At 40.4% G+C, this 72,089-nt stretch overlaps 1 protein-coding gene across 12 annotated transcripts; it reads left to right on the top strand.

Moving 5' to 3' along the window:
- Positions 1 to 33,844: 33,844 nt before the first annotated feature.
- LOC147462403 (uncharacterized) lies at positions 33,845 to 46,367 on the top strand. Of its 12 annotated transcripts, none has more exons than XM_086483838.1 (5): positions 33,851 to 34,111; positions 34,212 to 34,357; positions 34,629 to 34,734; positions 36,081 to 36,178; positions 36,949 to 37,221. In XM_086483838.1, the coding sequence occupies exons 1-2, from the start codon at positions 33,931 to 33,933 to the stop codon at positions 34,301 to 34,303; spliced, it is 273 nt and encodes a 90-aa protein (XP_086339964.1). In that variant the 5' UTR covers positions 33,851 to 33,930; the 3' UTR covers positions 34,304 to 34,357; positions 34,629 to 34,734; positions 36,081 to 36,178; positions 36,949 to 37,221. The 12 variants fall into 12 exon arrangements, 11 of the variants coding, with proteins under 11 accessions (XP_086340013.1, XP_086340004.1, XP_086340021.1 ...); XM_086483837.1 differs by lacking the exon at positions 36,949 to 37,221 and adding an exon at positions 36,280 to 36,648; XM_086483861.1 differs by lacking the exons at positions 36,081 to 36,178; positions 36,949 to 37,221 and adding an exon at positions 45,411 to 46,340.
- The last annotated feature ends 25,722 nt before the right edge of the window (positions 46,368 to 72,089 follow it).

Here is a 72,089-nt window from a genome sequence, read left to right as displayed (position 1 = left end):
TAGCTTGTCAGGCTGAGACCAATCTACATATACGCACTTTTATGATGCATCAATCACTAACCCTGGTAGATTGCAACCCACTCTATCCCTTAACGCTCACAACACAGTTCACACGTCCAATGAACTCCGAATCGCATCAAACTTACTAGGCACCATCCTCTCACTAGGACATATTTACCTATAAGTCTAATCTCACTAGATTTGAACCCTAGCTATCTCGAATGCTGTCGTGATAGACCAACAGGTCATAATCCAAAAGTGGGCGAAACTTAAGTTTATCAGTATCTATGTGTAGCTAATCTCTTTCTCATTCCATGAAGCACTTGATTATTGAAAACAGACACCGTTTGTGCTACTTACAAGCAAAACAAGCTCGAGGCAGAATTGACCGCGATCAACTCGAAACGACGAATGTGTGGCGTGGGCGCGTAGCTCTCGGGGAGACTACCGTGATGGTGTGGTCGCGTCGTGAATCCGGTGAGGGAGAAGCGCGTAGCGAAGAGGATAAGACACACTCACTCTCTCTCTCTCTCTCTCTCTCTCTCTCTCTCTCTCTCTCTCTCTCTCTCAAACTCCTACGACACAGGATTAATTCAAATGTTGTTCAAAAAATGGTTCTAAGGTGACTTTTATACTTTAGTCACCTTAGCTCAAAAATGTACATGGGGTTCTCTTACTCATGATTACAAAGTGGGAATAAATCTGAGTCTTGACTAACTGACTAATATTTACATAATCCAGACGAATGGATCAAAATGATAAGACGTCTTTGACATAAAAAATGGAATTTGATATGCTTTACAAGATGGGCTCATTACAACAGTTGGACCAATGGGCTCCAATACTCCCCCCCTCCTAATTCATGTCTACCACGACATGATCGTCTTTGTCTTCATTGTCGTTGTCGTCATTCTTTGTTGATTTGATGTAGAAACGCATCATAGCGCATAGACTCACTTGCCATTAATGGGCCAAAAATTTTTGACTTGTACATGAAGAAGCCCGTGTAAAATGCTTCTTCAAAGGTTTGGAGATGGTAGCTCAACAGAAACATCAGCCGTTTGAAATAGGCATACAATACTGGCTCTGTCGGTGGCCCACTTAGATCGTATGACAACTCTGAAATGCTTCTTTCAGTATTCATATACTCTGATGTCCAGCTTTCTGAGAAGACTATGAGACAGGACAAAAATGTTCGAGCTATCTTACATAGCATCTTGCAGGAGAGGTCAGGAGAGCCTCCAAATTCTGCTATGCCGCCCTGCAGGGTTTTCACCATGCAAGAACCGGATATTCTCTCTCCCTCTGCAGGCCCTGGCATTACTGGATAATTCAACCATGTCGGATTTTTGCTCTGTAGTGCTTTATGTTGGCTGTAGGTGTATGTTCGGGGAGTTGGGCAAAACGTTCTGTCATTCCTCAGCTCAGGCGGTGCGTTGACTAAGTGGATCAGGTTATTAGGATGATCCAATAGCCATTGACGCCTCCACTTTGGCTAGTTGTCCACTATTTTGTTTTGTTGTTCCCTATCCTGTACTTCTCCTTCAAATACTGGCACTTGTTCTTCTTTTTCGAGCTGTCGTTGATGTGTTAGAGTCTCATACTTCAGCAGAGCATAGGGTAACATAGGTGCATTCCATTCCTGCTGTAGCTCTGCTACTGTTTTGCCCGCTCTGGAAAGCCCTTGTAGCAACTCCTTTTCGAGTTGCATAGCCTTGTACCATATCATTTCTGTTTGTTTTTCCATCTGCTCGGCCAGCCTCTGCTCTTCCAATTTTGTGACTGAATCTTCTTCTGTCTCTTGGTCTTTGGAGCCGTTTTGATCAGTCTGCGTATGTGCCTCCTGTTCATCTGAATCTTCTTCGTACTCATCTTGACCCCCATAAACTTCGGCGAGTCGAGCCAAATTCGTTGTTACTGGCTCCATGTGCACTCGTACCTGTCCCTGGTGCTTCCCTGCACTTTGTAGACTTGCGATTTGTGCGGCCATTGTTCTGCTATTGATTTGTAGAGCTTGAAATTCCATGTCTTTTATAGCGGCAGACTCCTCTAACTGTTTTATCCTTATGTGCAGGTTTTCATTTTCTTCCCTGAGTGATTTGGAAACAATGCTTTCCATTTCAGTGTTAGGAGCTGGTCCTTATTGTTGTTCACTTTGCAAGTCTGAGATTTGTCTTTTTAGTTCACCTTCTGCTCTAAGCGCACTTTCAGCAATCATTAAACGTTGTTTTCTTTCCAACTCCAGCTCCCTCTTCAATGCAGCCACTTCTTCTTCTGGGTGGACTACCGGTGTTGTTGGTAGCGACGTTTTTTGCTTCTTAGCGCGTTCGATTTCTCTTGCTTGGATATCTGTTACTGCTCTCAAATCTTTGACTTCAATTTGTAAGTCATCGATGACGACTTGCAAACTCTTGATTGTCTCCAGCGTATCTTGCTTTTCCTTTTTCAACTTTTGGATGTGTTCATCTCTGTCACTGACATCTTCAACGAACACGTTTATTGTATCTTCACATATGGCATTGAAGTCTTCCGACTCTTGTAAATTGTCCTTGAGAAGATTTATTGTGCCTTGGAGTCCCAATATTTCAGCATCTCTGATGCTGATCAGTTTTAAAGTGTCCTCCCTTTGCTCTTGCAGTCTCCGAACTTCCTCATCAGTTTTTTGTAGCTTCATTTTGTTGGACCGGTTCTGATCAGCTAACCATTGACTGTGCAGTCTTGTTCGGTTTAGTATTGTCGCCATTGACTGCAAATCTTCATCTATAGTAGCTTCCAGCTCAATTTCTTGAGAGGAGGAAGCTTTATCTTTAGACTGATCCACCACCTTTTGCTTGCCTTTATCACTTTGTGATATTGCTCCAGTGTTTGGGTGTCTATCTGTTTCTTCTTCTTCCTCTTCCTCTTCTTCTTGTTCACTGGGCGGTGTGTGAACGCTGTCATCACGATGTGAGCTTTCTGAATGCGAAGTAGATTCAGCAGATGGGCTAGATTGCCTTTCACTTGTATCTGGCCCTGGAGACGGCGGCGGTGTTTCTTGATCACGTGAAGTTGGGCTCAGCTGATCTCTCAAAGTTTGGAGATCCAAGACCTCTTCTAGTAGCAAATCTAGTTCATCCCTTGCATTTCTTTCTTGGATGTATTTCTCGAACCAGTCCATCTCAAAAGCTGGGTTGTTTCTATTCTTCGTTCTCAGTTTGAAAGTGCTACTAGAAGGTTTCCAAGTGGCGCCTACATCGCCTCGTAGAGATCTTTCTAGAGCAAACCCTTCTAGCATCCTTTCCATCTTTGCTATCTTCTGCAACCTGGTGTTGTTTTCCATTTCCGCTTTCCGCTTCTTTAGTCGGGCATCTTCCTCTTCAGTTCTTTTTTCTTCTTCCATCTTTTCTTGTGTACTTCTAGTCACTCTTTCCAGCTTGCGTACTCCAATGGTATTAATAGATGCCAGTACTTTGTTTTGTGATCTGTCTTCGATATTTTCCCTTAATACCAGCCAGTCGTTCTGATGAGGGGCAGGTGGCAACTGATCTGTCGCGCCTATGGCATGGTATATTACTCTGGTTAGGACTTCTCCTCCTGCAATGTAATTGGGTCTGTCCTGCCTTAGCTTTGTCATTTCTTCAAACAGATATGACGTGTGATCTATGTAGAACTCACGGGTCATTCCCATGGCCCATGTCAATGTGGTTGAGATGCTCCCGTGCGGTGTAGTGTATCTTGGCGGCCTTTTGATGTAGCTCAACAAACACTGACTGTAGATCTGTGTCAGTTCTCTTACTTCCGGGTTTGCTATGAGTTCGAAAGAAGGTAGTTTGGACTTTTGCAAGTAAACTGTGAGGTTTTTCCTTCTTTCTCTCATGTTTGCTCCTTGATTTGACAATTTCAATGCCTCTTTGATGATCTCTTTGGTGATCTGGATCTCCATCACTTCGTTATCCATGCCTGCCACTCTGCAAGTTCCATCTTCTTGGATAGTCTCTATTAGATGTTGTACCCTCTTGAAATCTATCCCTACTGGTGGTAGTGATACGAAGTTCCACAAGCTGACTTTTTTGAGCCATGGCCTTTGCGGTGATATTTTCAAGTAATTCTCTGCCTCCTTGGGAATCATCACTGTATCCACTAAGTTTCTTTTGTCATCCACGTATGAACCTTGATATATCTGAAAGGCAGTTGCCTGTTGCACATCTGCAGGTATCCAAGTGGCTACTGGCTTTAAAGAATTTGGTAGAAGTGCATAGGGTACTGCACCTTCCGTTGCCAGGTTCTTGCCTTTTCTTTTTCCCAGAGAAGCCTCCATAGATCCTGTCATCATAATTATCAGTTAATGCACAAACAAAGTATTACTCTGCTAAATTGATTACCACTTAATCATGCATCTAGATGAGCCTTCTTAATCCCAAGATTAGTTAAGGTAAAATGTTAGCAGATAGACAAGCTCTTCGATTGTGCGACTTTGGCGGCTTCAAATTGATGTTGTTGGTGAAGGAGAACAAGTCCAAATGCCTTGAAATTTTGTGTGGTGTATGCTCTCATGGCATGTAAGGTCATTCCATAAGCCAAAGCTCAAAATCTGTCCATTTGCTCCTTTTTCTCAGTCTATCGCGATAGATTGGCATTTTTTTTATCTAGGTCCTTTTTTGCAGTTGTGACTCCACCAATTGGTTTCCCATACCTTGCACATGATCTGAGCCCATTTCTAGCTCAAATGAATGTCAAGTGACCCCCTTTTGGATCAACTCCCAATTTTCCAGATTCCCTTCAGAGAGATGTTGGTCTATCTCCTTCATTTTGTGTTGTTTTGGGCTCAAACTTAATGGGTGGTTATCTTGCATCATGTTGAAGACAACTGCTAATTCAAATTTTTTATAAGATGGTCCAGTATCCCTCTCCTTGGTCTATCACGATAGACTGGGACTTAGTGCCAGTTTGTCATTTTTTGGCTTTGTGACCATCTGTCTGCCTTCTCCCAGTTGATGCAAGGCTTCTTGATCCCTCACATGTAAATTTTACCTGTCTGCCCTTGAGATGTCCTGTTCTGACTCTGAGTTGTCTGCATGTCTTTCTCAGCTTTCCATGTGAGTCCCTCTTGGCACCAAATTTGGTGTACTGCCTTCACTTGCTTCCCCAAGTCTAGCTTGTAAAAATTTGAAAAGTCTTTCCCCCCAAAAATTGTTGTAGCAAGTCTATCGCGATAGACTGAGCTTTTTGGCCAAAATAGGTTTTTCTGGCACTTTGACTTGATATTGTGGTTAACATTCCTTGTTAGCACCCCTCATGAAGCCAAAGTCAAATTTTCCCTTGTCTAAGTGCAAGTTCAAGTCTATCGCGATAGACTGGGCACTTTGTCATTTTTTCCGGTTTTTTGATGTTAGTTGACATTCATGGTGTTAATAGGCCCTCCTAGACACACATATCAAGTTTTAATCAATTTAGCAGAATGTACTCCCTGTTTGCAGCACTTAGCCGGTCCTGAAGTCGAAGTAGATCACTTAGGTGATGGTCGCGGTTCCTTTTGGTCTTTGTATGATTCCGGCTGTCTTTTACTTCCTTTTGACCTTCCATCCAAGCAGTCAGTTGTTGTTTTGGTGTTTGAAACACCAAGAACAACCATTTGGACGTCTTTCTGGCCTGTTGCCGGCATTTGCCCTAGTGAAAGAACTTTTTTATTTCTGAGTGGACACATTCCATCCCGTAGTTGACCTCCTTTGGATGTTCCTTGTTGAATTTGGTGTAATTTTGTCACTTGGTCGGCCCATTAGAGTATCGTGACGCTTTGTGCGGTTTTCGTCAGATAGGGACTTTAGGCTCCGTTTTCACGAACTTTTTCATAGTCTAACCCTTCAGTCGGTTTGTCGAGGTCATTGGCTTGCTGTCTATGAATTTTGGCTCATTTCCTATCACCTTGGTTTTGTCGCCCTTTTGCAGGTCTTGCTAAATTAGGGTTTTCTAAGCGGCTTCCTTCACACTTTCCGAGGTCATAGGCTCGATCCCTAAGCTATAGGCATTGTGCCTTTCACTTTTGGTCCCATTTGGTGGCCTCTAGGTCTCCCTAACAACCATTCTACCGTATGTGTGCAAAGGTTGTGATTGTGATGCCGACGAGGTTTTGCGACTAACTGAAGTAAACAACACTTAGAGTCAGTGTTGACGAGCATACCTCTCATATCTTATGTCGATCTGGCGACCGTGCGCGATGGATGAGCTCCTGGAAGTCTCAACTGCTGTAGGGAGCTCTCTCTCTCTCACTATGGAAAATGACTCAAATGAGGGATTTCTAGCCTAGCCTCTCTATATGTAATCGAGACTCCGACACCAAATTTTCCCATCTTTTACCTGTGGCCATAACTTTTTACGAGATGCGGTTTAGGCTCGCAAATTTCCTGATTTGGACTTCGGTTGCTCCAGTTTTACCAGTTTTGTAGATTTCCGCTGTTGGAGGTCCCTTCATGACGGCGGTCATTTTGCTCTGTCACCTTTGCAGTCCTTATTTTTTCTGTGTCTTCTTTACCTTGATTTGATCAGGCGTCTCTTCTTTTGTGTTTCCATCCGGATTACGGATTTTTTTCTATAATTTTGTTAGAAAATGGCTAAAATAAAGCAAATAAATCCCAAAATAACCCGAAAATAGCAATTCTAACCTAGAAAAATACCAATGAGAAACAAAACACTTTGTAGCTCACTTTTCTCTCGTCTATGTACAATCTCGCTCATTATCGTCAACCTTGGGCTATTTTTTGTTGTTTTTAGACAGTTTTTGGCCAGATTTGACTCTCTTTATAGTCTATACACATCCCTAGGGGCTCATGAATGATGATTTGGTCCCCAATTCTGATTAATTACGAGGGCATATTCTTTTTCCCAAAATCACACAATAAAACGCAAAAATGGTTGAAAAATTTCTAACAAACATTGCCCTCTAATATATGACATGATGAGTCTGTATTTGGAATGCCTCCCCCCCTCCTAATTGGAGTCCTCCCGGACGACAGGGTATCGTCAAGGGTATGTGTTGTGCATGGGTTTGAACTCGTGCTAATGCAAGCCTTGTAATGTAGCCCTATATGCATGTACGATCAATGCATGTAGAAAGAATTTATGCAGTGCAAGAGGAAGGTATAAGCGATTCGCTTATTGGCATTTGTGGTTGAGGTTTCCTGTGGTAGCTTGAGTTGGTTGGCAGATTTTCTTTGCAAGTAGTAGTTGTAACTCCGCCGCCCTTTGTTTGATTGTTTTCCACTGGTTTTGAATTGGCGTATGTGGTTCCTTTGAAGTCAATATTGTCATATCTGGTGGAACATTCTCTCTTTCTACTTTGATGACTTGGGTCTTAGACATCCTTGTAGTTTTTGTTGTTGATTCTGTTTGTTTCCTCGTGCTGTTTGTATGATGTTGCTTGACCTTGACAATTGTAGATAGCTGCATGATTGTCATCTTTGTCCGCCCTTCTTGTGTTGTTGGCTCGTTTTGAATTGGCACTTTTGGCCTCCATACCAATATAGTCCGTTGCATATTTGAAAAATTGACTATGTTTCTTTGAAGTTTTGCTGGCTTTCGGTGTTTTGTATGTTCTTCAAACTCCTTTTTTATAGGAATTAGGCGGTCGCGCCTTATCCACACTTTGTATTGCCGCTTTTGATGTAATTGTGCCTCGGTCAGCTCTGTACGCCGTACCCAAACTTGCCTGGTTCCCTGCATGGTTGCTGATTTTTGATAAGACGTTGCTGGACTTGTAAACTTTGTTTGTTGTTGGGCAGATTTTTGTATTGACTTTTGTTTCCTCGTTGACATGAATTGGTTATATGATAAGAAGGGTTCTGAAAAGTTTTCCTTTCTGAATAGTGCCTCATTCGTATCCAAATCAATGAATACTCTGTTAGCTTTCATCCATGACACTGCTAAGATACACGGAGTTGCTGACCTACTTGGTGGCAGTGCATGGAATTTTTTAGTGTACGGGTGTGCCTGCACTGTGATTGGTATTATAATAGACCACATCGTGGTCACCTCATCACCCGACGCTACTTTCAACGTGTGTGTCTCTGGAATCGTCTTCATTGGTCCAAGTTTCTGAAAGAGCTCAAAGCTGATGACACTCATTTTTCCTCCAGTGTCAAGCAATGCATAGATTTCAACTTGTTTTGTGCCTGCATAAGCTTTTATGTAAGGACTGCACCATGTATCTTCCAAGTCGTTGATGATGCTATCGTCCTGAGCCCTAAGGTCTATCATGGTCGTTTCTAATTCGCCGCTTTGTATATCCGCTTCGATTGTTTGGGATGTTGAAAGGGGATATTCATCAGTCATCATTGGGGTGACCATGTTTATTGTCCTAAGAAACTGCTTTCGTTTAACAATCCGTTCTTTTGCTTCTTGTTGTGCCTGGTCTTGAATTCGTTGTTGTTCCTGTCTATAGGTTTTTCCATAATGCAGTTGAAACAACATTTTCGGTGTTAAAGGGAGATGATATTTTTTTAAACGACACCCACTAATCCAGTTCGGCATTTCTTTTCCATCTAGTGTCGACAGTTTTACTGCTCCGCTGGACGATCTTTCTTGGATCACATATGGCCCCATTCCCCTTTTCTTTAGCTTTTTGGCATGTTGTTTAAGGGTGTATACTAAGACATAGTCGCCCGTTTTAAAGTCCTTGTTCTTGACATGTTTGTCAAAAAACTCTTTCTGTTGTCTTTTTTTTGCATAGATGGCCGCTACAGCATTGAGTCGTAACTCATCTAATTTTTCAAGGTCCTCTAACCGTTCTGAAAGTTCATGCCCCGTCCAGTCCAATTGTTTGGCTACCCTTAGTGTGGGGATCAAAAAGTCAATAGGCAATATTTCATTTAACCCATATACCATATTAAATGGTGTAGCATTAAGTGTTGTTTTATATGCAACTCGATAAGCCCACAATGCCGAATAGAGCATCTGATCCCAATCTGTTCTTGTTTCACTAACCAGTTTCGTAAGAACCGTGCACAATATTTTGTTGGTCGCTTCCACTTGGCCATTGGCTTGTGGATGATAGGGTGCAGATTTGCGATGAATTACCATAAACTCATTTAAGAGATGTTGGATAACTTCATTTACAAAGTGTGTCCCTCTATCACTCACCAGCTCGATTGGAAGGCCATAACGTGTAAACACATATTCATATAAGAATTGTGCCGTGGTTCTAGCATCTGCTTTCGTTGTGGCTTTTGCTTCCACCCATTTGGTCATGTAGTCCGTGGCCACTATGATATATTGTGCTTGTGAACGATACGCTGGTGGAGTGATAGGACCAACGAAGTCCAATCCCCATTTAGCGAACGCTCGAGCACTCATCATTGGTCTTAAAGGCATTTTGTCTCTTTTAACTGGTACCTTAGTTCGTTGACATTCATCACACCTTTTCACGAATTATGTTGCATCTTGAATCATGGTCGGCCACCATATACTTGCAACCATAATGATTTTTACGGTTCTCTCTGCTGAAAAATGACCACCTGCTATGCCTGCATGAGCCTGTTCCAATAATGGAAAGTATTCATTTTCATGAGGAACTAACCTCAGCTGGTCATCAATTCCTCTTTTGTACAATTGGTCACTAATGAGGGTATACCTATTCGCTTCGATTTGTAAAGCCTTTTGTCTGGATTTAGAACAATCTCCTGGCAGCTCCTTATTAGTCAAATAATCCACAATAGCATGACTCCATGAGGGTGCTACTGTCACTTGGTATAATGTGGCATAATCCACAGTGGTATTGGATGTGCAAAAGTCGCATTTCTTGATGTAATTTGCTACATCACCTACCATTCCTGGCCAATACACTCCAAGTCTTCTTAATTGTGCATACATCATTTGATTTCCTCTATGGAATCCCCTTGTTTGTGTATGGGCCTCCTCTAGATACGCTTCGTACTCCTCTGGGCCTATACACAACCTTAGAATCCCATCGTTTCCATGATGGTACATTCTTCCCGCAAGCATTGTGTAATTTCGTGCTTGTCTAATGTCTTCCACCGTGTGTTTGTCGTCAAGATTCATTCCATATGTCAGCAACGGAATAATTTGCTCTGACCATTTCGGTACCATCTCTGTATTAAACAAGTATGCGTCTGGGAGATCATCATCTACCCCGGTAGCTTTTTCACCATGTAGTAATCGAGAAAGGTGGTCTGCTCTTTGATGAGATTTTCCTTTCTTAACCACTACCGTAAAATCAAACTCCAGCAACACGATGAGCCATCTTACAATTCGTCCCGTGTTGCAAGGTTTGTTCACTAAGTACAAGAGTGCCTGATGATCCACAAAGAATGTAAATTTGTTCGCGAGTAAGTAATGCCAAAATTTCTTTACAGCATATATCATACCCAATCCTTCTCTTTCAGTGGTAGTATAATTCTTTTCTGCACTGTTGAGTTGTCTACTAGCATAACTGATTGGAAAATCCTTCTTTCCCTCATCTGGTTGTGCCAATATACAACCTATTGCAAATGCCGAAGCATCTACATGTACATGGAAGATCTTTGACCAATCTGGTGCTTTTAGAATTGGTGCAGATACCAATGCATCTTTTAGTTTCTGGAATGACACATTCATTTGTCCAAATGAAGAGCATGATTAGACTATACAAGGGTTTTGCTATTACAGCGTACATGTAGATAAAACGTCAGTAGTATCCACAATGTCCCATAAATGATTGTACCTCTCGTACAGTGTTTGGTCTTGGCAATTCTATGATCACCTTCACCTTGTCTTCATCAGTGGTAATTCCATTAGCCGACACTATGTGGCCTAAGATTTTACCTTGTCGTACCATGAATACGCATTTTTCTGGGTTGAGGCAAATCCTATACGTTCTGCATTTTTCGAATACTTTTCTCAGATGATCTATATGGTCTTCTCTCAATAGAGAATAGACACACAAGTCGTCCATGTAAATATCCAAGAATTTTCGCAAGTATTCTTTAAAAGCATGTGTCATTAATCTCTGAAATGTGGCTGGAGCATTGGTCAAGCCAAATGGCATTACCCTAAACGCATATATGCCCCATTCTGTTGCAAATGCTGTTTTGTATTGATCTTCTAGTTTGACCCCCAATTGGTTATAACCAGAGAATCCGTCCATAAAGCTATAGGCTTGCTTGCCCGCCACTCGTTCCAAGATGTAAGTTCAATGATAGGAAGAGGGTAGTTGTCTCTTATTGTTGCTGCGTTTACCTTCTTGAGATTTACACACACTCGTAATTTCCCGTTTTTCTTAGGTACCACCACTATCGGGGACACCCAGTCCGTGTGTTCTATCTCATAAATAAATTCAGCCTCCATAAGTTTGTCTATCTCCTCTTTTATCCTTTTGGCGAATGTCTCATTATACGTGTATGGACGTTGTTTGCTTGGCTTTGCATCAGACTTCAAAGGGATTGAATGTTCACAAATGTTAGGATCCACTCCCTTCAAATCTTTGTACGACCATGCAAATACATCTCGAAATTCCTTAAGTGTTTTGATCAGTAAATCCTCTTCTTCTCGACCTAGATCTGTGGCAATGTAAGCAGGTCGAGGATTTTCTCCTGGCCCTGCTAAGTCTATTTTCTTGGCGTTCTCTGGCCCATCGTAGGACTCGTTTGATTTAGGCTCCCTCATTGGCTGCTGAACCACCAATCTTCTTTCCTAAATGGTGTACTTACAATAGTGAGGAGGTACATCTATCTTTTTACTCCCATCACTAGCGTTCGTTCCATCGCTACTTTCCATTTCAGTTGTCCATACATTTTTTATCTTTTGTTTCAACTCATTGTATCTCGTTTTCCGTTCAATTTTCGTCATAATTGGACTACCACAGACATTCAGTTTTTCTTTTTTTGGTTTGTTGGTTTTTTTAGGTTTCAACAATCTGGACTTAAATCCTGAGTCTTCAGCCACCTTAAGAAATCTTCCTGACACTTTATCCTTAGCGCAATCAACTGCATGAATGTTCATAAGGAAATGTGTCTTACCCTCAAACTCCGGCATGGGTCTCAACCTGGTTGGTGTACTGATGTGGTGTCGTTTACTCTTGTATCTTTTTTGTCGTTTCTCACTTTGGTTTGGGACATTGTAGAAGACTTCATTGTTTTGATCTTGATTGTCGTCTCCCTCTATATTTTCCGACTTCTCGTCATCCGCGTTATCCTCGTTTTCACTTTGATCAGAAGAATCATAAAATTCTTCTCCTTCCTGCTTGATTTCTTTAGCGGGGATGTCCACATAGCCCACTATCTTAATCTCAAGTTTCGTTTCCGTTTTATGGATCCTTGTATTCTCTGTATCTACCTCATCCTCGTCCTCCTCCACAATTTTGCTCAACATGTAGTATGGTATGATATCGTAGCCATTCTCATCACAAAATTTGGTGAGCGTGACTTCATTGACGCATACATCCAATGTAGCCAAAATTTGAGACCATTCTAGGGGTTCGAGCTTCTCTTCAGGAAAAGGTTCTCGTATATAGGCATCGTCTTCCAAGACCCTCTCTAGTGTCATTTCATCGTGGTCAAATTCACTACATTGAGATGCCCCACACATCTATATCTCTTTTTTCTTACAAAGCCACGCTGGGACTTTTGATCCACTAATGGTGGCTGAGTCAAATTCTTCCACAGGGGTTCTCATGACATTATAGTAGCTATGATTTTTCATGTTTACGCGTGTAGTAGTTTCAGAATGTCTTAGCTACAAATAATCATACCCCCAGTCCTGTACCATTTTGCGTTGCCTCATGAACGGCCTACCAAGGATAATTTCATAGTTGTTCTTCTTGCCGAAATCCCATAGCAATTTGGTCGCAATGGCAATGCCAGCTCCACTATCAAGTATTGCCTTAGTCTCTATGCCATTATACTCAACTGGTAGGGTTGTGTTGCCGTCTTCACCCTCACAATACTCTCCTACCTTGTTGAGTGGCACTGGTCTAGTGTTGACTTTCTTCGGTTTTGTGTCATCAAGCTCGGTTTCGAAGAACTTAAGAGGCGTCCTTATGCCAAATTTTTCAAGAAATTTGCCCACTTCCGTCCACATGCTTGGCCTAATTTTTAACAATTCTGCCAATGTGATTGTACACTTGACCAGAGTGGTCAACAAGTCTATGTAGATTTTAGTGTCCAATTGATTTGAACCGCCTATTCTTTGAGAAGTTACTCTTCGAATTTCTGATCTTGCCTCATAGTCCCCCATGTATGATGGCAAAGTTCTGAGAGATTGTGGTCTGCTATCTTCGGATGCAACTGAACCATTATCCCCTTGAAATGATTTAACGTCTAGATCCCATGGAGTTTTATTCAAGTTCAGCTCCGAGAAAGGTGCTGACTCGATTGTTTTTGTCTCATATTTTTCTTGAGCTTTTCGCACCATTTCCCATAGCTCTTCAGGCCAATTTTCTTCCACAATAGGGGAATATGGTGGAAAATCTTTCAGTGATTCATCAGTGCTATTAGGTACGTCTTTTGCATCCTCTACATCCGGCAAGGATTTAGGTTTTTCTATCTTGTCGGGTATCCTTTGTTCAGTTTTGTGAGGTGTTTCATTGTTTGGTGGTTTGATTACTCTATCTCCTGCTTCCATAGGTGGAGGCTCCAGTAAAGCTTGTGCAGTTTCAATCAGCTGTTTGCACATCTCTAGTCTCTGTTTTTCTATCTCTGGATATGGATATGTCATCCACCTTTGCTCTAGGGTCTGTCTGTTCTTCAATCTTGCTTCATATGCTTGCAAGATTGCATCTAAGGGTTCATTGATCTTATCTACCAATACCGACCCTCCTAAGCTTGCACTCTTTGGTCCTCCCGTTGATTTTAGAGAGTCGGACTCTTTTTGCTGTTTAAGTTGCTCTCGAGCTATCGTTAGCTCAGCTTCTACATCTTTTTGTTTTCGCTCACGTCTAGCTTTCATTTTCACTCTTCGTTCTTTCCAAGGATTATCACGACTGACGCTAGACTTGTCAGTCTTGATTTCTTCTTGATTTTCATCGTTACTCTTGGGCTGAATGTCATTTTTCCTTGCTTGGGCTCTCGTCAAGACCTTAACAAGAATCGGAGTTTTGTTTTCTGACCCTCCACTGGACGGTAGCGCTCCCAACATATTCAAGGTAGTTTTTGCTCCTTTGCTCGGGTTTTTAGGGCAATCAGGGATCAAGTGAGTAATTCCACACTCCGTGCAATATGAGTTGACCCTAATGATTTCGTCATGAGGGCAGTCCCTCAGCCAATGATCTCCTCCACACTTGTAGCATGGTCCTTTAGGCTGTTGAGGTGCTCCTGGACCTCCTCTTTGTTGGTGCGCAATTCTTTGCCCGCTCATGCCTCCGTTGGCTATGAACAACAGTGTTCTTTCATCTAGGCTATATCGTCCTTCTCCCGCTGCCTGTGCCGCAGTTGGTGGTCCTTTATTTCCTATCATGCTCCATGGTTCTGGTGTAGAGGGTTCGTCCGGTGGATAATAGACAGAGTTCGCCGCATATCCATTGGGCTCGTCGTAGTATGCATGCATAGGTACCAAAGCCTTCTCGTCCGACTCAGTTACTGTGGGTGTGTATCTTATGCCGACTGGTCGTAATCCTGGTAGGGGTGGTTGTTGTCCCAAGACTGGTTGTGGTCTTTCTACACCTACTGGTCCTGGTAGGTTGCCAGTCTGATATCTAGGCATCGGTTGGACTTGAGGAGATGTTGCCTGAGCTTGTGGAGCATATGGTCGTTCTCTCACATATCCCTTGTTATAATAACACTCCTCCGTCCCATGGTTTGTCCATTTTTGTTCAATCACACACCATTTTGGTTGTTTAGCTTGTGGTTTGGAATACAAGTTAATTTTTTTAAGCACTTCCTCTACCAGCTGCTCTTGGCTTACCGCTACTTCCCCTTTCAGTGTTGTCTTAGCAGACTTGCTCCTGCTTTGTTGCGAGGAAGAATCATCGTCAAGATCCTTGAACTCGCCCTCTTTATAGACCGCACAATTGTCCACAAGGTATAGAGCTTCCTTGGTCAAATCATTCAACGTAGTGCTCCTTTTCATATGTAAGTCCTTTTGAAGATCTGCATTCCTTAGTCCTTGGATAAATATAAGCATAAGTCTGGACTGAGTTGGCAGTTCTTCCACGGGACAGAACTTAAAATATCTTTTTAATTGGAGGGCGGCCTTTCGCACGGACTCTCCATCTTTCTGTTTGAATTTATGGATTTGCAAGACTGTATTATGAGCTATCCCCCTTTGTGAGAATTCCTCGATAAACTCGTCAAACACTTCCTCCATAGACTCAAAGTCTCTTCGCTCCACCGAGTCAAACCATGTAGCCGCATCATCCTCTAAGGTTCAACCGAATCCTGCAAATTGGGTAGGAAAGTCTAGCACCTCTTCAGCTCTAATTACATGCACAAAGGCTGCTACATGATCTCTCGGATCCCTGCTTCCTGCATATTTCTTGTTTATCCATTTTTGCACTTGAGAAGGTCTAATTCTACGATGGTCTCCAAATATCATCATGGGATCTCCCCGTCCTAGTCGATATACCTCCTCTGGTCTTCTGTAGTGGCCAGGTTCCTCTCCCAATGGTGCTCCTAATCCATAATTTCTAACAGTTCTCGTGAGAGATGGTTCATCTCTCCGAACTCGTTCTCGAGGTGTTCTTCCAAGCTCAGTTGACCCCTGAGTCTTTGGCTTACTCTCTCCTTGATACTGTGCATAGAGTGGTGGTTCTTGTAAATCCCTTAACCCTCGTGCGGTTTGATAACCCTCTCGGGTTCGGTCTTGTTCTAATGTAGCACTCTGTCGAAGCCATGCCTGCAGTGATAGCTGAGTAGCTGGTTGGTCCTGGTAGTTGGACGTCGATGGTCGGGTAGAATGTAAGGTAGCGTCATACTCTTCTGAAAAGGGATTAGTCGACTTGCTAGGGGTGTAGGTGGCTCTTGGTACCTCATCGGGGCCATAGGTTGATGCTCCCGGAACTGTTGCCTTTTCAACCTCTTCTGGGAGAATACGTTTGTATTCTCGCCCGTATCTGTCAACGAAAACAATATCCTTCCCCATAGAAGTTTCATAAGAAAATAAGTAAAGAACCTTGTCCTTGCTTAATTCATTTGGGTAGGGTTCCTTGCATCGAAAGTAAGAGAATATTCCCTCACTTTCATGCTTGTAAATCCCTACATTCTCATTATAGGTTGGGACCATGGTTGTTTTCTTATCATACATAAAAAGCGCTCCAGGTCGATCAATGTTAGGAGGCGGTTCTTGGGTTTCTGAAACCATTTTCCCTTTTGCCACGTTATCCCCATATCTGTTGTAATCCTCAGGGTTACTCACTATCAGATAGTGGTTTCCCTTTTCGTCTCTGAATCTGTCTCCATCATCATAAACTCAAATTATCTCTAGTCTCTGAGCCGGTCTTTCTTCAATACAAATACACTTGCGTCCCCGATAGTCAGAATAGACTAGGGCTCCCTTCGAGTTAGTTCCTTCCAAGAAGATTATAGTGAACTGGGTTTCATGTAAAGGATGTAGGGAGGTGCTCCCTCCTAGCATTGGTCCTTCACCAATGAAACCTCCTGTATGTTGACTCCCCATCATGAAGAAGGACTTTTCTGACGAAGTGTCAGTATCACTACCCTCTTCAATGATTGGTGCCAATGGGTCTAGTCTCGTCTGTGTTACACTCTCTTCTGTGGACGTGGTGCTAATTTGACTTTTGACACTTTTAGTTCCTGACTTAACAAAGGCCCCTGACCTTAAATACATAAGAATGAAAGTTTTGTTGCAAACTTAAAGCTTACCTGGACTCCTTCTTCCTGTATAACTTTGTGATGGCCTCCTTCTGGGATCTACACAAGGATGGTTAGTCTGTTCACAAGTGCTTTTTCCTGAATTACCAAAAAATCTTTCAAGTATCTACAGCAACTACTTAATCAATCTTCTGGTGGTCCAATTTCAATTATGAAATGATGGTTGGGATCTATATAGAGAGTATGTTCTAGCAGTATAGTCACAAATTGCAAAAAGTGTCTGATTCACTACTTCCTTAGTCTATCGCGATAGACTCACAGTTTTCTCTAGCACAAGTCAATTCAAAATTGTGACTTTACCCTTGAGTTCCAGTTACCCTCTATACCCTATCCCTCAAGTTTTGTGAAGTTTGGACACTTGGGTTGGGTTTTGGTCCCATTTTAGTGTTTCAGCCGGAGCTTGATTCTCTATCTGACCCTCAACTTGACCTTCAGTGATCTAAATGCCTTGAATTTTGGTGTGTCTGCTATTTAGGCCCTGATAAAGCTCTCCTTAGGGAAAATTTGAAAGAAAAGTTCCCCAACAGAAAGTTCCTTGGTCTATCGCGATAGACTGAGCACTTTCTTCATTTTTAGCTTTTTTCCAAAGTTTTCTCCACAGTTAGTTTAGTCTCCCCTTGTGTAGTGCATTGACCAATTTTGGCATTGTTTGGACATTTGGTCAAAGACTTCTTGCCCTTGTCTCTGAATTCAGACTCCACACACCAGTTTTGAAGTTTTGGGGTCAAAATTGGTGTTCAAATTCACTCAATTTTTGTGAGTACCCTTGTATTGATGTGTTAAGCTTGTGGTATCAGGGTTTTTTGCTTGTTTCTAGACAAACACCACCTTCACCAGTCTATCGCGATAGACCAGGCAATGAGCAATGGGGACTTAATTTTTTGTCTGTTTTTGCATAGTCTTGTTCCCTGAGTCCATATAAGTCTATCCCCCAAGTTTTATGAAGTTTGGATTTATTTTGACCTCAAACTCAAGCACTTCACAAATTTCACTTTTCTCTGACAATTCACAACTCCATTTCACTTGAAGTGATGCAAATTTGATGACACTGCATCTTAAACTTGTGTACATCAGTCATACCTCATGACACAGTCAGTTTACCCTTGGCTAATGGTTATATCTCCTCTTGGCCTCTTCTATGTTCACTTAGTGTTTCCTTATGACAATCATCTGTTTTTTTTTTTTTCTTTTGTTGGTTTTGGTCATAGTTTTTATGTTTTCTTGAGTGTTGGATCATAAATTTCAATGTCGACTCTTTTCACCCCTTTCAAGGGTATATGGGGTGGGTTTTGCTTTCAAGGCAAGCAAACAGCCTTATTGTTCCTTCTTTTTGTTTGTTTTTTGTGGTTTTACATCATTTTTCTACTTTATTTCTTCACAAGTATCACAAGCACTCAAAACCAAAAACCATAACTCCTCTTTATCCTATTTAACTAAATCTAACTAGTCGCAGACCCTCGGCAAGACACAGGCTTCCTAGCTATCCTCTAGACCTCACGATACTCTATCCTAGATCTTGTTCTAAAAGTTTAAACTCTCCATGGTCAAAACTAAAGTAAGCTAACCATCACACGAGTGACGTAGATCTCCCTACTTAAGGTCTTCGGTCCCCGGCAACGGCGCCAATTTTTTTAAGGGCAAAACTACTCCCCTGTTCATACTCACGAGCATGACACAGACAAAATACTTATCATCCGATGACACGACTAACCCATAGGTGCACGTAGGCAATCTCGTTAGCTTGTCAGGCTGAGACCAATCTACACATACGCACTTTTATGATGCATCAATCACTAACCCTGGTAGATTGCAACCAACTCTATCCCTTAACGCTCACAACACAGTTCACACGTCCAATGAACTTGGAATCGCATCAAACTTACTAGGCACCATCCTCTCACTAGGACATATTTACCTATAAGTCTAATCTCACCAGATTTGAACCCTAGCTATCTCGAATGCTGTCGCGATAGACCAACAGGTCATAATCCAAAAGTGGGCGAAACTTAAGTTTATCAGTATCTATGTGTAGCTAATCTCTTTCTCATTCCATGAAGCACTTGATTATTGAAAACAGACACCGTTTGTGCTACTTACAAGCAAAACAAGCTCGAGGCAGAATCGATCGCGATCAACTCGAAACGGCGAATATGTGGCGTGGGCGCGTAGCTCTCGGGGAGACTACCGCGATGGTGTGGTCGCGTCGTGAATCCGGTGAGGGAGAAGCGCGTAGCGAAGAGGATAAAACTCTCTCTCTCTCTCTCTCTCTCTCTCTCTCTCTCTCTCTCTCTCTCTCTCTCTCTCTCTCTCTCTCAAACTCCTACGACACAGGATTAATTCAAATGTTGTTCAAAAAATGGTTCTAAGGTGACTTTTATACTTTAGTCACCTTAGCTCAAAAATGTACATGAAGTTCTCTTGCTCATGATTACAAAGTGGGAATAAATCTGAGTCTTGACTAACTGACTAATATTTACATAATCCAGACGAATGGATCAAAATGATAAGACGTCTTTAACATAAAAAATGGAATTTGATATACTTTACAAGATGGGCTCATTACAACAGTTGGACCAATGGGCTCCAACACACCCACAAGACAATATAACCATTAACTCCATCATCCATAGTATTGTTTGCAAACTAAAGATACAAAATTGACAAAAGTAAGTTGATGAAAGTAAATCAATGACAATTGTACACATCATAGGCAAAATCACTTGATTGTTAAGCTTTGCAAATGTAATAGTTACAACACCATTGTCATTATTGAGAAAATATACATGGTTTTCCAATAGTTACAAAAAGACGTATACATGTCATCTCATTATACATGCTATGACAAAAGGAAACTAATGCTCTCTAGCTACGGCTAGACTGATGTCGTCTAATCAAACGTCTCATCGCGTCCAAGCAGCGTATCTGTCGGATTTTGCAGATAAGACAGCTTTTTGTAAGTATAAACATATAATTTACAAAACAATACAGCAAATAGAAAAGAGTAAACCCTAATACTAACCATGGAGCCGCAAGAACCCAGTATGGTCATTAGGGTGTTTAAGCCCTTTCTGCCTGTGTATTCGTGCTCGTACGGGGGGGGCACGTCCTGTCATCGACCACTGTTCAAAACATAAAAAGAATCCATTATTTTAGAATTTAAAAGTACAAATAGACGTAACTACCAAACCTAAAGAGCAATGCAAAAACGCTGACAAAATCGGCCTCAAATGATGCCCACCTGTCGCTCCTCAAGTGGTGCGAGCTCTCTGCCTCCACTAGCAATTTGGCTACCTCCTTTTGTTGCTTCCACTTGTCAAGATTCTCGCGCGTTGCTCACTTCGCATTCTTCTAATCTTCTTTGGCCAGTCAATCTGGTCTGTTCCACCCATGATTTATTGCTTTTTGCACTTCAGAACGCTTGTGCTTGCAGTATTCGCGCATTTGAACCTTCATCAGGTTTCATTGAAGCGCTTAACCCGTGTTGACACGGAAAACTTGTCATGCAGCATGATGATGACTATGTCTTTTAATTCACTTGGCACTTCACTCCAGGTGTTTAGTATGTAGTGTCTAAACACCTAAGAGCAAAGACCGCGCATGCACGAAGATCACCTTCTTGCCTTCATCATCCAAGATGATGCTGTCGTTGATGTCGACGGAGCATGGAACCTGGGTGTCTCGATAGGGGTCTCTAGTGGCATGTCGATGGTGGTACGGAAGTCATGTTTCTCCACTGGAGTCTAGGCCCCGAAGCGAGGAGTGTTGACTGGGGTGACTCCCGAAGGAGTAGCTAGTGGTGTGTAGCCAGGAACGGCCGATAGCCACTCAAAACCTGGCATAGATGGCGATGCCATGGCTGGTGTGGGGGCGGGCAAAGAAGGGGAAGGTAAAGAGCCTCGTCAAACACGAGACAGTGTCAAGGCATCAGCGGCGGCATCCCCACAACAACCGCCGCTGCCACCACTAGAGCGTCGATGCCTAGACAAGTCTGAAGATCGTCTCGTTGACACCGAAGCTTCGGAGCGCGCTGAATGCTCCGAAACAGAGGAGATGTTGAAGGAGTAGAACGATGTGATGGTGCTCTAGAGCGATGATGATCCTCGTACCACCTTCTCTGTTGAGGTGACAAAGAAGAAAGAAACTCATATCATCATCCATAACTGCATTAAACACACGAACATTTAATATTAATATTGAATGGAGAAGAAAACATGGACAAGTAGAGAGAGAGAGAGAGAGAGAGGACTCATAAAGGGAGAGGGATTCCTGTGTATAGAGATTCCTGTGAAGTTCTTGTGAATTTGTCTCCCGTGTGCATTCTACGTATCTTGTAAAAGCACCACTCTCCGAGTGTGATGGAAACTAAAGCTGCAATCGCGAAGGAGGTGATCTGTCTCTGCTCATAGATGTTGCTCACCCCTCCACTAGATCTATTTGATCGGGTAAAAGAGACGCTAAAAGCAATAGTAGTGCTTCTTAGCGTCTCTTTCATCCGATCAACTAGATCTAGTGGAGGGACGAGCATCATCTATGAGCAGAGACGGATCACCTCCTTCGCGATTGCAGCCTCAATCTCCATTGCACTCAGAGCACAGTGCTCGTCTTCATATCAGACTTTCACAAGAACACCAAGGAGTGTCCCTTCTTGTGAGAACATACCTGGAGCATACACACCTGGAGTGGACGCAATGACGATTAAACACAATTTAAATTTTTCAAGTATAGCATATAGACAGGAATGGAAAAAGCCACATGAATACAATATATATTATAAAACAGAGCAAAATTGTTCAATACAATGTTTATGGCTTTAAGAGGTTTCTCTCTCATCCTCACATAGCTCAGCATAACTCCCTATATCTATATCGAGCTCTCCGTTTAGGCAGATGTCCTCCGTTTCATTTTGTAGATCCTCTGCATGCACCCCATAGAGAGTAGCAGCTTGATGCTCATCTGGCACCACCTCAGTGGATTATGACTAAGCATCTTCTCCAATCTCCTCCATTGATGCCGTTGTGATTGGCACATGGTAGCCCTCATACGTCCGTGCACTACGAGGGGCTACCTCTATGACGTACCACCAGGTTGATGAAGACTTTGTAGGATGAAATATCACCTGCCAGAGCCAGATAACTTACATGAGCACTTCCCAGCACATAACTTCTAAAATTGGATGTTAACTATTTACATGCTTACTTGTTCACAATGCTCGGGTAGTACGAAAGTGTCTCTTAGGTCCGTCCATTTTTTAGTTGAATCCACCTCAAGGAAACCAGACTCTCCTCTATGCACAGTAGCGTTGCGATCCTCCATGTTTATCTTGAACCATTGCACGTCGAACAAGTCGACAAAAAATCCTCTATAATCGATCCTCAAAATCTCTTGTAGCGTGCCGAAGTAAGTGAGTTCCGCCACCACAGGATCTGCATTAGAGGACTGTCGTTGTCTAGACTGTTCAAATTTTTCCATGATTGCACAACCTTGAGTAAAATGCTTTTTGTCGATCCGTTCCACCCTAAAATGTCGACCTTTACACCATGCTGCTGTGTATGAACTATACTACAACCAACAAAGATTATGAATGGCCGTTCAAACATCTACTAGTCGTACATTGAAAACTTACCTTGGTTGCGCAACCCCGAGAGTACTCCCACTCCTCCTCAATCACTTCTTCACCGCATTGTTGTGCGCTTTTCAATTGGTTGTGCAACCATATTAAGCTCATGAATGTTGGTAGGCTCTCCAGACCCACCGGATAATGCATCAATGGTCGTCTTCCCTGTCTCCACTCCATCCGTGCCCTTTATCACTCTTTCTTTGCATCCTCATATTGTGAAATCCAATTTTTCATCACTGCATTGTGAAGCATGCAAAATCAATTGATTTTAGCCTCTAGATCTTCCGTCATCTTCTTCTTAACACCGAGATTGCACATGACAATTCTAGATATGCACTCATCATCTATGGTTCACCATAGCGTGTCCCGGTCTTTATCAAATCCGTCTAGCCACTCTCCAATGTAAACTAGGGACTCTGATACCAGCCAGCCTTCTACAATGCTACCCTCTGGGCGTACCTTCTGACGCACATATCCCTTGTTCTGACTATGCCAGCTATTTCCACCTCATCAAACTATGTGCAAGAAAATGCACCTGAATGGTTAGCATGGTAGTAGGAAAGTGTTTCTCAAACATGCACACAACCTCCCTAGTGTTTAGTTTGGAAAATGGTATGGAGTCTACATTGATCTCCTTTTGTGAGATCCATTGTACCAACTTCGCAAGTTTGTAGATTGTGTTATGGACGCCAGAAGACAAACATCCCTCAATGGCCACCGATAAAATAAACTGCAAAACACGTCTAGAATGATATTAAAGTCCACACACAAATTTGTTACACAATTCCCACTATGATATATTCCACTTCAAACATATCTGACACATTTTATGTCAGTCCTGTGACTTCAAACCGGTAAGCTTTCCTTCTTTAGTGAAACACGTTTGGAGTGAGTGCATTATGCCAGTAGGGGTCTACAGAGAATGAATGGTCTCTTTTACTTTGCATTTTTGGGCTCCTCTCAAAATCCATGGCGCTTTAGGGAGTTTTATTGATCATTGGATGCTGTCTGCGGTCAATATTGCTCCATACGATCCACATTTCTAAGGTCAACCCTGGCTCCCAAAGTATCTTTCTTGTCGGTTAGATGGTCCCTTAGCAGATTACCCACATTCTTGAATATGTGAATTGGATAGAGCAAGTGATTGATCATGAGTCTCGGCCAATATGGTAACTTGTACCATAGAGAGAGTCTCTTCATGCCTGGTGGCAAACCGTCATCACACATCTCCTTCTGCTCTAACCATGCTTGTGCAAACATCCTCGGTGGCTCTCTTACCAATAAATCTATCGCGTAACATATGATTCTCTGGAAGATATGCTTGATGACCTTCGTACATTTGCTTCTTCAATGAGGGCACCCGACGTGCATTAAGTCTAAGTCCACATGTGACACATGCTCTGTATCCGCTTGTTTGAAGCCCTACATGTATACACATGACAATAGATAAGCTTGAGAAAAAACAAGATTTACAGTGTTTGAGTTTGAGTGTAAATCACTTGAGCATCCTGTTAGTCTGGGATAGTCATGCATGGTCCACATTACAATGCCTCTGATCAAAGCATTCTGTCGACCTGTGTGTCGGCTCATATCCACCACTTCTATGCCAATCCACAATTGTTGTAGCTCTTCCAATAGTGGACGAAGATACACATTCATATTCTTCACTTTATACCACCCCGGCACAATCAAGCTTAGCCATAGGTGCCCCTTCTTGGTAGTCAACCACGGGGGAATGTTGTAGTTGACGATGACAATGGGCCATACAATGTAAACTATTGATCTCTGACCAAATGGATTTACGCCATCCATAGCCAGGCCTAGGCGCAAATTTCTAGCTTCCCTAGCATAATCCGGCCATGTTTCGTCTATACGTTTCCAGGCTGCGCAATCTGCAGGAATCCGTAGCACACCATCCGAAGATTTATTCTCCTCATGCCATGATGCTAGGGCGGCCATGGACTTACATTCGAAGAAATGCTTGATGCGAGGAAGCAGAGAAAAATGTCGCAAAACCTTTTGTGGAATTTTTGTTTCGTGGAGATCTACTCGATATCTCTCGGAATCACATTTCGGACATTTCTCCATGTCTATGTATTCCCCTCTGAAAAGAATGCAGTCGTTAGGACAAGCGTGAATCAAATTGTAATCCATCCCCAAGTTTCACAAGATCTTTCTTGCTTCCTCTCTAGAATCTGGCATCACATTATCAGCTGGCAGTATGTGCTCTTTGAGCAATCTACTCAGCAAAAAAAATGTGGTACACTTGTGTAAGTAATCTATCAGATGATTATACATCTAGAGTTTTTTATTAAAGTAAACACATTGTAATAGATCACCTAAAAAGCATTGTGACGCTAGTGTCACTCCATCCAAACTTTGCCTACATGTTGAGAAGAACCAAGAGCGCCTTCAATCTAGACACACATGCTCCATCATACAATGGCGTATCAGCTTCACTTTTTCATATCATCATAGATAAGCTTTTCTGAATCCATGATCATCTCAATCATTTCATCGATCTCGGGCTCAAACATCACCTCTTTGGGAATGTGGTCTACATGATCATCCTCCAAGCTGTCAGAGGCTACATCTTGTGGCCTCACATATGCTGCTTGACCAAAGCTCCTGTGAACACGTCTATTGGGTTGCAAGATTGATGCCAATTGGCCAGCGTCAGAGTCCGACGAGTTATAATTGGCAACAACTCGATCTATAATAGATGGATCAAACTTGCCAAATTCGCGAATGTGCTGCAAAGAAACGTGTTTTGTCCGTCGCACAGCATGCTTGCATTGATTACAAGGACATAAGATCCTTGTGATAGGTGTTTCGGTTGGACAGCCCGACATCCTCGTCACTACTCATAATGAAGGTAAAAACCTTATAACTTGGACATAAATTTATTTTTTTATTGGCATCCTCCGTCTTTTATCTCTCTCTCTCTCTCTCTCTCTCTCTCTCTCTCTCTCTCTCTCTCTCTCTCTCTCTCTCTCTCTCTCTCTCTCTCTCTCTCTCTCTCTCTCTCTCTCTCTCTCTCTTTGTTCATACTATAAACTACCTCACATTCTCTAGTCACATCCAATCCCCCGCACACCTCAGTCTAGAGGTGCACGAAGATCAAACTCACCAGGTTATAATCTCGTCTTTATTGGTCAATGCCTATATTTGTGGGTACGAGGAATCTACACACCCACGTCTACATGATAGTGCATGTAGTGGACAAAATCCCTTTGCCTCTTCTTTAGTTGTAGCAATTCACAGGATCTTAACATCTCTTCACAGTAGATCTTTGTTCGAGGGATTACTTAGCACATTATATGTTGGCCTCCAATCTGAGTATCATGCCGTTGAAAGCTTTCCAACTTAAGGTCGTATCCGTAAAGAGGAAGAGAGGGATCACTATTCGCCTAACTCTAATTTTTTACTGTAATCCCGAAGGTAGACTTTAATATAAAAACTAAATACAAAATCTAATCTTGAAGTTAACCTAATTGAACCTATGGTGATTTGCGGCTAATTGAATATGGTTAGTGTGTGAGTTAATAGGTGTCAGATTTTGATGGGAATATACGTATTGTTGTGTAACTAGTGTTTGCTCTTTGGGCAAAGCTTTCATTGACATGCACTAAAATCTAACATAAATCTAATCTAATTTTAAATCGAATATAAATCTAGATCTAATCTAATCTTAAACTCAAAATAAATGTAAATCTAATCTAATTTTAAATCTAACCTAAACCTAAATGTAAGCTAAATTTGATCTAGTTAATCTTAAATCTTGTCTTAATCTTAAATCTAAATCTAATCTAATCTTAAACTCAACATAAACCTAAATCTAATCCAATCTTAAATCCTAAACCTAAATGTAATCTAACTTAAATCTAACATAGCTAGCTAATCTTAAATCTTGCCCTAATTTTAAATATAACCTAATTTTAATATAAACTAAATCTAAATCTAACCTAATCTTAAATTTAATTTAAATCTTAACCTAATCTCTCTCTCTTTGTTTTCTCCCCTTATCTCTCTCTTTTCATCTTCTCCCCCTCTCTCTCTCTTTGGCTTTTTATTCTCTCTCTCTTTTTCCCTCTTTCTCTTTCTCTTTGTTTTCTCCTCTCTCTCTCTCTCTCTCTCTCTCTCTCTCTCTCTCTCTCTCTCTCTCTCTCTCTCTCTCTTCCTCTCTCAATGTGTGTGTGTGTATGCATTCTTTGTGCAATGCGTGTGTCTATGTGTTTTTTGTTTATGCATCTGCTCTCTCTCTCTCTCTCTCTCTCTCTCTCTCTCTCTCTCTCTCTCTCTCTCTTTCTTTCTTTCTTTCAAAGACACAATGTGTGTGTGTGTGGGGGGGGGGGGGGGGGGGGGGAAGAAAGAGAGAGAGAGAGAGAGAGGGAGAGCGTGGGTTACCTCTTTCGCTTGAGCACCGAAAACTCAGATCTAAGATCTGAGTTTCTGGCGCTCTCGGTTTATTTTTTACCCCTGTCGGCATCGCTATGAGCGTCGCTATGGGCGTCGCTATGTAGCAAAGGAAATAGCGACGTCTATGGCGACACCCATAGTGACGCTCATAGCATCGTCGTGGATTTTCACTTTTGAGCATCGCATTGCGAGCATTGCTAATGTTAAGTACCTCTTGTAGTGTGGTGAAGGATCAAAAAATGGAGCTTCCAATAAAGGAAAGTGCAAGGCTGGTGGCAAGGTGCCAGGGCGTGAGTGGCAACTTGCAAAGAACATATGATCATTTATAGATTGGTGCTGCAAATTATGTGGCAAAGAAAAATCAGGAGGTGCACCTTGTATTGGGGATCACTTCCTTGGATCAAGGAATGGAACATCTAATAGGGAAAATGGAGGTAGATGTAATGGGGTAGGTTGTGAGAATTCCACAAAATGCTTGAGAGAGTTATTAGGAGGTGTATCCAATGCGAGCGACCCTGAATACCAACTCCAAGCCGGTTGACCTCAAAGTTTCAATGCAGTGTTGCCTCAACACAATGCAAAAAAAAATAGTGGTGCATCCTTCATGCCGGCCACTACACACACAAAGAGAGCTAGTACTCAAGATGGGTCTCCTGAGTACTAGTTTATATTGCATAGAATCAGGTAAGTCTTAAGAAGATATTTTGACAAGTTGTCCTTGAAGAGGCACAATCTACTCTTGCACAAGCTATCTATTTTACATGCAGTTTTCTGTTGATGGTCACATGAGGGCCATGGAAGCATGCATGGAAAAAGATCGGTGAGTATGGTGTTGGTTTTAACCCTCCATCATATAATCAAATGTGCACAATGTTCTTGGATAAATGCTTTGTAGACATCCAAAAAAAATTTGATAGATTGATCTTGAGATCAATTGATTAAAGAGGATTCACTATAGTCAGTGATGTACGGTCAAATGTCCAGTGTAGACCGCTAATTAATGGGATTTTGTTTGGTCCTCGAGGGGAGTGCTTCATTAAAGCAATGGATAAATCGGATGAGATTAAGTTGGGGAGCTATATAGCTGATATCATAATAGAGACAATTCATCAAATAGGTGTCCCCAATAAGACATATTTAGGAATTTTAGGAACTATTCAAGTCCCAATTTTTAAAATGAGACTTAAAATTAGAGTAATTTGTTTAAGTTTTACCTCATGACACCCTTTGTGCCGTATAGAAATGAGGCACTAACTCATGAATAGGGGGCTCAATCTCAAGTTCACATCTTATTTTTGTTGTTGTGTGGGATATTAAGAAGAGGATTGAAGTTAACTTTGAGCCTCACATGCCACACTTAAAGTAGCAAGTGGACATGCACAAACTTAGCTCAAGGCACTAGCACATGAATGTGAGGCTCAAACGTAAGTTGAGGTTTTACTTGTTTCTATGTAGGATACTAAGATGAAGGTTGAGCCTCAGTGCCTCACATTACTTACCGCACGTGGTATGAGGCTCAAACTTAGCTCGAGGCACACATGCTAGTTATTATTAGTGCCATTTGAAAATGAGGCACTAGCACATGCATGTGTCTCAGATTCAAGTTTTCTCCTCACTTGTTGGTGGTGCTACTTAGTATGTCTCACATGCCTCTCATGAACTAGCAAATGAGCATGCGGCTCGTACGTATTTCTAGATGCACAGGCATGTCTTGCTTTGTGCCATATAGGAATAAGACATTTTCACATGGATGGGAGGCTCAAACTTATGTTCAATCCTTGCTTGTTGGTCCTACTTAGGACACTAAGTTGAATATAGGACATAAACTTGAGCCACACTTGCCTCACACATGCAAGTCCTTATTAGTGACTAGAGCCTTGGATCATAAACTTAACCTTATCACATAGACATGGCCTCAACACAAAGCCATATAATTGTGTTTGTGTATTTACCTCTTTATGAATAGCACTTTCACCCGACATTGTGCTAATTAAAACAGTTTAATGCCAACAAAATCAAGACAATTTAAATATAGATACTAGAGTCAAAATCATCATCAAGGATTATAGTGTTAAGAAACACTGGGATCACAAGTAAGGAACAAAAATGGACTTGTTCACAAGCCCTTACTAAAGAATTTTTCATATCAAGGGCGTCTCGAATGAGGATGACGTTCAAAAACACCAAGATAACAAATCAAGAACAAAGAGATATTAATAATTACTTTTATTTATTTAGGCAATTCATATTTACAACAAGTGATAAATGTGAGCTTGGCACCGATATCAAGGGGCTAACCCTATACATAGGTATCCTTAAACATTGTGCTTCCTCTTGTATAAACTCTATTTGTCTATTGCAAGTGGCTTCATTTACTACAATATTGCAAGTAATCCTTGCTTGTACTTTCATATATCCATCCAAATAGCCATGTAGCTATTGTTCCCCTCAGAAAGTAAAAGGTTTGTTCCCCTCATTTTTAAATGCATATATCCATCCAAATAGCCATGTAATTATTGTTCTCCTCAGAATGTGAAATTATTGTTTTTCTCACAAAGTTTTCTAGCTCTTCCCTTGATTGATTACATAATCTTTGAAAAGTCAAGTATGCCCATGCAAATTCTTTATTATGTGAGGGTAGACAACATCTCTTTATTCACAAAGATAGAAACTCTCTCTTATGGAGAGAATGAGCAATAGATAAGATCTCACAATTGGCTTTACTATGTTGAACAAGTAGAACATCTTGTGTTTAAGACAAAGCTTCATGGTATCATAGATGTCTACACCATTGAAAATCTCTTCCGATATATCCAAGTGTATATGCCTCATAAGCCTCACTGTAGACATTAGGAAGAGGATGGGGTGTAAGAGGGCCTCTTTATTTGCCATGATCTTATGGAGGTGATTAGACAAATAGGTGTATGCCATGTGTGCAAGAATGGTGGATATGTAAGAGATGTGTAAGAGTGGTCAAAGGGTGCACTTTTCCCCCCAAAAAGGAGGTGGACAATTTTATGATTTTCGGCCTTCCATAACTCCCATATATGATATTTGATTGGAGCGGAGATCATAGATCTGCAATCTACACGTTGAGCTCTTTCCATAGATATGCTACATGATATGGTTTTACCCGCTAGATTTTAAATTCCATTTTGGGGGGAAACTTTAAATTCAAATAAACTAGCCGTTTTGCCTGTTTGAATTCAAAAGCTATCCTTTGATTACTTTCTTAATACTAAAGGTTTGACTTCCTTAAACTGTCAAATAAAGAGGCCCTCCTAGATCCCATTCTCTTCCTAATGTCTTGGGGACTAGAGACACATGCAAAACTCTTTTCTAGTTGATCAACTTTCATGAGTTTCTATCTCGGAGACTTGACTGATGAGTCTCCAGGTCACAAACCTCACAGAAATTCAAGCCTGGTGAGATAGAGTCTTTTGAAGATGGTTTTTAGCTACTAGAAAAAGTCCTACCAAAGTGCTCATAAGGCTCAAAAAAATAAGTAGGGCCTAATGAGCTAAAGACTCATGAAGATTGCTTTCAACTAGAAATTGTTTTGCAAGAGTCTCTAGCTCATGAAACTTGACCTAAAGTTTGATCCATAGCAAAGTAGAGACTTTTGCATATGGCTTCATGCTATAAAGAGTCCTACTAGAGTGCTCATGAGACTTGAATATTGAGTCTCTGGCTCATGAGGCTCACTTGAGCCTCATAAGCTAGAGACTTCAAAAAAATTATTTCAATTAGAAAGAGTTTAGAAAGAGTCTTTAAGTCATGAGACTCTTTCACTTAGTGTAATATACACTCTTGTAGATAGTTTCTAGCTCTAAAGAGTCCCTCTAGAGTTGTCATGAGGATAATGGAATATATAGGTCACAAGGTTTAAGATACTTGTGAGCTAGAGATTTTTTTGAATGGATTTTGACTTGAAAGAGTTTTTCAAAAGTCTCTAGATCACAAGGCTCTCAATTTTAGTATGATTGACATTTTTACACCTAGTTCATAGCTAGAAAGAGTCCTACTAAAGTGCTCATTAGTTGAGTCTCTGGGTTATGAGGCTCTTGTTTTAGTACGATTGACACTTTTGCACGTGGTTCATACCTGCAAAGAGTCCTACTAAATTCCTCATTCAGCTTTAAAATTGAGTCTCCAGGTCATGAGGCTCAAAATTAAGTTCAAGCATCATGAACTAGAGATTCAAGAACATGATTAAATAGAAAAAAATTTGCAAGGGTCTTTAGCCTTAGGTTTGAGCCTCATGACATAGGACTCCTATGGATGGATTCTAGCTTGGAAGAGTCCTACTAGAATGGTCACGATGCTTAGAAACTCAATCTTTAGATCATATCAAACATAAGCTTGCACCTCATGAGGTAAAAACTCAGATCAAGCCTTGTGAGATAGAGACTCTTCCATATGGTTTCTAGTTGGAAAGAGTTCTACTACAATGTTCATGAGGCTTGAAAATTGAGTGTCTAGGTCAGGAGGCTCGAACTTAAGTTTGAGCCTAAAAGATAGAGACTAAACTAGAAAGATTTTTCAAGAGGCTCACATTTTCAGCTAAAGGCTCATTAGCTTGGACTTTTCAAATGATTTCTAGCTAGAAAGAGTCCTTCTAAAATCTCTAGCTACTAATGAGTCTTGAAAATCTAGTCTCTAGGTCATAAAGCTCAAGATTAATTTTGAGCCTCATGAGCTAGATACTCTAGGAGAAGACATTGTAGCCTATGCGGATTCATGTTTATGAGCTAGAGACATTTACCTTATGACACTTCAAACTTTTGATGTTCTAGCTTATGAGGTCCAAGCTTAAGTTTGAGCCTCATGAGCCAAAGACTGTAGGAGCAGATATTGTAGCTTATGAGACTTCAAGCTTGAGATTTTGTCAAAAGTCTTTGTCTCAAGAGGCTCTCAAGCTTAAGCTCAAGCCTCATGAGTTAGAGACTTTTACGAACGGTTTCTATCTAGAAAAAATATTTGTAGGATCTCTAGCTTATGAGACATGTAAAATGATTCTCCAAGTCATGAGGCTCAAATTTAAGTGCAAGCCTCATGAGCTAGAGACTCTGAGAGCGCATATTCTAGCTTATGAGATAGAGACTTATAACATACTAGGATTCAAGCTTATGAGCTTGATATGTCTAGATTATGATACTTCAAGCTTATGAGGCTTGAGCCTCATGAGCCAAAGACTCTAGGAGCAGATAATGTAGCTTATGAGACTCCAACCTTATGAGTTTTTCAAAAGTATTTGTCTCAAGAGGCTCTCAAGCTTCCTCTCAAGCCTAATGAGGTAAAGAATTTTTCAAATTCTTTCTATCTAGAAAGAATCCTCCTAGAATTTGTGGCTCATGAATCTTGAAAGTTGAGTCTCTAGGTAATGAGGCTCGAACTTAAGTTCGAGCCTCATATGCCAAAGACTCTAGGAGTAGAGACTATATCTCATGAGACTTCAAGATTAAAAGTTTTTCAAGATTGTAGCCTCTCAAGTTTAAGATTGAGCTATAGAATTTTGCAAATGATTTCTAGCTAGAAAGAATCCTCATGACCTAAAGACTCAATTTTCTATGAAAATGTTTTTAGTTGTGAAAGAGACCCTTTTTCTCAATGAGAAATATTTGTAGGTATGAAAGAGGCATTTTTTCTCGCTCAAGAGTAAATTTTTTTTCTCATTGAGCAATCGGGATGACCATGGATGCTTTTTTTTACTTCCAATGGGAACAAGAAAACTAAAAAAACTTGAATGTGTGGAGCTTATTTGCACCTTGGAGTGAGAAAACATCTAAAAGTTTTAGTCATATCTAGCTTGTAAGGCTTGTAAATCAAGTATCTAGGTCATAGAGGCTCAAACTTAAGTTTGAGTCTCATGAGCTAGATGTTCAAAGAAGAGATTTTTTCTTATGAGGCTTTAAGCTTGTGAGTTTTTCAACGGTCTTTGTCTAAAACTTGTAGCGATCTATAGCTCATTAGGTTGAAAATTGAGTCTCTAGGTCATAGAGGCTCGAACATAAGTTCAAGCCTCATGAGGTAGATGTGAGATCGTCACTTATAAGACTTTAAGCTTGTGAGTTTTTCAACATTGTTCTTCTAAAACGTGTAGTGATCTCTAGCTCATTAGGCTTGAAAATTGAGTCTAGGTCATAGAGGCTCAAACTTAAGTTCGAACCTCATGAGGTAAATGTGAGATTCTCAGTTAATAAGGCTTTAATCTTGTGAGTTTTTTAACAATGTTCTTCTAAAACTTGTAGTGATCTCTACCTCATAAGCTTGAAAATTGAGTCTCTAGGTCATAGAGGCTCGAACTTAGGTTCAAGCCTCATGAGCTAGATATTCGAACAAGAGATTGTCATTTTTGAGGATTTAATCTTGTGAGTGTTTCAAGATTTTTTGTCTCAAGAGGATCTCAGTCTTAAGCTTGAGCCTCATGAGCTATAGACGTTTGCAAATGCTTTCTAGCTAGAAAGAAGCTTGCTACAATGTCTAGCTCACATGAGGTTTGAAATTTGAGTCTCTAGGTTATTAGGCTCAAACTTAAGTTCGAGCCTCGTAAGCTAGAGACTCTAGGATCAAAGTCTATAACTTTTGAGGTTTCAAGAATCTCATAAGCTTGAGGCACACGCAGAGAGAGAGAGAGAGAGAGAGAGAGAGAGAGAGAGAGAGAGAGAGTGATATGCAAAATCTTGTAACAAGACATTTATATAAAACTTAGCAACAACTTAGTCCCTGGTCACATCATGCTTTTGTGCACCTTCAGTTAAGCATGAAATATGACTAGGAACTGGGACAAGCTTTGCTCTTGGCCAAGCTTGGCTAGGCTCTTTGAGCAAGTGTAATAAGAGAGCAAAAAATTAGAGTGTGGCATCTTGAGTAAAGATAGTGACAAGTGCTAATACCTTTGCAGGACATGGTGATTTTGAATGACAATTGCAAGGGAGGTGTTGGTCCTACACGCCACACATGTCACTTGTAGGTAGGAGCACAATCTGCAGAAGATATAGATATGCTCACAAAAGAGATAATGCAAAGCTCCTTGCAAAGGCGAGGCTCACAAATGTTACAAAGATACTTACGAAGCGGCATCAACAACAAACCGGGTTCTGCATGGGAGAAGAAGCGAGTTGCATTTATGCTTTTACTTCATGTCGCAAGGCAAGGCGACTTTCGGCTCCTGCTGCAGTTTGTGATAGAGGGCAAGACGCCATTCAGCTCCAGCTGTTGCAGTTTTTGACAGGAGGCAGACGACCTTGGTTCTTGCTACAATTCATGGTAGTTCATGATAGAGGTAAGTCGACCTTTGGCTACTACTGCAGTTCATGATAGGGCAAGCGGCTCTTGCTGTAGTTTGTGACAAAGTAAGAGGCTCTTACTACAGCTCATGACAGAGGCAAGGCAACCTTCGTTCCTACCTTCGGCTCCTGCTGCAGTTTGTGATAGAGCCAAGATGCCCTTCTGCTCCAACTGTTGCAGATTTTGACAGGAGGCAGACGACCTTGGTTCTTGCTGCAATTCATGGTAGTTCATGATAGAGGCAAGTCAACCTTTGGCTACTACTGCAATTCATGATAGAGCAAGCGGCTCTTGCTGTAGTTTGTGATAGAGTAAGAGGCTCCTACTACAGCTCATGACAGAGGCTAAAACGCTGTCGAGCTTTGGCAATCATCTTGTGTTGTCTTCTCGATCGTTAGTCGCCTTAGTTTTGAATTTTAAAACTAATGTCGTTTTGTAATTTGTTGACAGAGCAAATTCAAATTTGACGGACCTCTATTACATTTTAAAACTGACGTTGTTGTTATTGCTAGGTTCAAACGAGCTCGGATGTAGCGCCCCTCAGTAAAGATGCATTGCCGATCTCTTTGCAACTCGATTTACGAAACCACAGTTGAACACGGATGATGATAGTGCAAGGTAAAGCATCAACAACTCCTCCAATTCCAATTGGTTGCCAGCTTGAGCATTAAATTAGCTTAATGTTTTGCTTTTGCATCTTGTGAACATAGCATATGACCGGAGGGCTGTCGCCTAGCTCTTGGTGCGTCCAAAAACATACGCCTTGTTTTTTGCCCAATAAATGTGCCACGGTCCATAGTAGATCTAAAAGATCTTCCAGTGTCTCATCTAAACTTGGCCTCAATTTGACGAGGTTTCTAATGTTGTTGTTAACCTTGATGGAATTAGTTCATGAATAATACGAACTAGAGCTCGAGCCTTGCAAGCTCTAGGTGGTACGTCAAGGATCAAACTAGAGCTCAAGCCTTGTAGGCTCTAGGTGGTTCTTTATGGCTTGAATTATAGCTTGAGCTTTGTTATGTGTGAGAATTGATCAAAAAAAGTTTTAGCTCAACATGAATTTAAGTTGTTTTAGGGTTTGATGGAGCAAGAATCATTGATTCCCTGCAGAGCAAGCAAGGCTAGGGAGCGGTGAGGCTTAAAGCTAGCACTGCAGCAAGTTGAGGTTCAAATCTTTCTTGTTGAAGAAGGTAGATGGGGGACCAGCCTCTGGAGGGTAGTGGTCGTAGGGGTGAGCGATCAATCGGCTCCACACTCTCTGTCTCCTTTCTTCCTTTGTCGGCTCCTTGTTTTTTGGAACAAGTGGAAACCACTTCTCCTTGCTTTGCAAAGAGCATCAATGACAGCTATTTTCATTTTTGGTTCATGCCTAGGGAAACAATTGCTAATGGTGGAGCGATTGGTTATGTCGTCGTAGCCGTCGCTGGCGAAATGTATGGTTCTTGGCCCACCTTTGACGTCATGATCCCTTCGCCAGCAGATGTGGTGAGCATTGTCGTTAGCATCGGCTCTGCTGCGGCATGCTGCTAAAGGGTGGCATTCTTTGGCAGCATGGTGGCTCCGTGTAGGTCCATCTTGAACATGCTTGGAGGTTCCATCCTGTGGTGGCCACTCATGTGCCTTTTTTGGTGTCTTGCTTGAACTCTTCTTTGGATTACTATTGCAAGGTGATGGAGGCTCTGGACTCCGCTCTACTACGGACTTTTCTCTTTTCTCGGTATGATGTTTGGTAATGTCGGGGATCTATGGTATCCATTGGTGTATTTATCTTGAGAATGCCCCTATGTCGGGGTGGCAGTATGGTGGATTCGGAGGCATCCTCTTGGTGATTTTTTGGTCTTGTTTTGTATTCGCTCATTTTGTTTGGAATTTGATATGTCACAGTTGGTTGTAACTAGAGACCCTGGCTTTTTGTGAGCACGGTATTGATGTAAATTTTTTGGTTTTAATTTTTGTGTGGGCAGAATCACATAACTAAGTAGGCACTATTGGGTTACATAGTTGATGGAGGATCAATTGCCAATATGTGGCCTCTCCCAACAAGCTCCTAATATAGAAAAGGGTGAGAGAAAGTACGCTCTTTCCTACATACAAGTGTCTGCAACCTCTTGTCAATTTGTACATGCAACTTACTTTTTGTTTTTGGGTTGTTTATTGTTGTAGTGAGTGTTCTAGCCAACTCAAGTTTTAGCTTTCAGCTTGAGTAAAATCAAGTTTTGGCATTTGTGCTTGTAAAAAAAATCATTCCTTGGGCCCTAAAAATAAAAAAATCCATATTCTTTCATTGTGCGACATAAAATAGAAATTATTTCTCTATCTCGAACTACCACATTCCAAAATTGAGTTTTGTAAGACAACTAATTCAGGCTTCCAAAGAAGTGGCATTGAACATTGTAGCCCCCACCATTCAAGGCTGCCCTCAGTTTCTTCAAAATCTACTTCTACTTCTAGAGCAAGGCAAAGCTAGGTTAGGCATCAAGGTTTCCCAAGTTCTTTGTATATTTTTTATCCCAATTTAAACATCAATTTTTTAACAAGTTATCTGTACACTCTTCAACAATACCACGATGCAACTTCTTTGAGTCTTAGTAGAACTTGACACCCAATCGTTGACAATAATGCAACATCTGCTCCAGAAATTGATCGACACTAATGTTTGACAACAATGCAGCCCAACACAATGCAAATTCACTCTAGAACTTCACACTAATAGCTGATAAGAGTGCAACCTAGTACGTTGTAACCTTCACTCAAAAGCTTGGTTCACAAAGATTTGTCCCAAAATTGTGCATTTTTCCCAAAATTCTTAAATATGTGTTCAATGTAGTACAGGTGATCAAGAACAATACAAAAAAGTACAGAGCAGTTGGTTGTCTGTTGGAGGAGCGCTTACCTAGCTTGCGCACATTTGGTTGTAGTGCGCATAGCCTGAATCTTGTGTTGTAGGATTGGTACAAAAAATGACATTTACTAGTTCAAAAGCATTATAGACAAATCAAGCAAGGTTGTGAAGTTTATTTTGAAGAGACATCGTGTTCTCGACATGTATCAGTAACGTATGTCTACAATGTTGAAGCTACCATGTGAAACAAGATTTTGCACTAACTTCTACATTGTGTTGCAAAACTAAAATGCTACTTTAGAGACATTTGTCTCCGCTGGTTTCTATGAGTGGAAAGTTGAGCAACCAAAAAGAGTAAAAACAAAGGTTAGGTCCTTGAAAGTGCTTATTGATGATAAACACTTTTGGTTTGACGGTGGTGAAATATACTTGGTGATGAGTCCTGTGATGATCTCTTGCAACAGTTTGATCTTAAGTTGCCCAATATAGGGAATTTGATTGTTTATTATATTTCTAGAGTTTGATTTCACATAGTCAAGAAAGGGACTACTCATCAGAGGGTGGACCATTTATCTTGGTTTATCCATGAGGAAGCACCTCTCAGAGTTAGCAATGACCTACCAGATTCATATCTATTTAACATACAAACTATTCCAAGGAGGAACAAACATGTGATTCCATTTCTCACCATTGGTTCTACAAATTGAAAGGCAGCCAATCATTGAGCAAAAACACTCGCTTGTGCTAATAGCAGGACTGCTATATAAACAAGGAAACAATGGAATACTTAGGCTATGTACATAGCCATCCAAGAAAGAATTGTACTTGAGGCAAGCTCACATACAACTGATGGGGATTCACAATACAAAGATGCAAAACATTCCAGAGGTTGATGCAACTTGGGGTGTATCGGCCTTATATGCATGACTATGTTAGTTCATGTGATACTTGTGCAATTCAAAGCCAACTGAACATGCTACGCTATTCAGAATAGTGGGGTAAATACATCATGGATTACCTAGAGAAAGGGGCCTTGCCAGTAGACATGAGCACTATGTAATCATTGAAAATCACCTTTATTGGAAAGGGATCGATAACAACTTGCAAATCTATGCCACAAAAAATGAATACATTCCAATACTTGAGGAAGCACATGCAGGACCAGCAGGGGGTCACTTTTTGGCAGACAAAACTAAAAAAGCAACACTTTTTGCAAGGATCTAGTGGCCAACTCTGTACATGGATGTAGAGTAATAAGTAAAACAATGTGATGATTGCCAATGTACAAAAGTATCTTTGCAATGCGATGAAATGTCATTAACACCAATGATGGGTGCCGGGGATTTTTCCAAATGGGGGATACACTTTGTTGGACCTATCTCGCCACCGGCCTATCGAATGCATGATCAATACATCATAGTAGCTACATATTATTTGACCAAATGGGTAGAAACAAAAGAATGATGCCAGAACAATAGCGCATTTCTTGTACGATAACATTTTCACTTGATATGAGCTTCCGATAGAGATAGTGAGTGATCGAGGGACTCACTTCATAAACGATATGGTCATGAATCTATTGTGAAAATTTTTGGTGCTACATTCAAAGTGAGCTCCATATCACCCTCAAGCAAACGGGCAAGCAGAGAGCATAAGAAAAATTATATGTGCTGTGCTCACCAAAATTCTAAATAAATCAAGAGCCGATTGGGACCAAGAATTACACTCAGCTCTATGGGCATATATGGTAGCATACAAAATGACAGAATACAACACCCTTCAATTTGGTGTTTGGGATCAATGCCATACTGCCCTTAGAATTCTTTATTCTTGCACTACAAGTCGCAAAGACGTAGGATGGACTGGACATGAGTTGTCGGGCAGACTTGAATAACTAGCCAGGCTAAACAAATTGCATCTAGAAGCTTTGCAACAATCTATGCACAAAAACAACAAATGAAAGAATTTTATAACCATCAATAAGGAGTTTCAAAAGGGAGACTATGTATTAGTCTATTTCTTAAAGCAACACTCCAAGAAATTAAAAAAGTGAGGTAATGGCCCATCTGTGATTGTGAGGTCCCCAACCCGCCAATACCAAGATCGAGATGGGATCCTTGACAGGTCTCTAGGTCTGATAAAAATCAGAGTCTCCAAACAAGAAAAATCCAAGGAATAGACCTTTACCATTGACAATGGCTTGGGTCTATAGCCTTAGAAGAAGACCTAGTCCTATCTCGCAGTGGAAACGGGACAATGTATTAAAAGTCTAAAAAAACTATTTCAACCCTATAACTGCCACAATTGGGCTAAGGTATCCTCAACCAACTCTTTTTTCCCCCTAACAGATGTGAGGGCACAGCCGCTGGTGGACTCCTCTTCCAAGTGAAGAAGTTTTCTAAACGTTTTAGTGCGCAGGGATGGATAGTTACCTGACTAATCAGGTCCACCCGTCCATGATTGACAACCTTAGTCAACCCCCACTTACCACCCCACACTCACACATGATTTTTTTGTTATTTAATTACTACCACATTCTTATCATAATTAAAATAATGATTCCTTTTATCCTTCATAATAGGATTTTATTAAAACAGTATTGAAAACATTCTTTTAGCAAACAGACATCTTTAAACTCAAGACAAGGTACTGTCAATCAAAACATTGTCCATAATAACCATGACCAGTACTCTTCTTGTCTCAAGACCACCTAAGGGTGAAAACAAAATGGCACCCATTCCTTATTCACAATACGGAGTGGATAAACCCCCACTCAAAGTTCCGGGTGCCCATACACCAAACCAGTTGCCCATACAACCGGGCGGCTCCCCTAGGATAAAAACAGTATCCTAACTGATGTAGAAACATCAAGACATAACACGGAGTAGAAACTCAACGTTCATGGGAGTAACCGACTTATCCGTGGCTGGAAAGCCAATCATTATCATCAAATATATTAAGGAGTCAGAGGTGTCTTGAGACAAGTTGTCTTAAGGATGATCAATCATATCTTTCCTAGTTCAACCAATTTTAACCCAAACAATTCTTTCCTACATTATAAACAATGCACGTGGGAAGTTACCCTCCGTTTTTGGTCAACTATTCCTTTTCTTATTCTTACTCACTCCTTACGTATGCAATGCTAACTTAAAAATGAACTTTAAAAGATTTAATTGAACAAAATAGAAATCCACCTGGGACTGCTCGCCCATGTGCTGCTGCGCTGGAGCCTGCAGACTTTCCTCCGTCGGCCTATCACTAGGCCCAGCCTCATGGTCATTAGTGGCTTTATTTCTTTTGTTGCTGATATCTTCTTCCTCAGTAAGAGGATTTCCTCGGGTTCTCTTTGGAGCTATATCGATAGCTTTATAAAAAGACTTAATTGATTAGAGGTTTAATTGAATAATCTCTTTTCTTCCTTTTTACCCAAAAATAAGGATTTTTGGAATAAGTAGGTATCCTTGATAGTTAATTGGATGAGATATTCCTCTTGTAACTTCTTTATACTATAAGTAATTTCCCATAATTACCATTTAATCAGGGAAGCCCTTTAATTAGGTTTATCCTTAGTCTATATTCCATTTTAGCCTTATTAAATTATAAATTTCTATCAGCTAATGGATTACTCATCCTAATTTGTAATTGGATATGTTCTATCTTTAGGAATTTTCATAAATTTGATTTATAACCTTTCCCTCTTATACTTATGGTCTAATTTAGGTAAAATTTTGTTGATAGTAATTCGTTATACCAACTATTTATGCTGAGGTAATTTTCCCACCCTTCAATAGTGACTTTAGGCCTCAGGTATTTATTTGGTAATTAGATAAATTCATTTACTAATTTCCTTTCTCTATTTTATATGCAAAATTGGCTACTTTTATTGAAGATAAATATTTAAACTATTTATCTGTGGTTGGGGTATTTATCACGGACTCCTCAAGGTGTGTTCTACCTTTGATAATCATATCAAAGGTTTTTGGATTAATTTACTATTTTCCCCTAAAAATAATGTAATTTTAATTCGATAATTAGGTAAACTAACTTTCTGAGCATAACATAATTATCATTGGTTCCCTAAGGTGTGATTAACCTTTAATAAATAAATCAAGGTATTTAGAATCAATTTGCTAATTTCCCCCTTTTAATTTATCCACAAAACAGAGTAATTTTACTAAAGTAATAAGGTAAATTAATTTTCTTATCTTAACATAATTATCATAGGTTTCCTAACATGTAGTTAACCTTTGATAAATAACTCAAAGCATTTTGAATCAATTTGCTAATTTTCCCCTTTTAATTTGTCCTAAAAACAGAGTAATTCTGCTAAAGTAATTAGGTAAAATAGTTGTCTGAGCTTAACATAATAATTATGGGTTCCCTAACATGTAATTAACCTCTGATAAATAACTCAAAGAATTTTGAATCAATTTGCTAATTTCCCCCTTTTAATTGGTCCTAAAAATAGAGTACTTCTGCTAAAGTAATTAGGTAAATTAATTATCTAAGGTTAACATAATTATCACGAGTTTTCTAACATATAGATAACCTCTGATAAATAACTCAAAGCATTTTGAATCAGTTTGCTAATTTCCCCCTTTTAATTTGTCCTAAAAATGGAGTAATTCTGCTAAAATAATTAGGTAAATTAATTATCTGAGCTTGACATGACTATCACGGGTTTCCTAACATGTAATTAGCCTCTGATAAATAACTCAAATCATTTTGAATCAATTTGTTAATTTCTCCATTTTAATTTGTCCTAAAAACAGAGTAATTCTTCTAAAGTAATTAGGTAAATTAATTATCTAAGCTTGACATAATTATCATAGGTTTCCTAACATGTAATTAACTGCTGATAAATAACTCAAAGAATTTTGAATCAATTTGTGAATTTCCCCCTTTTAATTGGTCCTAAAAACAGAGTAATTCTGCTAAAGTAATTAGGTAAATTAATTATCTGAGCTTAACATAATTATCACGGAACCTAACATGTAATTAACCTCTGATAATAACTCAAATCATTTTGAATCAATTTGATTATTTTCTCCTTCATTTTTCTTTAAAAAACAGTGTAATTCTACTTAATTAATTATGAAAATTACTCAAAAAATTGTAAGATAATTTTCCTAGCTTAATGACAGTCTAATGCAGCTCTGAAAATTATCTCTACTTAATTTAAACTTAATTAATATATTTCGCATTAATTTATGGTTAATTTGGATAATTTCAATCCTAATATGATATAATTATTAATTAGCTTAATATCCCCAAGCTTAATTACAACAATCAGCAGAGAATATTTAATTAAGAGAGGATTTTTTAGTATACATAGGATTAATCTTTAATTTATTAAGAAAATAGGCTAACCTAGCTTTGCTAATTAAGAAGGATTAGGCTAATTACCGTTTAATTTAATCAACTAGAGCTTGATCTCTAGTGATTTCTGCGTAGCAGTCTCTCTAGATGAGAGAGAGTGTGTCAAGGCTCCGAGTCTGTCAATTTGAAAAGCAAGGGGTCCTACTTATAGTTTTCTGGCACTCACAATCTCTTCACACGCTGGAAAAAGAAGTTGCTTGCAGCTCAAGCAGCCCTACAGCTCCAGATGGCACCCCTTGCTGCTAAATAAGTCCCTGGCAGGTCATTGATGACCCTCCCATTACCTGCCAGCTTTTAAAATATCAATTCTGCTATATTTTGACCTATTTTTACTTAATTGGTAAATATCTTGTAAATATCTGGGAGGTCTTTAATAAAGTCTATGCTTAAATGATTACTGCAACCCTTCAATTTTTCCTAATAATTTAATTTACATTGAATCTTCCAGAAGGACTAGCGGGGTCAGTTTTTGTCTGAATTAAAATCTAAAAATTTACAGTGATCAACGACAATATCACCTAGCATTGTTGTACAACTTGCCACATTAGAGGGAGACGAGATTCCTGACTGGATCAATGGTTGTAGATCAAGATAAATACCACCTACCTCTCACTGCTAACATGTTAGATAAGATTCATGACACAAAGGAAAGGAATTAGAAAGCTCAAGCCATTCAAGACCGAGCAAGGGAGGAAGCAAAATTGCGGATTCTAAAGTGTAAAGAACGACAAAATATCGCTTCAATTTGGCAAATACAAACACCATCTCCTCCTATCGAAGTAGTCACAATCGAGAAGAGTTATCTTGGAGGTATAGATGTATGCATCAATGTCCAACTTGCCGATGGAACAACAGAAAGAGTACTTGTGGATACTACAGTGCGTGTAAATGAAATGTGGTATTCTACATACCTCAAACTATCAAACTCCATAATAGAACCAACAAAGATTGAGCTACGGGCAGCTAACAAAGGAACAATTGTAAGTTTGGGACAAGACAATGAGAGTATGTACATACGAGTGTGAGGAATAATTTTGGCTAATTTTTTGCCAAGAATAGTAATTTTCATTAATTTTCCTTCTTTTTTAATCTAATAAGGATAAAAATTAATAAACAAAGCCAAGAGAGTTGGATTCAAGTTCTGAAAGAAAATGCCAAATCTACAAAGCAAGAGCTTCGAGCATGTCAAGTATGGAAGGATTTGGCACATTTCCAAATTTTGGCCAGCTCACAACGGATCAGAATTGCGAAATCAAGAGCAGTTAATGACCACGTGTTTAAATGATGAGCCACAGGCGGTATGTCATGAGAAATGTGGCCAGTCAAGATAAATATGCACTTCACATTCAGGGTAAGCCATGCATATATAGACGAAATGGGCAAAGTAGATCTCATTTTGCATCAGAGAGAGAGAGAGAGAGAGCTAGAGAGCTTTTTTTACCTAGAGCAGTCCATCAAATTTCTGCTTGCTACAGCCACACGAGACACCCACCCTTCACAGGATTGGACAAATATGATCCTCTTCAGTGCTAGAAACTTATGGATTGTCAAAACAATAAACAGTTTTCACATAGGAAGTGTATCAATCAAATCAAAGACAGGATTTGGGCAAACTGTCAAAGGGAATTTGGATAGGCGAATGCACTCCAAATTCAAAAAAAAAATATGAGCATGCTCCCTTCACTTAGAAAAAATCTGGCCATGCAATCACAATTGCGAGAAGGGGTGGAACATGGATCGTGATCCATGTCCCCCCACCTCACAATTTAGAAATAAGTGGTGCCAGATATTGCCTTTGAAAGCACCTTTAAGCTGTAGCAATCACAGATGTCAAATGTTATTGAACATGGATCGTGATCCATGTCCCCCACTATGTCAAAACATGACAAATTTGGTCCAAATATTTTCATCTTGCCTTGGGGAGTATGCCCTGCAAGTTGGGAGAAAAATGGACCTTGGGACCACCAAAAATCAAGCAAAATTGGAAAGTCAATCCCCAAATGGTCATTTTGGACAAAAATTTGGGGGTAGCTTATGGGCATGCTCAAGCTATCTGGTCCACATTTTTTGCGATCCATGTCCCCCTAAAGCAGAATCGTCAGGAAATGAATGCAAATTGTGTATATAGATCAATGATTGTGAAATATGGCAAAATTTTAGTGTTTGATCTTTTAAAGTGCGTGAATTGTCAAGATCAACGGTTGCAAAGTGCAATTATAGAAATTGTTGTCTTGAGCAAAGTACCGGTGTCAAGAAGAGTTAGGGAGCTTAAAGTATCTCAATGAAAGGAAAACTTGCTTGAAAAGTGGGTCAAATCTACCAAATGGCTTGGGAGATCCAATCAAGCTCCAAATTGGGTAAAAACCGACAGACAGCTGGGATTGAGACCCTTCTCCAACTCTCAATCATCACAAGGGAAATTTCTCAAATAGAATGATCACCAGGAGGGATCAAAGTTGCCATCCAAAACCAAATATGGCAAAGTCAGACCAAATTGGACTATAAACTGGGGATTGAAAGAACTTGGGAAAAATTGTCCAAATTTGAGAAGATTTCACCAGTGTATTAGGATAGGCTATAGGAACATGTCCACTATTTCACCTTAAAAGGCTACCAAACATGGATCATGATCCATGTACCTTTTTTAAAAAATTCCAATTAAAATCATGCTATCAAGTTCCAATTGTCAAGAAAAGCCTAACCCTAAAGTTTCAAGCCATTTGAATTTCAAAACCCTAGCCAAAGTGCCACGTTTCTCTAAGTTTATGGAAAATTTCTAAGAAATGGCATAAATCTCTAACCAGTGATCCAAATTCAAAATATTTGAACCATAGCATCCCCATAACATGCTTAATCAGATGGTCTCATCAAAAGTCCCAAAGGTGTTCCAACATGGATTGCGATCCATGTACCTCATGAGATCGTGCTTGTAGTTGTCCTAGATGCACTAGTGAAGTTTGGTCAAGTTTGAACTTGTTTTGATCAAGTTATGCTCATTCTTTAGTTTATGGTCAAGTTTGCATTTTTTTAACTTTTTTTATGACTCTTTGATCAGTTGGTTTCTTGATGCCAGAATGCCCCAAAGAAGACCATTGAAGTAGTGGGAAGCTGCAACCTTTAAAGTGGTTGACATCCCCTCCAACAAGAAAGCCCACATTTCGAAAGACGAGCTAGCAAAAATACCGCCCAATGTTTACATCAAAAAATTGCAATCCGTCGATGGAACTAAAGCGAAGGCCACAATGTTCCCTAAAGAGCTATGGACAATGCATCAGCAGTAGTGGGAGGTGATTGAAGGGCAAGATGTCTATAGTTGGATACTTTCTTCAGACTACCTCCTTGGGGAACAGAATTTTAGAGATCTCTTGAGTTGATGATTTCTATTCAGTACATAGAGAGGCCACTTTAAAAGACAAAAATGGAGTCACAATGAAAGTTAGAGTCATTGGAAATCTCATCAACCAAGCCCTACATCTACCACCAAGCAACCACAATCTTCTCATGAAGACAAGGGCAATCAAAAAAGATAAAGCATTCATCAAACAACAAGGACACAAGCTCATGTACAAGGATCTCATCCACACTCTCTCTCTCATGGTGTGAAGTGCAAAGTGCAAGAGCTCCATTTCCTTCTCCAAGATTGTTGAGAAGTTGAGAGCCTACACCAACACTCTTGGCTATGGAATGCAAATCCAACCAAGAGCCATGCTTCAATGCTTAAGCTTGCCATCTTATTCATCTTCATTACTATGCTATTATGCTATGCTAAGCAAGAAGAGTGATGATAAGTGAGGAAATATTTATTTCTCCTATGAATGATTCTTCATCCTCTTCCCTACCCTCATTCCCCGCTAGCTCTCTCCACCCTCGAAGGTGTTTGAGGCCTTGGGACTGAGGCTTGGGATAGTTAATGCTTTTTGCAAAGTTTATGTTATGCTTGTGATGCATGAATCTTTACATCTTCATTGCATCACCTAGGTCACAAGTAACACAAAGATTGTATTGTACCAAGTCATAGGAGAATCTATAATACAAACGCCTTTTGGAGAGGGGACCAGCTCCAAGTAAATCCGGTCCTCAACTATTGTCATGTTCTCTAATACTCTCTCTTGCAAAAGTATTGTTCATGCCAAGTTAATTTAGTACTATGTTTATAATGTTGCTACCATCAATTAAGTTCACCCTCTATGTTCTCAAAGTAATCTCACAAAAATGCTCACTCTAATTCTGTTAATTCCGCTATTCTCAAAGTTCATAGGCCAAATCCATTACATTGGTATCAGAGAATTTGGTTTCTCTTTTCTTGCTTAAGAAGAGAGATCCTTAAGTAGTCTATTAATGGCTAATTTTGTTAATTATATTAGGGTAAGTGGGACTAGGATCTATTATCGATTTTGTTGAGCCCACTATGTGGGATATAATGCACACCTTGGGAGCTTTGGTCTTAATAATAGGGTCTTTTGAGACTTGCCGACGGCTTTACCATTATTGAGCCATAAGAAGTCTGAAAGGAGATAACCCTTGGAAATTCTGCAATATTAGACCCACTCCACTACTCTCTATAATTAACCAATTCGAGCCGTGGGTGTAGATACTTAAGTGCTGATTTTCAAAGCTTAAGAGGAGTAGCAACTAAGGTTTTAAATTATTAAAGAATACACTAAGTAAACACATAAGTATAATTAGCATGGCTCACAATAACCAAGAGAGTAGAATGAACATTGATAACTTTGATTTTGCACGTGAAGGTCCGAATGATGATGCCCCATGTTTGTCAATTATCTTGTTACTAGGTTGCAGCAAGCTATGGGCAACCCTGCTTTGCAAGCCGAAGCTACTCAACAACTTCGCGCTTATGGGATTTCCCTTTCTTTCCAAGAGAGAGAGAGCTTAGGAGGCCGCTTGATGAGACCCCCAAAAGAAGTTTCTCTCCCGTATGAGAGGAGGAATCCAAAGAACAAGAAAGTAATGAATCCCTAAATTTCTTTGAAGAGCTGGCTCCACGAAGACGGTGGTCTAGATGATCACCAACTCCTCCCAGGAGAAAACAGTCAACACACAATCCTTCTCCTCATCACTCCAAAAGGGAAGAGAGGAAACAAAGGAAGAAAAGGTCAAGAAAGAAGTCACCCTCTTCTCCTTCTTCTTCACCTTCCTCCTCTTTCGACGAAAGCTATGGCTATTCTCCTAGAGAATACAAGAGGAGAGGACATCGCAAATCATACCGTGCATGGCGAAGGTCACAAAAGCTCAAGAATTTCAAAGAGGGAGGAAAGAGTATCTCTTTTCTCACCTATGATGGCACCTTTGGTGCCACCTAAGTATTGGCCTTTATCCACCAATTTGATGCTGCCTTTGGAGAGGAGGGCTTCACGGAGTCCTCCAAGCTACACCATGTAGCTATGCACTCCCAAAAAGCGGCTCGACAATGGTAGGCTAGCCTTTGTGGCAACAACAAAGCCCCAAAAGCATGGAAAACTCTATAAGTTTCCATCATGAAGCAATTCCTTGCAAGCGATGCAAAGAACAAAGTAGTTATCGTATGGTACAATTTGAAGCTTCTCTCCCATGAGTCTATTCACAAGTATGTGGACAAGTTTTGGGATTTACATCTCAAGGCTACTGTCTTCCAAAAGATAGACTTTGCGGAGCATAAGCAACAACTTTGTGTGGGATTATCTGAAGAAATGGCCGAGTATGTCAACTCCCAATGGCCTGGTTCTATCACGGAAGTAATCCACCACACCATGGTTGCTTCCTGCATCAATTTCCAACAAGGGGCTAGACAGAAATTCAAGCCCGTGGAAAAAAAAGACAAAAGTGATGCAAAGGGGAAAACCAATGCCCAAAATTCTTTCCAAGGCAATTCCAATAACAACAACAATAACAATCGTTCCAAGGAGAAGGGAATTTACAAAGGTAAAAACAAACACTCTCCTGAAGATCTTGAAGCTTTTCACAAGGACCATAAGTGTTTTAAGTGTGAGGAGCAAGGACAAGGCTATTGTTCTTGCCACAAGAGAAATGCCTGCAGTGAGACTCCTAGAGCTTCCACCATCGAAGCTACAAAAGAGGATGCTCATTGCAAAGGATCACCTCTCTCCTATGATTGGGAAAAAGCAAGCACACTTTAATCTTATCGAAAAGACTATTAAGGCACACCAAATGGCAACCCTCTTCATATCTCAGATTTTTAAACACCATGGATTGCCAACATCCATCGTGTCAAATAGAGCTCCTAGAATGACTAGTAATTTTTGGAAAGGTCTCTTTGAAAATCTAGGCACAAGATTGAATTTCTCTTCGGTACAATGGTCGATCTACTAAGAAGTAGATCAACGCTCACAATGTAGAGTATGCGTACAATAATATTGTCCATACTACAATGAGAAAAGCACCTTTTGAGATTATAGAGGGAAGACCCAAAGGTCCCTTGCTACTTAAAGTAGATGGGAAGATCTTCGCTGTTGCTGATGAGTATAGCCGTGACCTACAAGAATATTTTCAAAATATTAAGGAGGCTATATCCATCTCTCAACAAAGGAAAAATTTGTTGTTGACAAGCACAAAAGGGCCTTAATGTTCAAAGAAAATGATCGGGTCTTACTTAAGTTTCCCAAGGCTAGATTGAGGCAAATGATGGGCAAAAATCCTAAATGCCATGAAAAGTATTATGATAAACTAGCAAAAATTTACTATGGTCATTTTCAAATCTTGAAGCCAATCAATGACATGGCTTATAAACTCAAGTTGCCCAACCATTGGCTCCACAATGCTTTTCATGTAACCCTACTTAAGCCCTACAAAGGAGAGCCACCAAGAGAACCAATTATTGAAGACCCTCCAAAAATCAAAGACCAAGAAGAGGTGCTACAACTCAAAGCTATCCTTCGGCATGAAGACAAGGTACTACGACATGGTAAGATTATTTGACCCAACGGTATCTTATTAAGTTCAAAAATTATCCTTTTGAAGATGCTAGATGGATGCAATTTTCTCCCTAAGGGAGGAGGTGTGGTTTGTGGTCGTTTATGCCTAGGTGTGAACCCTCGTGTAGATGCCAAGATTGGGTGATGTAGTTGTAGCTTCTCCCTTGGACCACAAGGCTAGATCAACCGCTTCATTTTTTGTGAGCGAGATCCATCTAGATTTTTCAATACTACACTTTGACTCTGTTGCAATGGCGTAAGTTTGTACAATCTCCAGAGCCTTCCTAAATAGTTGAGAGCACACTTTGAGGAATAGAAGGGAATCGTCCACAAACAGCTTCGAAGAAGTTGGTCGTTGTTAAGAAGAGATAATCCTTGAATCTCCCCTCTATCTGCATAGTCTTCAAGCATTGTTAAGTTTGTACAATCTCCAGAGCCTTCCTAAATAGTTGAGAGCACACTTTGAGGAATAGAAGGGAATCATCCACAAACAGCTTCAAAGAAGTTGGTCGTTGTTAAGAAGAGATAATCCTTGAATCTCCCCTCTATCTGCATAGTCTTCAAGCATTGTTACCAAAGGATGAGATCCAGTGGCAAATAGCAGCAGGGCTAAGGGGCGGTCTTGCTTGATTGATTTTTTGACCTCAAATGCCCCCACAACTCTTTCATTGAACAACAGCTCAGATTGGCTACCAGCTCCAAGGGTGTTGACCATGCGACACATCGGCGGATCAAAGCCCAATACTTTCATGACATATTTGATGAACAACCATGTGATCCTATCATAAGCTTTGTCAAGGTCTAGCTGCAATAGAACACACTCTTGTTTAGTGAATGTTGCATACTCTATGCCGACCCCATGGAGGCCACAATGTTATTATAGATTGACCTCCCCTTGATAAATCCATGCAATGCATTTTATAACATCTTCTAATTACATTGTAGAAAAGTCTCATTCATTATAGAAGGGGTCTATCGATGCATTGAAGCAAATGTATTGCATAACATCTTTCAAATTATTTATTGATGTTATGGATTTGATCCTCTACTCAAAATCAATATGTTTAGTCAAAAAGTTTTGCTTAAATTTTTGTTGTGAAGCATTCCTCTCTCTCTCTCTCTCTCTCTCTCTCTCTCTCTCTCTCTCTCTCTCTCTCTCTCTCTCTCTCTCTCTCTCTCTCTCTCTCTCTCTCTCTCATCCTAAGATGATACCATGTGCTATGAGAGACTCTCTTTCTTTCTTTCTCTTTTACTAATCTTCCATGTGTTATGTGTGTGTGATCTCTCTCTCTCATTGATCCTAAGATGACAGCATGTGCTATGAGAGACTCTCTTTCTTTCTTTCTCTTTTACTAATCTTCCATGTGTTTGTGTGTGTGTGTGTGTGTGTGTGTGTGTGTGTGTGTGTGTGTGTGTGTGTGTGTGTGTGTGTAGCAGTTCTAATTATATATACCAAACGAACACTATAGTTCACAGACCAATAATTCTAGGACAATACAATGGATTTGTACAATAGTTTATTTGCAGTTGAAAATAAATTTTGTACAAGGCAGTAAAGATATCAAAGTAAAACATGGGAAGCAGTCATCCCCGATTTTGGAGTGATGTTGCTTCAAGGTAAGCGAACATCCACTAGTCATCAATAACATAGAACTGAATGCTTTTATCAAAGAAGGTAGCCCTCACTTGCATCCATAGCCACAAGAAAACAATTTGTTAGCACGTGACTGTATGCAGGTGATGCTGGGCATCCCAGTTGTTATCCATGTCACAATAAAAAAAGACACACAGTTCTTTAACATGTATTTTGTTCTTTTTGAAAAGTTCCTTGGATTTTGCCAATCCAATAAAGGAAAGTGAAATTCCCACATAGCAGCTACATATATGGTTTAGTTCTTGATTTAATTTATAAAGTTTTCTTTGCCTAATCTTAGTTTTAAGGAGATTTTCAAAACTATAAAAAAAAAATTTAATCAAATTGGAGAGAATTTCACTCTATAGAAGTAGGCACAAGAAATCTCGAGCCAGATATCAGTTTTTTAAGGACTACCCCCTCCCTAGTAATTTGAAGTATAGAAGAAGCAACTCTTTGGAATAGTTCCTACTTCAAAAAAGTTTTATAAAAAAGGTTGAGATATCCCAAAAACATCTAAGTAAATTACCGATTTCAAAATACAAACCAGAATCTTTTTAGTTGGTTCAGTTATATTTATTGCCTTTATCAAAAAATAACTCGGTTATTATGTCAAGTCTGACATACTTTGCCAAAGCCAGCTATAAACTACTTTTCATACCATAATACCATAGAAGACTCGGTCGTCACAGAGCCAGCTCAGACATAGCCCGAGAAAAATCTGAAGTAAGACTACCAGCCAGGGTCAGGTAAATAATTGCTTTTTGTTGTTGCACTCTTGCCTTGCCTTTATCCGAAGTCATGCTAACCAAGGAAGGTCTTTTAATAGGCTACAACTAGCCAAGCTAGTACAGATAGAACACTTAGAAACCATGCTCCCACTCTTCCTAGGAGTGCCCCCCAACTAATGTTTTAATCACCAACTATGGTCCAATCTCAGTCATATCGGTCGGGAAGGTTAACAAGCACAGGATAGGCAATCCGCCAAAAACAGGTGACAGAGATCATCATAAGCTAAAAAAAATCAGCACATATTAGAGAGTACGAAATATATCGTCGGTATGACACAATAGCCTATACATGTTATACACTTTAAGATGTGAACCATCTGGCCATAAATATCTGCAGGCAAAATAACATTTTATTTTTTTCAATCCAAAGCCCATTCAAAAGCTAATAAACAGTTCATCAAATTATTCTTATCTGGCTGTTACACATTAACTTACTGTTGAAATAGTTTCGAGATTTTGGCATCTCTCACCATCAAAAAAAGACCCTTAATTTTTTTTAGGTAAACCAACTGGGATCACATCTCCAGAATTTTAAAAAAAAATCCTTTCTAATTAACAAAATGTCAAATTTCAGCAAATTCTTTTTTGCTAAATCTTCCAGCATAACATGTTTTAAAGCGTCAAGATAGCTGAAACAAAACTAACCCAGTAGACCAGGAGATGCAGCAAATCAGCTCGCCAAGTCAAAAGATCAGGCTTCACAATATCCAAGTTCGTACGCGACCGAAAGCATAGAACCATGCCCACTCTTTTCTATGAGTAGTTCATTAGTTAGGATATGACCCAATCTCAGTAAGACCTACAAGGGGGGTCTACTTCCCGTGAACAGTAATCCAGCCAAAAACATACACCAAGACATATCATGGCTTAGTAAAAGTGTCCTTTACGCATAAAATTGAGTCAAAATTTTACCTTCAGTCAATGTCTATATAACATGGTTGTACCGTAGTCATCAACCCGAGACACCACTCTTTAGTCTCTAATTCTGGTAGCAATACGCCCCAGTCATGATACACAAATCACATCAAGTAACCAGTCGAATCCACTTCTCAAGCCATAGATTAAATTGAAAAAATAGTTAGGTTAACCAATGTTAAGAAATACCACCAATGTACCATTTGAAGCATCATCTTCCATTTAGCAAAAGGAAGTCTAGATTCACAATATCCTTTTTTTATCAATATTTAGAAAACAGCAAAAATAGATAACCTGTAGACTTGATGCAGATGCTTCCATCATAGCTTTCTCAGTTTTTTTCGGCATGATGAAGTCACCACAGCAAAGCAAAATTGAATGCAAAACAGAAGTCACAGAACACAGTGCTAAGTGAGCATAGGAGCTCACCTTATGAGGTATTTATAGGTGAAGATACTGTCAGTCTTCAGAAGGACCCCGAAATCTGCAAGGTTCTCCCGCCATCGAGGCCGGCCTTCAAGACCTTCTATTCCAGGATTATACTTAGCAAGAGATCAGGGAGTTTGAAGCAAGTGCAGAGCTCAAAAACATATCAGCACAAGCAAGCTAAAGCACTCCTTTCTTGCGGCAGAACAAAAGCGTGCGACAGGCACTACCAAAGAAAGTACTGCAGAGGAGTATCTTTCTCAAAAAAAAATATAAAAACACATTATGTGTCCTATATGCTTAATTGAGAGTGGCAGTAGACACTAGGGTTTTTTTGCCATCTGTCGAAATATCGATACTCGGTCTACATACGAACCAATGCTCCCAACCTTGGGTGGATCTAAACCGACGGTAAACCATAAAACCGACATCACACATGAGCCTATGGTCAAAGAACAGTCCACTAGGACAAATTTTGAGAGTAGACATATGCTAATCCCTACTAGGTGAGGCACACGAAGTAAATTAGTTAGTGCTTTTTTCTAACACATAACCATTGGGTTCAGTTATCAATGTAGTTCTATAAAAGACGAGCATATTTTCATCAAACCAGTGCATAGTAACTGTCTTGAGTAGCTATCGGAGAGTTTACAGCAAACATCTAAATTTGTCATCAGGTGTGTACTACATATTTATTTGCTATGACTCATAATGGAGATCAGGTTTTAGCTATATCTATTGCACATCTTCAGCAGTCAGGCGAGTCTACTAAGCGAACCACACTACTCCACTACGAACGTCATTTATTTCCACAATTAGGAACATATGTTACTCAGACGAAGTGGTGGACATATCAGGACAGAGTGACACGGGTGACTCTTTGGGGTCGAGAGCATTTTAGGAATAATATTCGTCTGGCGATGGTAACTAAAGCAATGGGCATAGGGCCACAATACTATTATGTAGAATATTCAATGAAGCGAGGTTTTTCAGAACGATTATATCTGCTAGCGCAGTTTCTTCCATCACAAAAGATTTTTTTGTATCGTAGCTATGGCCAGCCACTCAGAGGATATTTTAACAGCACGCCACGCACCATGGATTATGGTGTAATCTTATCTACCCGTATCCTACCTTTGTCAGAGCGTCCAAACACCTGTTTTTACTGTGATAGCTGTTTGTGCGATCATGTAATGGATGGTTTAGTAGACATGTAAAGGTGAATGCCGGGAGGGGTTTTTTGTAAAAAACCAAGTTTTTTCAAACTAATTAAAGTGGTGAAGCTTGAGTAAAGACTCATGTATTTTAGTGTGTGTGTGTGTGTGTGTGTGCGCGCACGCGCACGCCCACCCATACCCAAGCACCATATTCTATGAGGTAGTAGACCCATAGAATATGGGCCTACTACCTCCAGAAATATTTAATACTTCTTATTCCGGTTCAATAAGATCAATCAAATTCTATAGGTCAAACTTAAGACCGGTCCAGTTATGCTTTTCTAATGAGTTACAGATACAAGCAACAAGGTCTTTTTTAGAAAACCCATTATTAATAAATTTGTTAATAAGGGTAGTGATTTCTTCAAATGCTATAAAGCTGTCAGACGAGGCATACACAATAAGAAAAAGCATACCTAGATAGGTGTGTAGTGAGTTTTTGAAAGGTCTATTGCTTTTTCTTTTTGTAAATTCAGAGGATATGAGTTTGAGATTTTCTCTTTTCCAAAAGAAACGACTATAAAAATTACACACAAATAGGGGGGTAAGCATAAACTTAATATTCAGGAAGTGAGTCTTGGAAATGGCCTATTTGTCCTGCCATATAACTCTATGAGAGTACATCGGTTCGATGTTAAGACAAGTCGGATAAATATCTTTAAGTGCATCCTTGAACACTGGATTGTTAAGGCTACATAAGTCATCCATAAACCTAAACGAATGACAAAAGTGTGTAAGTGACAACGTATTAGCTGGGTTACTAATCACTTTTAAGATCCATTGGTATTCGAAGTGACAAAAATAAACGGCGAGCACGAAAACCCCATCGGGATTCCTAAAATTTGTTTATAGCAAGTAGCACCTACTTGGATACAACAGTTATTAAGGAGCCAAGAGATATATTTATACAAATCATCCTCTTTAAATATGAAAGGTGTGGATTTATTCGATTTTTTTACCCAACTTTTATGCATTTTTGTTGAGATACATGTAAATCCAAATTTTTCTCTGTGAGAAAAAGCTAACTTTATAAGAGTAGATAGAGTATTAAACAGACCATCAGTTCCTCTTAGAGGAATCTTCTCATAACATTGTGTTATGTCTGCAATAAAGATAGAGAAAATGTTTTCTGGGAGGTTAATAGAAACCTCAGCAACGTTTTTTATGATCGAAAAAGGGCAATCGTTTGAGATCATTGCATTTTATGGCGCAAATAGTTTCAATTTCTTCCAGAATAAAATTTAAGCAGTAGGTGATATCATTCGTAATCATGGAAAAAAGACTATTGGATGCATCGAAAATCCATCTAAATTTATGCTTATGATTTTTATAAGTTGGGAAGAGAACAGGAATTTTCAGAGAATTGGGACAATAACCTAGTCCAACAAGTTCATTATTTAAAAGTGTCGCAATATCCAGCGGAGGTGTATCAATTTTTAGAAATTCCAGACCGTTGAGCCTAGAATATGCGGACTCAAATGCTAACCTTTTACAAATAAAGGAAGCAGTATTAGAGGCTTTATCAAGGCCAATAATGAACCATTTCTCCCTAACATCAGAAATGGAAGTCTTAATTTTAGGGGTAAGCCAGGTAGTATCAGTACAAAGCCATACTTGCGGCATAAGACTAATCTTGTTCCAAAAAAAAAAAATTGAGTGTTGAGGTAAGTAGAATGTGATCTTCTACCTCCAATTGGAGTTTTAAGGCCAAGTCGGCCAGGCATTCAAGTAGAGCCAATAAGTCAAGCTGAGGATTTAGTGGAAAAGGAGGAATATGATTCAAGCCTTTTCTCAAGAGGTTCCTTATAGGAATATCAGATATGATTTCAACATTAGTAGTACAAACAAGTGAGCCAAAGTTAGCATAAGTCTTACAAAACTTCGGAAAAAGGTGACAAGAGCAGATAGGAACTTTTTCATTACGGAGGAAATCATTCAAATAAAATAGATTCTTGATAGGTGGCAAGTATTTCCATCCAAACATCACATCATTTAGTAACAGAGTTGATCCAAAAACATGTCTAAAACATTCTAAAAAGATAGCTTGGGGAGTAAAGAAATCCAAAATCTTTCTAGTAAACAAGCAATGTGAGAATACTCTATTACAAGCTTCTTCCTTTGGAGGTAGGTAAAGTCTGCTCACAGGCTTTCCTCTGTACCTGCACATTACATATCCAAAAGATTTCTGATTGGTAGGTTTCTTCCCCGGCCTCTAACATAACTTCTACCTCTCCCTCTCCCAAAAACAGCATCACTCGAGGAGGGAGTCAAGAAAGAGGTGTAAGCAGCAGACGGAGAGACGAGAGCTGTTTGTGCAATCATGTAATGGATGGTTTACTAGACATGTAAAGGTGAAGGCCGGGAGGGGTTTTTTGTAAAAAACCAAGTTTTTTCAAACTAATTAAATGGTGAAGCTTGAGTAATGACTCATGTATTTTAGTGTGTGTGTGTGTGTGTGTGTGTGTGTGTGTGTGTGAGAGAGAGAGAGAGAGAGAGAGAGAGCAATCTTGTTATTATAACTGAGCACACACTATAGAACACGCACTAGCAAGCATATCAAAGAGCATGAATCACAAGATTATAAATATTTCAAAAAAATTAAACCAGGTGCATTACATAATGAGTATTCTCTTGTAAGGAGAGTGCCTCTACAATGGAGTAAAGCTCGTGTTAGTAGGAAGACCCTCTTAGAGTTTTGAATGTTGACAAAATATTCATAGTTAATAGGGCTACTTAAACTATTATGCTTGCTTTGTACGTTTAGCTTAGTTTCTGGTTTGCTCAAGGGATCTCACTCTCATCTCACTCCGCCTTTCTGACAAACTCTCACTAAACTTGGCACCCTTCACTTTATGTCAAGCCCTAAGCATGCTTCTCACACTAAGAAAGAATGGCATCCCAAACTTTTTCTATGACATGGCATTTCATTACAACCCACACATAGCCCAAGTAGGCAAATGATTATCTAGATTCATGGACTTGGGTATTCCATCTCATGACATTCATCTTCTTTCCCCTTTTACCCACATCTTCAACATCATGTGCCAAAACCTGCATTGCAAGCTCATTACCCAGCTATATCTAAGAAGAACAACTTACTGAGTGGAGGGATGGTGATGTATGGTAACATATGGCAATGACTATGGTACTATTCAATCACACTAGCTTCTACATAGTCAATGCTACACTTTAAGCTCTTTAAAAATAGCTCCTATCTACTCATGGTTTGCATGAATCCTTGATGGGATTTTAGGATGTATGTGTCCTTGGCTTGATCCTCTAATGCACTTTCTAGGGAAAATGGCAGCAACACAATAGTAGTCATGGAAAGTGCAAGGTATGATTTGCAAGGTAAAGCTCTTTTACATATACTAGAGCTCTCTTCCTTTCACGTTTTTTATAAGATTATTTTTCCTCTACGTGTAGGGATAATGCACAATATGGGGAGATAATTCTATGGCCCCTTTTCACACATTGGCTATTGCTACTAAAAACCTTGTTTCAGAGTTTTATTTTGGCTCATTTTTGGGGGATGGAGAGAGAGAGAGAGAGAGAGAGAGAGAGAGAGAGAGAGAGAGAGAGAGAGAGAATATTATCATCCTCAAAGGTCAAATGTGACCTATGGGACCAAATGAAACATGCCGCATGCTCTATGTTGAAATGATCAATGACTCTCAATTTTGAAATCTTTGGATATGAGGGTGGAAATTGAGAGAACAAAGTGTATGGGAGAGAAAAGGAATGTAGGGAGTGGTCCGGACTCAAATTTGAGGAAATCAAGCTCTAATGTGCACTTAAGTACGGATGTACCTATCCTTGGTTGAACATCTCATGCACTTAAGTTGGGGCAAATGGCAATAGCACAGTTCAACAATCACGGGAAGTGCAAGATGTGATTTACAAGCTTATGCTCCTTTACAAATTCTAGAGGTCTCTTCCTTTCATGATTTTATTGAGCACCTTTTTCCACTGTGTGTAGGGATTATTCTCAATATGGGGCTATTATTCTATGGCCCCTTGGCACACATTCACTTTTGCTACTCAATATCTTGTTTTAAAGTTTTACTATGCCTCATTTTGGGGGGTAGAGAGAGAGAGAGAGAGAGAGAGAGAGAGAGAGAGAGAGAGAGAGAGAGAGAGAGAGAGAGAGAGAGAGAGAGAGAGACTATTATCACCCTCAAAGGGCAAATGTGACCTATGGAACCAACTAACCATGCCACATGCTCTATGTTGAGCTAATCAATGAATCTCAATTTTGAAATTTTGTGGATATAAGGGTGGCAATTGAGAGTCAAAAAGAGTCTAGGAGAGAAAGGAATGTAGGGAGTGGTCCATAATAAAAATGTGAAAAATGTTACCATATACATGTGGTAGTGATGTGTGTGAACACACTTAGGACCATCTGTGCATTTTTTCCCTCACTAGGAGGTTTTTTTCCCTATGCATTGTATATACGACCATCACTCTAAAGCTAACTTATCTTTACATTGCACACTAAGTAATACACTCTCTATTGTGTGCCTTGAGCTTCCTTCATCTTCTCCAAGATGTGTGTGTTTTCATGCAATCTAAATTCCAACAATTAGTATCAAAGCAGGTTGGATCCTCTTGGGCTTAGTCACTAGCAGCTTCAGCACACGCCTGTTGGGGGGAGTATATGTCTCATGAATTTAATGCATTTTTGGCTAGTCGTGGGAAAAAACACCAATGTCCAGTGCCTTATAAGCCTCAATAAAATGGTGTTGCTGAGAGTAAAAATAGGTCACTTACGGAAATGGCACGATGTATGGTCAAAAGTCAAGCTTTGCCGCATTCATTTTGTATTGAGGCCATCGTGTGTCCCACTTATGTGCTTAACACATATCCTACAAAAGCTTTGCAGTCTGTGAATCCTTATGAAGCATGACATGATAGAAAGCCTTCTATTGAGCACATGCGTGCTTTTGGTTGTTTGGCATATGCTTTGGTGCCACAAATGCAACGCAGAAAATTGGATGATAAGGCTGTCAAACGTATTTTTTTTGGTTATAGTGCTGAAAGCAAAGGGTACAGGTTGTATCATCCACAAACAAAGTGTATCTTGGTCTCACGAGATATTGTGTTTGTGGAAGATTTTTTTCAGACCTTGTTGTCATATACTAGAGAGATTAATGTAAGCTCACAAGACATTTATGACACTTTGTTGCCTCTTTTCAGTGGTGGAAGTTCGAATGTAACTTCCAATGAGTCTATGGGGGTTTTTCAAAATGCTACAAATCAACTTATTACTGATGCAGATGTACATGATGTACTTGATGAGGAAAGGGTTGAGAATGAGCAGGCTAGAGGTATGCCTAAATGGTTGGTGCATACTTTGCGTGACTTTAAATTGAATGCACCTTTTTCTAGTCGTACTCGTTCAGGTTCTCTCCATGCATCTTATGCATCAGATTGTTATGCTTTGACTGTGTCTAGCTTACATGATGTTGAGGAACCTCTGTCTTTTGATGAAGCACAAAATTCAAAAAAATGGATGGCTGCCATGCAATCAGCATATGATGCACTTATAGACAATGACACATGGACTTTATGTGATTTGCCTCCTAGCAAAAAGGCCATTGGTACAAAGTGGGTTTACAAGTTGAAATGCAAGCCGGATGGTGAGATTGATCGCTCTAAGGCTAGACTGGTTGCAAAGGGTTATGCACAACAAAAAGGCATAGATTATGTAGAGACTTTTGCTCCCACTTTTTGTATGGCTACTGTGCATTTTCTATGCGCATTGGCAACTCATTTTGGTTGGGATGTACATCAGTTAGTCATTGTTTCTGCTTTCTTGAATGGTGACATATTTGAGGAAGTTTATGTAAAGCAACCTCATGGTTTTGTCATTAAAGGGCATGAAGATAAAGTGTGCAAATATAAGAAAGCTTTGTATGGGTTGAAGCAATCTCCTCGTGCTTGGTATGAGAAGGTTGACACTCATTTGGTCAAAACGAGGCTTTTGTAACAGTCCAGCAACAACAAAAAGCACATTGTATGTAAAGCGTGAGGGTGATGTACTTCTCACTGTGGTTCTCTATGTGGATGATTTGCTAATCACTAGACCAAATGAGAGATATATTGCTAAATTTAAGGCTGATTTGAATGCTACTTTCAAGATGAAAGATTTGGGGATGTTGCATCACTACTTGGGTATACAATTTAAGTAGTGTGATGGTGGTATTGCCTTGTGTCAGAAAAGTTACATAGAGACATTGTTATGTAAGTTGGACTTGAGGATTGCAAACCTATTGCCACTCCCATGAAAACGGGTTTGAAGATGATTCTTCATGATGCTAGTGATCCTACCGATGTCACTCTTTACCAAATTGCTAATGCTGCCTTATTTATGTATGCAACACGAGGCCAGATATTCCGTTTGCAGTCTCACAAATCAACAGATTCATGCATAGCCGAGGGTCTAAGCATTGGCAGGCTGTCAAGAGGATTTTTTGCTACTTGAGTGGCACTTTAGATCATTGCCGCCAGATTTACATGCTTTTTTGGACTCAGATTGAGCTGGTTTTTTTGACTCACGAGTGTCCACAAGTGTTTTTTGTTTCATGCTTGGCAACTCATGCATATCATGGTTGAGCAAGAAGCAACCTACTATGGCCACTTCTAGTCATGAGGCTGAGTACAGGGTAGTCTTCATAGCTATGGTTGAGTGTATGGCTCAAACACCTTATGGATGATTTGGGTGTTGAACAGGACACTACCAACACTATCTACACTAACAGTCAGAGCGCATTGGTAGTTGCAAGGAACCCAGTTTTTCATGCTCACACAAAGCACATTAAGGTGCATTACCACTATGTCAAGGAGAGGCTCTCAGCAGACATAAGAGATCAGCTTGGCTAATGTGTCAACACAGGACAACCTTGCAGATCCTTTCACAAAGGCATTGTCTCATGAGAAGTTTGAATCTTTCTGCAAAGCTTTGGGCTTACTCCCCTTTGTGAACTGATCATGTCCTCAAAGCATGGCACTTCCCTATACTCTATGTGCCATCTCTCATTCATCGCATCACTCCTAGGGGGGATTTGTTACCATATACATGTGGTAGTGATGTGTGTGAACACACTTAGGACCGCAAGGACATTTTTTCCCTCACTAGGAGCTTTTTTCCCCGTGCATTGTACATACACCCATCACTCTAGTGCTAACTTATCTTTCCATTGCACACTAAGTAATACACTCTTTTTTGTGTGCCTTGAGCTTCCTTTGTCTTCTCCAAGTTGTGTATGTTTTCATGCATCCCTAATTCCAACAAAAAAGTCAAGTTTGAATTTGATAAGTTGAGCATTCAAGTACATATAGATTATTGAGAGGGGGATCATACAAGGGAGGAAAGATACCAAGGATTTTCCAAAGCAAGAAGATTTTGTAGTCACTAATGCATCCTTTCAACATGAAATGGGGACCAAGCTCGAGAGCCCAAGGACGCACATATTGCAATTTTATGGTACCAACTAGTGTTTGCAAAAAGACATGTGTTGTTAGTGGCAATGATTACATATTAAACATATATTTCTTGGAAAAATTACTCAAGATTACTTTGCACTCAAAGCACTTAGAGAAATTTAAGATCTTGAAAGAAAAATAAATGAAGAAATCATCTTTGAATATTCAAAGTTTTGAGAAACCATCCTTATTCCAATTAGATGGTACAAATGTTGGAAAAAGGAAGCACTTCAAAAAAACAAAACAAATGTTGAAAATAAATATCGGCAACTATTTTGGTCATGCAAATTTTACATGCTTATGTCTTAGGGAGCAATCTGATCATGGAATAGATCGCCAATTTTTTATTGCTAGCATCAAGAAATAACAAGTGTTGGGTACACTGCTATGGCGGGTGCAACTTATGGCAATCCATGGCAAAAGAGAGGGCAAGCAAGCAGCGGAGAGAGAGAGAGAGAGAGAGAGAGAGAGAGAGAGAGAGAGAGAGAGAGAGAGAGAGAGAGAGAGAGTTGATTGACCTAAACCAATGCTACATTTGATTACTTCAAAACCCTCTCATATATAGAGATCTAGGCTAACATTAGCCATTCCTTTTTACCATGCAAACTCCACCATAAAGGAGCTGTGAGGTAGAGGAGACTGGAGCATGATCATCACCTCCTAGCAATGTGAGGCCCTAGGACTGCCTAGCCTTGATCCTTTGCCCAACCTCCCTTTATAGGCCTTGCCCCTAGGATCCCGTCTCCATTGGCAGCCAGCTTTTTGGCCCGGTCCTTGCCCTCCAAGTTGGCCCTTGGCCTGACATTACTCCCCCCTTGGAGAAGCATTTTCATCCTCAAAAACAATGGTAGTGATATCTTCATAAGAAAACTAATTTTTTCCAAAGTGGCATCCTTCATGGATCCAGCTGTTCATTTGATCGAAACACGGTGCAGTAGGAGGTTCAATGAAACTAAGAGTAGCATCTTGATTTTCCACATTGTTGTCCATTTACAACCATCTTGTGTAAACGGCTCGTATACAACGTAGCATGTAGACTCCAATTAGAACACACATGAGCATGCTAAACGAGTTATCACAACAAAGATACTCTCAAAGGAGTACCTCTTTTCACTTTCCATGAAAGTAACATGCTGATGTAACTGATCAGCCAAGCTTAATTCCTTGACTTGTTATCTTCTCATATTAGTGTGAGGTAAAGGGGATTGGAGCATGCTCATCACCGCCCAGCCATGCCCTATATAGGCCCTTGGCCTGCTAAACGGACCCCCTTGACTGCATGTCCGTTTTGGCTCTTGGCCTTGTCCGGTCCTACCCTTGGCATGACATTACTCCCCCCTTGGAGAAGCATTTTCATCCTCAAAAACAAGAGTGGTGATACACTAATGTTTTCCACAGTGGCATCCTTCATGGATCCAGTTGTTCGCTTGACCAAAACACAGTTCAGTAGGAGTTCAATAAAACCAAGAGTAGCATCTTGATTTTCTACATTGTTGTCCATTTGCAATTGTCTTGTTTTACCGGCTCCTATCCAACATAGTGTGTAGACTCCATTTAGAACGCACACAAGACTGCTAAACGAGTTATCACAACAAAGATGCCCGAAAGAGTACCTCTTTTCACTTTCCATGAAAGTAACTGAATGGTAACTGGTTGACATAACTTATCAGCAAAATATAAGTCCTTTTGTTCTCAATTTTCATCAGTAAACAACCCCACCATAACTAGTGTTCAAGGTTAAGAACCTAAATTATACATGAAGAGACTAAACCTAGTCGTAAACATGCTTTAACTTATGATAAGCAAACTCTAACTAGAGCAATAAATGCTTACTAATTGGATTTCTTGGTGCTAACGTACACACTTCATATCCTTTAGCACAAGTTTACACTTGTAATTTGCCTATCCTCTTTGGATAACTAGCAGTATTGAGGTGCGTTTCCCCACGGTTTACATACAATTGCCCAAAATGATTGGTAAACGGGAATCACAATGCTATACAACATTGCCGAGGTGTCATAAAATCTAATATCTAACTAACCCAAATGATTTTCTCATATTAAATTGATCACTTAATGTGGGAGAATAAACGGGAACAAGTGTTAAGATATAGGTATGTGCTTATAGATCTATCTCAACACGGGGCCAATGGTAAAGGGGCCCAAAAGGGAGATGGTCTATCAAAGAGCAAGGCTAACCAATGGAGCATAAGACCTTAGGGTTAGCTTCATTGAAGACCTCCAATAAATGTGTGTAAAAGTCCTTTGACCTTAAGTAAGCTAGGGCTGAGCTTGAGGTGGGAACCCGGCCCAAGCTCGAGGTGCTTGTCATGCTTGAGGTGCTTGTCATGCTTGAGGTGTTTTTCATGCTTGAGGTGCTTGATTAAGATGCTTGAGGTGCTTGACTGGCTCCATGCTTGAGGTGCTTGACTTGCTGCATGATTAAAGTACTTGAGGTGCCTTGAGAAGCTTGCCTGAGATGCTTGTGGGAACACCCCCTATTTCAAGTGCTTTGTCATGCTTGGTGAGTAAGGTGCTTGATCACCTAAAAGTCAAAAGCATTCCTACAAGAGGGGGGGCGAGCCCTTTTCCTAGGGGCTAGAGAGAGAACACCCACTCACACACACAAGGGAAGCCCAACTTGAAGAGGCAGCAAGGACACATGTCAGGCCCCTACCCATGTTACCTTCATGTGTTGCTTGAAGCCTATTGGCTAGGCTTCAAAGGGGTCCAATGATAAATTACATGAATTATCTAATTGTTTTAGCATTTATCAAGTCCTCTCTCTCAAAGGGGAAAGGGGGACACTTGTCCCAAGGCTACCCATGTTGCTTGTAATGGCTCTTGCTTGTGATTGGCTAGGCCTGGAAGGGTCCAATGAGCTTCAGGCATGAGCTACAAGGGAGGGTCGACCCAAGCAAGCTAGGGGGGTGCCTAGGGGGTATACTCACCCACACACACTCACAAGCACTCTCATTGTGTGATATGCAAAGTGCAAGAGCTCCCTCTCCAAGCAAGTAGAGGTTGAGAGCCTACACCAACACTCTTGGCTATGGAGTGCAAATCCAACCAAGAGCCATGCTTCAATTCTTAAGCTTGCCATATCCTTCTTCTTCATTACTATGCTATTATGTATGCTAGCAACAAGAGTATGATAAGTGAGGAACTAATTCTTTCTCCTACGAAATGTTTCTTCTTCCTCTTCCCTACCCTCATTCCCTGCTAGCTCTCTCCACCTTCGAAGGTGTTTGAGGTCTTGGGACTGAGGCTTGGGATAGTTAAAGCTTTCTTCAAGTTTATGTTATGTTTGTGGTGCATGAAGCCTTCCATCTTCATGGCATCACCTAGGTCACAAGGAACACAAAGACTATATTGTAACAAGTCTCTCTTTATGGGAGAAATCATAATACAAATGCCTATTGGAGGGGGGACCGGCTCCACATAAATCCGGTCCTCAATTGTTGTCATGTTCTCTAAACTCTCTCTCTTGAAAAAGTATTGTCTATGCCAAGTTAACTAATTGCTATGATTATGTTGCTATCTTCAATTATGTCTACCCGCTATGCTCACAAAATCATTTCTTGAAAGTACTCTCATTAAATTCCGCTATTCTCAAATTGAATAGGCAAATTCCATTACACGAGGAATCAACAATGTCCTGAATAACCATCTTGGTTAACTTGAAAGATCCACAAGCACCCAAACCAAGCTATGACCTCTATTGGTGATTGGTAGATCCAAAGGTAATCTCATAGAGATACTACACAGAGAGTGAAAAATGCTTCATAAGCAACTAATGTGATGAATATGCATGCCGCTCCAAATCCGCCTTTGCTAAACACTAGGACCCATAACACGTAGTGTGCATGCATTTAACAAAAACAGATCCAAACATGCATATCCATACTTGCCAATGCTTATGGCAAATGTGATGCTCCTAGCACACATTAAAGAGGATTGTGAATAGTTCTGAAAAGAAACTAAATACTTTCTATTGCAATCATTTTCAAGCCTTGTTGAAACGTTTGAACCATAATAGAAGGTGAAACATTAATCACTTCTAGATACAAACAATGAAATTTTTTCATTAACAACTCATAGCCTTGCAATAAGCCTAAACAACCATCCGTTAATGTTGTTTAGCAGCACTTGTAACCTTAACAAGTCGTTCTACGTATCTGACAATTTCTAGCTGCAGAAATTGTTCATAATACAACGTGCTAAAAATGGTCTAGAAAACGGATTTGACTAGCACCTAGGGACTTCGTTGTCATGACACATATTTGAAAATAGCGAACAAAGCCAGTGTTAGTCCCAAAGACTCATATTCTCCACATATGGCTCAACTAAGGATGTCTAAAAAAAGAACATCCTTCAAGTACGAGATGTATTGGTGTGTGTAGGTAACTGCAAACACGGTGTGACGTGCGTGAGAGGGACCCTCATGAACCTTGCTCCACACTGGCTAAACCGAACTCCTTGAGTTCCTAGACCATGTTGTATCCCATGTGACAACATGTGCCAAATCAAACCCTATAAGTGGGTCCATAACTGCATAATGCAGAAATTTATTTTGGACACTACAACCCAAATTTCTTGGTTCTTGCATGACCTTGTCATCCCTCTGAAGAGAAAAAATGGGTGAAAGCATTCCAGCTTATTCATCCGGCTTGAAAAAGTTAGACAAAGCATTTAAAAAAATGAAACAAAACCAAATTAGATGCATACCTAGAGGTTGAACATAGTGTTCACTTACCTGTAATCAAATGCACTTGCCCAATTTTTTTGCCTACAAAGGCCTAGGAACACTAATTTAAAATTAGTAAAATTCAAGTACTATTGCACTTGTAACCCTGGGTGTTACCTTTGCAATATCCAAACCCCTTGGTTCAAATCTACATTGCCAAACCGCGTGGTTAGACTTTGTAAAGGAAATTGCTCTATTAGCAGTCAATAGTAATTAAAGTCAACTTTGGAAGTTGAAATTGTCCACTACTCCTTGGCAGCTTGTGAATGCCCTTGTCCCCTTAACCCTACACAACATTAGCCTTAATCCCTAAAAATTAGGATTCCTTACAAGGCCCATGCAAGGTCCATATTTCTCCTAATGGAGGACAAGAAAACACCAATGATAAAGGAGAACGAAGAATAATTGTAATGGACAAACAAGATAGTGCATCAATCACCTCTTAGTCTTGTGTAATGGAGTCCTTGAAGATAATGCAAATGTCTTCAATATCTTGTTCCTTTGTCTCTGCCTATTTGTTTCTTTTTTAGGTTACTGATTATGAAGGAAGAGCTTTTATTAAAATGTGTCACACCACAATGCGAGTGGGAGGTTTATGTCACATACATGTTGATATGCTCGCGCTCTGTAACGATAGAAAAATGTCGTGCCACAATGCGATAGGGATATCTCTTCACGATATGGGTGGTCCCTATCGCGTTGTGACGTGACATTCAAATGTCATGCCACAATGCGATAGGGAGACGCATCCATGATATGGGTGGTCCCTATCGTATTGTGATGCGACATCCAAATGTCATGCCACAACGCGATAGGGAGATGCGTCCATGATATGGGTGGTTATTATCGTGTTGTGACGCGACATCCAAATGTCGCACCACAACACAATAGGGAGGCATGTCCACGATATGGGTAGTCCCTATCCCGTTGTGATGCGACATCCAAATATCACGCCATAACGCAACAGGGAGTATCTCCACGATATGGGCGGTCCCTATCGCGTTGTTACGTGACATCCAAATGTCACGCCACAATGCGATAGGAAGGCATCACCACAACATGGTTGGTCCCTATCGCATTGTGGCGGTGCAACACTCTTTATCGCGTTGTGGTGCACCATCAAGAGTGTCGTGCCACAACCTGATAAGAACGTATGTTGGCTGCGGTACACTTCCCCTTCTTGCATTGTTCTGTGACATTTTTTCTTGTCGCGACACAACACAAGGAGGGGGTTTGGTTGATCAAGGCCCATCCCATATCGCGACACAACGCAAGGAGGGGGTTTGGTTGATCAAGGTCCGTCCCATATCGCATTGTGCCATGAAAACCACATAGTCAACCTGGTGCCCCAGTCAACATGCAGTATGCCATGTGTCCTTCATGCGATGATGCACTCTTTTCAATGATGATGAGCGACTCAATTAATTTTAGTTGTCGCCTTATGTTATATTCCACACTTAGTAATGATGATGATGTCCTTGGTGCTTATATAAAGTTTCTATTTTCGTATACCCCTCTGCTATTTGACCTCTGTCCTCACCTCTCAGAGTCAGTGTTTGTGACCTAACCTTCTCATTGCTCAATCTTCTTCTTATTCTTCCCCACAACGCTTTCCAAGGTAAACACTTGTTTCCATGGCTTGCACAAAGCAGACTGCAAGGAAGGTCTACCTGCAAGTGAACCAACCTTCATCCTCAAGGGTTGCACGCAAAACCCTACCTAATCTTTGGGCAACAATGCGTAGTCAAAGGTACGAGCAAAATCAAAGTGTTCTGCTTGAGCTGCACAAACTCCAGAGACATATCTCTTTGGCTATTCCTAAGTTGACCTTCCAAAGAGTAGTTTGCCAAATTTGTGAGAGTGCAAATTTGGATTTATGGTGGGCCAGAAGTGTGATGGATTTCCTCCACGAGGCAGCCGAAGACTTCTTGATCAAGCTATTCCAAGACAGCTACGTCCTCACAACTCATGCTCACAGAGTGACAGTGATGCCCCGAGATATCAATTCTCTACGCTGTTACACTTCAAGTACGACAAGACACTTGCACCATTCCATCTATCTGGTGATAAGAGAATGGACAACATTTTGACAATCTTTCCAATCACCAAAGTGAAGGTGTACGATGTGAGCAACATGCAGCACATGTATGGCACACATTTGAATGTGGAGTGCATCCAAGAGATACTTGTGGAAGAGCCTTCAGTCGAGTCAAATGAACGGGAGATGTTAGCAGCAACTGACCAAGCTAACAGTGATACCCTGGGTTTCCTTGGCTCAACTTTTGAAATAGCACTTTTGGTCTGGGGCAAAAATTTGTATTTTTGTTTTGGCCCTCACGAGATAGTTGTTTTTCAAAATAGTGAGGCAGCTTACATACCAAATTATAAATTTCAATCTTTGGTATGTTATATTATTTTTGCAGAGGTATTATTGGAGATCCTCATCAATTAATTTTCTCAATTTGCAGCATGCTGGTTTCCATTCCTGCATGGCATCAACAATGCGAGGTAGCCGTTTTGAACTCACAGCTATTAGTCATGCTTACCTCGGACTCCACTTCCCTGATTGAAGTCATTGATTGGTTTCAATGAGTCAACATGGATACGGTGAAAGTTTTACTTTTAGCTTACAACAAAAGTAAGTGTTTTTTATCTCGCTATTCTTCAATATTTTGTATACTATGAATAACAAACTAATTCCTTGTTTTATGCAATCAGTTCAAATTGGAGCCTTGTTGGTCTAAACATTGAGCACAAGCGTTGCTACCTTGCAATTTTTGTGCATGGTTTCCATCGGAATGTCCAAAGGTACGTAGTTACTTGTTTCTTGATTCTGTGATTTTGATGCAACGTGTGGTCACCATATGCTATGTCTTGTAGGTCTGTTCAAAAACTTGTTGTTGCATGGGAAGCAATGACCCAAGACAGTGTTTGGAAAGATATGTTGATTTTGAGTTGCAAGGCCCAAAACAAGACGACGGGCATTCTTGTGGATGGAGAGTTCTTGCAAATGTGGAGCTTCTCCTGGAATGCATTTATGCTGAGGAGCATAGAAGTGTAAGTGCAATGTTTCACTTTTGTAATCCTTGCACACATGATTTCTTTGAATTACATATAAAAGCTAGGGAATTCATTTGCAGGCAAGGAACCTGGCAAATTATTTGAACATCCATGTGGAGGCATTCAGGACAACGATGATCCAGAATATGATCAATCTTGTGGAGACACATCCTCTAGGAGCCGCCGATACATTTGTCGTGCCATCGCCACAACCACAACCTCGACCTTCACCTCGGAGGTACTGTTAACCCTCACGGCTCACGGACACCCCATCACCTACGACGGACGTGTATTATGTATTTGGTAGAGTCAGGTACCGGGCTTGTGGGACCAATAGGAAAAGGGTAAGAGTGATCGCTGATGAGAGGCGCACTCTAACTGGGACATTCAAGGGATTAGTTGGCTAAGCATGGGCGCCCAAGTGTGAATGGGGTGAGCTCATATAAAAGCCAACTAAACCTAATTTTTACTCATTCTCTCATTTGTGCAATAGAAGAGTGCTGTTGCTCCATCTCCATCTCCATCTTCTTCTTCTTCACCTCCTTGTGTGTGTGTGTGAGAGAGAGAGAGAGGGAGAGTGTGTGTGCGATCGAGCATTACGAAGGCACGACGGCGGCGAGGTGGTTGAGCGCGGCACGACTGCAGCTTCTTCTTCATCGCGGCGAGGAATCCACCACGAAGGCGAGCGTAGAGCGGTGAGTGACACACCCTTTGCTCTCTTGAGCTTGCTAGTTTAGGCTTGTTGTGTGCTTGGAGCCGTCTGCGGCTCGCACACGGTGTATCGGCAAGTCCCTTGCTTTGACAGTGCGGCAAGGAGCGCACATTTTTGGCGCCGTTGTCGGGGATATGCCCTACACTAAGCTCGGTTAGCACTTTACGTTTTCTTGCGGTGCAATTTCTATCATAGGAAAGGCAAGGAATGAGTGTGTGTAGTTGTGTGGAGATTTCTGTTTTTTGCGTTTTCTACGTTTTCTGGTTTGCATTGCACGGTTAGCATTTCTTGCGTTTTTGCATTTTCTGCATTTTCTGGTTCTGTCAAGTTTCAATTTCTGCATTTTTTTGCATTTTCTGTGTTTTTTCAATTTTCTGCATTTCTTGCGTTTTTTCAATTTCTGCATTTTCAATTTCTGCGTTTTCAATTTCTGCATCTTCTGCAGTAAAAAAATAAATTTAAAAAAAATCAAAAATTAAAAAAATAATAATAATAATTAAAAAAAACCGAAAAATAAAAACGCGGGTCAGCGGGAGGTCAAATTTTCGAAAATAAAAAACGTGAGTTTTAAAACGGACGGGTTGGTTTGTATAAAAGTTAGATCGGGATCGGTTGCCCAAGTCGGTTGCCCAAGCCCAAGCCCAAGCCCAAGCCCAAGCCCAAGCCCAAGCCCAAGCCCAGGCCTCAGACCTCAGTCTTATGATATATACTAGACTCACTCTTATATATATACCCTACCTCCTCAAGAGGGAATGAGAGCATGTGGGACAAGTCCTCCACTCTCCTCCCTTCTCTTCCCACTTGCACCCTTAGACTTGCTATTTGGAGCCTAGTTCCCTTGCTAGGAAAAGACTGTTTCCGGCTTTTCTGGAGCAAAATAGAACCAAACGGTGGGTTGTAAAGCACGGCACGACCCTCTGACCAATACGCTCATTTCGAGCTATCACACGGCCCATTCCACGACACGCTCTAAAAAATCTAGCAAAAAAACAAACAAAAAACACGCTAAAAACTAGTCACAAGGCCTCCTAGAGCAGCTTTTTGACACCTTAGGGTATCAAAAGCACATGCACTTACGCTCTGGGCGGGTGCTAGAACACGAGCATATTGAGGGTGCCTCTGTTCATACGGACACCCATTACCCATCCACGATAGGATCTAGACCCTCAGCGGGGACACAAGGTAGCACCACCCAAGACCCTAAAATAGCCGCTAGTGATTCCTCCTCCGACTCAGAAATCATGGAAGCATACCCTACCCAAAACACTGAGAGAGAAGGCCATGCACCTCCCGAAGCTCCACAGCCTAGTACTAGTATGTTTAGCCGTTTCATGGAAACATTAGGTAGAGCTACTCGCTCGGAACCTGATGCAAATGAAGCACACGAAGGGGGTGGGGAAGTGGACTCTCCTTTCACATCGCACGTGGACCCCACACCCCCAAAGAGTGTCCATGTGGATATCCTGCCAACTTCTTACCAAGAAGGCCCTGTTGAGCTGCCTCCTTCAGAAGTTCCCTCTAGAGTACCGTTGGTGACAAGTAAAACCACGGGGAGCAACATTGCTTCTACCTCACAAGAAACCGTTAACACGTCGACTCTAGAAGGATTGTTCATTAATGATCATTGGACATACGACCTCCACACTGAAGTGTTGACGGATCTACACTCTGGCCATGCCTACCATGTAGGATGGATAGAGATTGTACAATCCACCTCTAGTGCCACAAGCATCGAAGATCAACAGAAAATGATATGTAATGTTATCCATGGCATTATTCAATCAGAAAGGCAAAACCGAGGGGTAAATATACTCTCAACTGGCCCCATGAGATTTCTG

This window comes from Adiantum capillus-veneris, chromosome 2, assembly GCF_014529385.1.
Source record: "Adiantum capillus-veneris isolate H3 chromosome 2, ASM1452938v2, whole genome shotgun sequence".
In the NCBI taxonomy this organism is placed as follows: Eukaryota; Viridiplantae; Streptophyta; class Polypodiopsida; order Polypodiales; family Pteridaceae; genus Adiantum; species Adiantum capillus-veneris.
Note: the sequence above shows the minus strand (reverse complement) of the source record. Positions and strands in the feature narration are given on the sequence as shown.

What these genes read in the sequence shown, in the direction of transcription:
- LOC147462403 (XM_086483861.1), top strand. Translation starts at nt 33,931, where the DNA reads ATGGGAGAAGAAGCGAGTTGCATTTATGCTTTTACTTCATGTCGCAAG. An exon ending in CATGGTAGTTCATGATAGAG is followed by an intron (nt 34,112 to 34,211) that starts GTAAGTCGACCT and finishes AGCTCATGACAG; the next exon opens with AGGCAAGGCAACCTTCGTTC.